Raw genomic sequence first — 72,089 nt, forward strand, 5'->3', positions numbered from 1 at the left:
ATCCTTAACTCAGTCAAAAGTCACAGTTGAAAATTGTCTCTAACTTGATAACTTGTAATGATACATTCACTGTCTAACAAACGTAATAAAGCTAGTATTTCAAAATCACTAATCAAAACTTCATATTTTGTTTCATAAATGGCTTACACTGTATGACGTGACATTGCATCTGGAGTACAATGTAATTTTACATTTTTTTGTAGAGTCTTAAACTGCCACAAAATACTTTTCTACTTTAAATGCAAACGGCAGAGATTTACAATCTCATTAAGTTTGCTGCTTTTAAAAACTTTACTAGTTATTTGTGATCAGTCAAAAGTTATAGCAGTAGACCCACATTCGTACTTTTTAGTTATAAAAACATTTTTTAGAGTTTTTCCTTAAATACACTTATATGAGAAATTGAATAGTCGGAATTTCTGTTGTCTGAAACTAAACTCTATTTTACCATAGCTGCTAGTTTGAAACTTATTGGCAATGAATTTTCAAACAGTAATATATTAGTATTATTTTTCCATATAGTTTGTTTACGAAGTAGCTGTTATATAAATATCTCAATAAACCAAATCACTCTTTATACTTTTTTTTCAAATGATAATTTGATGTTGTAAGAAGGTAGTTATTATGAAACTGACAAAAAATACCTTTTGAATGCTAATATGTTAATTAAAAGCAGATAAATCTTTTGTTTGTTTTATTATGTTATACAAGGACTTAAAATGAAATAAATCAAGTTAAACCAAATTACGGAAAACAATTTGACATAAATATATTTTTTCTCAGCGGGCCACTTTTACCTGCTTGCGGGCCACAAAATTTTCTTTCTCAAGCCGCATTAACTAAAAAAATAAACTTGCTCGCGGCCCGCAGATTTACTCTTCGCGGGTCTCAGTTTGTCGACCCCTGGAATAATCTATTAATGGAATGACATTCAAATAACTTAGCTGTTTAAACAACTTTATATATTAGGAAAATTGATTGAACTTCTTTTTATATTTATAGATTTTTAATTAAATTATATTCTAAATTATGTAAGTTTTTTGTTCAAAAGAAAAGGTAAACTGACTTTTTTCATTGTGAAAATGAACTTTGTGTTTTGAAACCTTAACTTTATTTATAGTTTTAAAAACTTTTTAAAATTAAAATTTTAGTTATATATAGTTTAGTTTTGTCACTGGTTGTACTATTTAAAAGGTAATAAAAATTATAATTTATAGATAAGTTATAATAGATAATAATAGATAAGTTTAGAAGAAGTGTAAAATAGGAAACATTTTTTAAGAGCGTTTTTGCAAATACTGTATAATAATATTTCAAAACTTATATCAAGAATATTATCAAAAATTCAATGAAATGTTTGATACTACTTGTTTAATTAAGCATTAAAAAAGTCTCAATATACTAAATTACCTATTAAAAAAAAAACACAAAGGTCATGTTTTTAACTATGTTTGAGCAAAGTGAATTCATTCATACATTTAGTTAAATAAGATTTTAATTAGCTACTTTAAAGCTTCTTGTGATGTGACGCAGACAAACAGTTGCTTAATCTTAGAAATTATACTGATGTTATTTAATATCTTAATTTTAGTGTCGTTAAACTATGTAGTATTATGCTTTACAACATTAAATATTTAAAAAATATGCTTAACATAACAGCCAACTATTAGCATTTTAACTTAACTTTAAAGCAATTCAATGTGGTTGTTTGAAGTTTTATTTGGCATACTAGTTTATAAATGAAACTTACAGTAAGAATATTATAGTTTTAAGTATCTCAAATCTTCCCTTGGTTGTGTGTTGTTCTTCGTGAATTTTTGGCTTTATTAAAATCGTTTTAAATAAAAAGTCATTTTATTTTACAAAAAAAAATCTACAAAGTTAGAAGTACTCGTTACATTGCCTAAAGTACTTTCAAAAAAATTCGTCTTCAGTAGGTAATTATTTTAGAACTAAATTAATTCAAAATTTTCTTGCATATATAAAGTTTTAAAAAAGTTATTATGACGTAATTATAAATCAATTTTTAAAGTAAACTTTGTATATAAAGGGCTGACTTTGAAAATTTGAAAAGTTTTTCAAATAGTAAACCTTATTAGTACCTCTAGTTTAAACTCGCAAAACATAAATGAAATAAAATCAAATCAAAGACAAAGGACTAAATGAAATTAAACTGTTAAACTTTGATGTGTTTGATTTAATGTGTTATAGTACTTTAAAATGTAAAAAGAAAATAAAAGTACTAATAAAAATAGTAATCGAGATTATTGTTGGTTAAAGTTGAAAATCAAAAACAAACAGAGTAAATAATCATAATAAATAAGTCGATAAAAGTAATAGTGCGTATTACCTTAAGTTGTTAAGATATTTAGAAAATTATAATTAAAATCTTTAAAAACATTTATGGATTTAGATTTATGGAAAAAAAAAGTTTACCAGAAAATTATTTGAATAAACAAAAAATATTTTAGTCGCTGCAGATGTACAAGGCTTATACCCTAACATAAGTCGAGAAATAGTTAAAATTAGTTTGTCAAATGCAATCAAAAAGTGCACAAAATATTCTAAACAAGTAAATAAAACTTTCGTCGATTTTAAAATGTTTTGTTTAGAAAATGTAGTAGTGCAAAACGGAACATCATTCTATTCGCAAGTAAACGGAATTGTTACCGGATATAACAATTATGTTTCAATTGCTAATATTGCGCTACATCATATAATACTACAAGTTAAAACAGCTTTACAAACATAAATACTTTTCAAGCGTTTATATCAATGAAATTATCTTTTTATCCAAACAAGAACAGCCATAGATAATATCAAAGACAAACTTAAATTTGTTTTTCAAAAGTATGATTTGAAACTTATTTTTGGAGAAATTTCTCACCAAAGTAAAAACAAAGAGTTGGACTTTTTAGATGTCAATCACATCATAAATGAAGAAGAAAAAGGAGGGTTTTATGTAAGAAATTACATAAAGCCTACCGCTATCAATAGGGTTTACATCAATGGAAGATCTTAATATCCTCGCTCAATTTACAAATCTATTGTATTTAGCGAATCTATAAGATTAAGAAGGTTGTGTGAACGAGGTTGTGACTATTTGGAAGCTTTGAAACTATTGAAAAATAAGTTCATAAAATTATACTTTTACGAGGGTTTAGTTGTAGAGATGCTGGAAAAAACAGAAAAATGAAAAGATCGGTTCAGACCACTAACAAAAAGAACGAAGGAAAGTAACAAAAACATAAGTATTTGGACGACAATCTTTCCAAACTTGCTTAAATTGACAGAAGGAGAAAAACAATTCAATTAAAACGTGATGATAACATACAAACGACCGCAGACTATTGCAACTTTACTAACTAGCTAAAAGATATTAGCTTATGAAGTTAATAATGAAGAAGTAGTTTCATCCCCTTGTGGTAAATTTTTAATCGGAACGAAACAGTTTTAGTAAATAAGGTAACTACAAACAACATGTTTAAATTATTCTGTTAAACTTATAAATTAAATTAAACTATAATCATTTTTAAGTTAACGCAACAAAGCTTTAATTGAAATTTCTTGATAACTTTTAAAAACTAAAAAACTAAAAGTATAAAAAATATTTTCAATATTACTATTAGTTTTTACAAATAGCTTAGCAATTAAAGGAGTATATCTAAACAATCTAAAGTATCATAATTTTATTTAGCATCTAATTTACACAAATTGGTATTTTTTTATGAACTGCAAACAAGCTTAAACAAGCACAAGTTAGAACAAATTAACATTATATAGAGGTTAAAAACTGACAGCTTATTTTGTGACTAAAATTACTAAACATAGCCTTAATAAACAATTATACTTTATGTCAACATTTATTAGTTATTTAACATATTACATTGTATATTACATTGTATATTATGTTGTGTATTGCATAAAAAAATTTTAATGAAACTTTGGTTTTATAACACATGACTTAAAAGATTATGTAGCTTTTTACGATACGTACCGTAAAAAATTGCTACGAATACCAACAACATTTACTTAATTTTTTTGTTGTAATTATATTACAGTGAAATTTAAAAAAAAAATAGTTGATAACAGTTTAAATACAAATGCTAGATGGCAAGTTAAAAACGTCAGTAGCACTAAAAACCTTTTAAATACAAAATAGTAGGGTTAGCAATTTGTAACTAGCAGTTATGCTAGCATTTTAGTAAAATTATTTAAACTAGTTTGACCAGTTTTGTTTCTAAATCGATGCAAAGAACTAAAGAAATAAAACAAGTTTAAATTTTTTGTAATAGAAACATAGAATGATTAATAACTTGTTTAAATTAGTTTAACAATCATTTAAGTATGTATACATTTCTAATTTGCTTACAGTCTCTCCTAGTCTATTTTAATTACTCTAATACTTATTCTGTTTATTAATTAATACTTAAAACATGCTTATGAAAATATTATTTCTATTAATTATTACAATCTTTAGTTATTTCCATGTTTTATATTGTTTTGTTATTACTTAATAAGAATGAGTAACATTAAATCTGTTCAGTAAAGTTATCGATAGATTTGGTTTTTATTTTCTAAATCAAAAAAAATTAACTAATTATAAATTAAACATTTTAAAGTTTAAAAATATATTTTAAAATATACTTTAGTAAACAGTAAACCATTTATAAAGTAAAAACTAATTTTTATATACAAATTTTAAATTTTGATAGAAACAAATTTTTCTATAAAAGGTTTATGCTTCATTATGTTTAAGTCTAAGGTTATCACGTTGTTATATTAATATTGAAAATATTAATTTCTTCAAAAATTGTTTAAGTTAGAGGGGTTTAGTTTTCAATTTAAAATGTATTATTGCTTGTACTTTTGAGAAATTTTTTGTAACACAGCTAAATTATTCAAATCTTAAAAGTACTTAAAAACAAATACTTTAATACAAAAATATCATAAGCGTAATCTATAAACATAAGTATAGTTAAAAAAAATTATGGAAACATTAAAAAAACATTTGTTTTTGATTTAAACTAAAATAAAGATTTTTTAAGTTGTTTGCTGTGTTAAATATGAAACTGGATATATAACGTTCAAAAATTAACAGTCGACTTGTAAACATACTAAATAGTAAAAAATTTAACATTTCGTTAAAACAAATTATTTGTTTTCCGTCAAGTAGTAATTTTATTTCACTAGTATTTTATTTGGTTTATACATAGAACTTTTTATTTAATTTTAGTAATCCTTTTTAACGTTTTGCTTATGTTATTAAAACTTTTGAGAAAGCTTTTGAGAAAACTTCGCGTTTCGAAAGTAATCGCGGAGAACATTTTTATTCTAAAATTAAAATCAATGTTTTAACAAAATCGAAAACTTCCTTAATAGATTTAGATTTCCTAATACCGTTTAAGTTAATTTACACTTAATCTTATAAAATTTAGCTTATTCTAAATTTGTCACAAAAATTTTATAACTATTGATTATAAACATATTTAACTAATTTAGGATTAATTAACCTTATAACATATATAATATATATAATTAACCTGTTACAACATTTTACTATAAGTTAAAATACAAGTTTTAACTAAATAGAATTTATACAAATACTTACTTTCCGTAGAGCATTAATGATATTATAACAATTAAGTTCACCTATTTGTTACTCTAACATCCTTTACCCCTCATAACCATTATAGACCTTTTAGTTTTAATGACCCTAGGTCAGATTATTATACTACTTGTAAGACGGATGGATATACATTTACAAAACTTTCTTCTGTTTATTAGACATTTTCAATGTAATAAAATAAACGGCTTATTAAAAATATTTGAACGTTGAAAAGTAATGTTAAGTATAAACAAATATTTGCGATTTGTTTTTAAGCGTTTTTGTTAAAAAGAAAGAAGAAATTTTTATTAAACTAAAACTTTATAATCGCCTATAAGAAAAGTTTTAATACAAAAAAAACCTAAAAATATACTTAATTATCAAAAATCATTTTAATTAAACAATTGTCCAATTATTGGATGTTTATTAATAAGATGCTCATTTTTTACACAACATATGATAAATTTATTTGAGGTGAACATTAAAATCTTTTTTTTTTTGAGTAAGAAAATAAGAAACGAAACTTTGAGACTATCTTAGCTAGTATTGCATAAAAGTATTAGTTATCGAAAAATCTTCAAAAAATACGTACTATGCAGCTTAAATAGTTAAGTTTCATAAAACTTACCAAAGTTAGCGGATTGTCAAATTTATTTGGAAATAATAAATATTTATGCAAACTTTTTCTTTTAATATAGAGTAGGTTTTAAATCTCAAAAGAAAAATTACCTTGAAAATTGGTGCGTCTTTTCTTACTCTTCATTTCATATCCAAAGTTTTGTAAAAGTGAAAGTTTTGCACTGAAAATCAAATACTTCTAGGTTGTATTTAATTTAAACTTTGTAAAATTTTGTGCGCCTTAAACTTGTATGTTGCCCATCCCTAGTCTACACACAGAACTTTTTTAAATATTTTTTTTTGTTTAATCCCTTTTACTGCGGTTACTAATTATTGTACTTGTAACAGTATGAAACTGTCAATAAAATTTAATAGTAAATAATGACATTATTTAATAATTTAATTAAGTTTCTTATTTTAAAATATCCAGGTAGATATTGTAAAATAAATATATTTAACAAATTTAAGTACTTTGCGAGTTATTAATAACCATAAATGCAACTTTAAATATAAAATGTTAAAACAATGTCAGTAATATCCATGATTTTGATTGTTTTATAGTAACTTTATACGCCTAATAATTTATTTTTTATATGATTTACTTTTTCTTAACAATAAAATTAAGTATAGTTAATATTCGTTTACAACTAAAGTGATAACTAATTTGAGTAAACAATTAAATAATTTTTGAGAAATAGCATATAATAGCGAGTTACTTTTAAATTTTATCTACAAGCAAAATGAGGTCTATTTAATTTATATTTATTTATAAAAGTCGAAGTATCAAACAAAAATTATTACAAAGCATTTGTTATATTTATAAAATAAATGAGAAAAACTTGAAATCGTAAATTTATTTTCGTTTATAGTTAGCTATAACAAAAAATATCAATATACTAACAAAATAAAGTAAGAAAAAAAAAATAATCAAGTAATATTTAAAAAATAAAAAATAAAATTACGTAAGAAGTGTAGAACCAGCCAGAAAAACTGTCGCATAATTATGCTCCTACTGACGTCATAGTTTTATAAACTGCAAATACAATTTTAACCAGTTTCTATATAAATAAAATCATAACGTAACATATAAGTAAATTGTTCCGCAATTACGTAAGAACTAAAATTTGAAAGTCACAGTAATGTGGCTAAACATAACAAAAAAGTACTTAAACATACATACTTTTTTATACAAAAAAGTCAGCTTGCAAAGCTGTTTTAATTTTGAATTAACAAATTTTTTTATTTATAAACTTTATCATTTTTTCTAATCAAATTCAAGCACTAAATCTTCTTAACATAAAACAATTTATTTAAAGTTTACCATAAATACACTTACTAAGTATATAATATTTAATTTCTGTAAATATAAAATTTAACAAATATCTGAAAAAAAAAATAAAAACATAACGACAACGAAAGTAATCAAAAATTTTAAACGTATTTAAGGCTTTATTTTAAGTTAATAAAACTAAATATAGAGTTGGCATTAAAAAGAATACAGCATCAAGTATATTTTTGAATAAAGTCAAACTAGTGAAAGTTTTTAATTAAACTTTTAAGTTTAGTTATGTTTAGTAGAAAAAAAACACACTTTTGCTTTATAAAAACAATTACATACAAGAAACTTATATTTACATAAGTTAATAGTAAATTTAGAAAACTAAATATCAACAAAATCAATTTAATTTAGTACTACTGAAACTAAACTGTTTATTAGGATTACATTTTACAAAATTAAACATATTTTAGATATTTAATTTAGTTTATATAAGATACAAAATTCCGGTTTAGTAAAAGTTAAACTTTGATTTTAAACGTAAAATAAAACAGTTAAATATTTTGTAAAAACAAAGAGTTTTTTTCCTTAATAAAATGTTTGTTTATTAAATTTGTACTTAGACTATTATATTTAAGTTTAGTATTCTATTTTTTATTGTAAATAAATGTTTTTCTAAACCGAACTTAACATTTTTGTTTTCATACTATTTCGTCTTTTGTTTTTTATTTGAGTTGCTTTCGATTATGCATGATTGAACAACAATTAAAAAACCGCTTTTCATGTTAAAACATGAAGCAACTGTTTGCTGGTATTGATCCGTCATTAGCATTTAATTTACCCTGCAACATTGAATTAATTGTCGACTAGGCATTAAAGACTGATAATAAAACTAGTTATACTATACTAGTTTTATATACTTTTACTAGTTATAGTTTACTAGTTTTAACATAACCCATAAAAAAGCGCTAAACGTTTAATACTTTAAGTTTTAACCAGTTTAGTTAAAATGGTTATTTAAATGTCACTTAATTTATTATTCGATCATTCTAAAATACTAAATAATAACTGGATACTTTAAAAGTGCAATATGTTATGAAATTATAAAATAATGGTGTACAGTTTTTATATGCCTTGTTATTTACAATAATTACTAAATCCAATTTCAAGTATTAAAAATAAACTGAAACTATTTTAAAGTTTTATTTAAAATTTTATTACATATAAGTTATTAAGATTAATGGTAATCATTATAACAAAAAGATAAATACAACTTACAACACTTATATGTGCTTAACTTCGTTAAATCGAAAATAAAATAATGTTTTTTTTTAATTGTGTAAATTGTTAGTATCTTTTTATTTTACTCATGTTTTATTATGTTAAAAAGACACTAAAATTAGTTAATAAATAGAACTGATCGTGAAAGTTTAGGATAATCACTTGTTCTTTTGTGTTCAGCAGTAATTTATTGTTAAACTTTTTGCAAAATCTAAAAATACTACAAATCTATTCAACTATCCTATTTCAAAAAATTGATTAAACTTTTACTTACACGTTAACAAATAAACGAAGTTTTTTATAAGGTCAATTATACACTTAAGTTCACAAAATATTTATAACAGTGTTTACGTCTATCCAATGTGGAAATAGTTTATATTTAATTAGTTTAGTAAGATAAACAAAGCGCAAACAATTATTTGTGTACAATTTTAAGTGTATAGACTAAAAACAATTAATTTCAAAACTTATCATAAAATATTTTTTTTGTATAAATTTGGTTTACAACATTTCTGTGAAAGAAAATGTATTGGTTATATTGTATTACCGCTACAAATAACTTTGCAAAAGATATTTTATAAGTATTTAAATATTCAGCAATTACAAGAATGTGTTAAGGATTTTACTTTTATTTTCTTTACTTTAATGATAATTTGTTTTAATTTAGTTTCTAATATTTTTGAACTTAAATTAATAAATGGGATTTTTTCTTAATTTCTAACAATACTTTTAATAATGTTCATAACTCTAGATCACAATGAAAAAAAAAGATAAAGAATTTACCTTTTACATAGGTGCATAGAAAGAAAACCTTCACAAGTTGTTATTTCAACTTTCAATCGATTGTAGTTTTAAGTAAAAAGTGAAACTATCAGAGCTCTGTGTCATTGTGCATATGAAATTTGTTACCAAGAGTTGCTACTAAATAAAATCAAACAGATTAAGTTTAAAGCTATTTTAATTCAAACAAGTAAAAAAGCTATTAGTTTACCAGAAACTACAAAAATTCATTAATTCATTAATTCACTACACTATGCTTGTATCAGTGTTTTAAAATGAAAGATTCGTCGGCATTAAATTACTTATAATTATAATAGTTGTTAATACAATATGTGAGAAGTTTTTGTGTGTTTGTATAAATTATGTCACCAAACGCATTTAGTCTAAACTAAACCACATAAATTGAATTGCAAAAAAAATCCTAAATTTATTTTTATAAAAAAAAAACAATAGAGTTACATATCAAAATGAGCGTATGTAAAAGATAGTGTGAAAATTTATAACTGCATAACAATAAAGATTAAAGTATTTAGTTCAAATACTAATAATCTGAATGTTTTAAGTGAAACTTTTTTTTTTTTGTATTTATAGAAAAACTAATTACTAGACTATGCCTTTTATAGTTGAATATTTTTTTAGCTTAGTGATGCAAGCTGCATTTAAACAAAGAAGACTTTTTTTTTTTTTTTTAAGCTAAATTTTCTTTCAACTGTATAACCAAAACATTTAATCTAAAAAAATTATTTTACTTTACAAGTTTTACACTTAAAAATATTTAAAGTTAGTCCACGGTTAAACTTTATTATTTTTCAGTACAAGAAATAAGTCTACTACACAACAATAAGTAAGCGAATAGAAAAAGAAAGTTTTAAAAATAAAGTTACACAGAAACAACAATTTCGTTTGGAGAACTTTTAGTATTAGTTGTTTTAAATTTTGTTTTAAGTTTGTTATAAAAATATAAAAAAGTGTTAAAGTTATTTCTATATAATTTATAACAACATATAAAGCCAGATATCGACATCATTTACTAGTAAAACTTTGAAGAAAAGTTTATATTAGCACTAACATGTTGATACAGTATGTTGCAGATATAGACTTATTCAAATATTAATTTTTACTTACTATTTTAAATAAATATTCTGATTCTTATATGTATTTAGATAAGCAATTTTGCAAAATTTACAAAAAATAGAATTTTATGATGTGTTCTTATCTAATCTGTGAAATGTGAACTAAATATTTTTGACAAAAATTCATGTTTTCAGTCGAAGTAATATTAATAGAGACTAAAACATGTTGCATCTAATAATTTGAAATTAAAACTTTAGTCTTATAAAACACTCATTAACGTTCATTTACAGTTAAATCAAAATAAGGTTCGAGAAATTAAAAAAAAGTTGTAATAGTTCAATTTTTTGATAAACTAACAAGATATGCAATCGTTTATATTTAATACTTGTAGTAAACTAATTAACTCTTCAGCAAAGTTACCAGAATTCAGAGTGTTAACACATATACATGTTTGTTAAAAACGCGTAGTTTTTATATAACTAAAATCTACAAACTATGTTACGAGAGTTCTATGTGTTTTAGCAACATAGTGTGCTTTAAATTTTACTCTCTGCATGTATAATTGTAATATATACTATAGTTAATATGTTGCTCAATGCAATTGATTCTTTGATTCTAATTCTCTAATTTGTTTAGTTTTTAAAATGTTTACCTTATATATTTTTACAGCACAAGTAAGGAAATTTCTAAGTAGTATTGCAGAATAAAATAAAATTATTACCGTTTCTTGCATGAACTGCTTCTAATAAATGAATCATTATAAGTGAAACTAATTCCACAAAAGTTTTAAACAAAGTTAAGTTAAAATTATGTTTTTAACACTTAAATATAATTTTTTAATTTTTAGATACTTTTAGTATACATTTGATAGTAATTTAGAAGTTTTGTTTTTTTATATAAAAAATAATTTGAGAAAATAATTATGTAAGTAGTTATTTTCAAAAAAGTCCTTCTAAAGTTTTAAAAATGAAAAAAAAAACTAGGTGATAATACTTTTTAAATTAATTTTTACACTGACTAGTGACAGTGTTTAAAATTGCAGTGTTTGTTGTGGGATAAAATTATTATATTTATTTATTCTAAGACATAATGCAAAACTAAAGTTTGTGACTTCAGAATATGTTTTGTCAAACAGCGCTAACTAATGAAAACTTTAAACTTTTTGAATTTATTTAGAGAATTTTTTTAGGATAATGTAATTACTTTATCGTTTGTTCAAATAAAATTTAAAACTAAAGATATTATACAATTAGTGAAGTTAAAAGTGTTTAGAAAAACATTATCTCAAATTTTGTTTCAACTTTCGAACTTTTGTAGACCTTAGTTATTAAATGGTACAAAAATAAAAAAAAATAAAGTTTTTAAACTAATATTTGTGAGCTCTTTGTTTTTACTGTAATTTACTACCTAAAAATTACTGAAATCAATCTACTATATTGTTTTTGTTAGAAACTTACGAATAAATTATAACTTGACTATGACGAAATAAAAAGAAAAATAAATGCAAACATATTGCTATTGTTTTTTAAGTTTAAAACTGTTGCTTTAGTTGAGAAAAATAGTTTTTAAAGCTTTAAGTAAATTTCTATTCCTAGCAACTTTTAAGTTTACAATACAACTATCGTAAAAGTTGTTTATATTAATAAAATCATACTTATACAGATCATTTTGAAAATGATTTCATACAACATACATTTCAAGACTGTAAAATTTAGTAAAAAAGTTAGTTATTTTGGCTCACTTTTGTAATGTAACGATTATTTAGAAAAACTATACATAAAAAAAAACTAACACATTTATTTTATATTATGTAAATTTTTATTATTAACCTTTTTATTTAAAGCCTAAAAAGTTTATTTAATTTAATTTCAATGCTCGATATGTTAATCATAACAATTGACAGTCGGTTTACTGTTTTAATTTAATGTTTTAAGATTGTCAATAATTTTATAGAAGTTTTGTAGTTATATTAGTTCATAACAATAAAACAACAAACTTCTACGAATTAACTATCGCTTGATTACGTAGTTTAAACACAGCGCAAGTGTTCGTACTCAACCGGCATTGTGTATTTAAAGAATTGTAGTAGTTCAACACTTATTTTTATAAAGAAATGTGAAAATTTTTGTAGAGGATATATTAATGTTTGTTTGTGCAGATCTACAACTATGCTAGATGCAGCTATTTATGCCAAATTTGAGTTGCTTATATTTTACTTGACACTTAAAGTTATCCTATTTAAGATTTGTTCCGGACCACACGTTAAAATTTATCCAAATGATGTCTTATTTGAAAAATAAAAAGATTTTGCGTGCAACAGAACCTAGGACCGAACATTAAAGCATTTTGTTTTTTGTCGATCAATAAACAATGTCCAATTATAAAATAACTTGCTAATATTTACCAGCTGTAAATAAAATAGTTTAAATAAGCTACTTAACTTGCTGTAATTTTCTTTGAGTTTTGAATAGTAATCTCATAACAACGTCCGAAATTTTATACGTTAGGTGAAAGTAGCCAACCAACAATTTGTTTTTAAGATTTCAAGGAATCTTTAAGACAAAAAAAAAAACAAAAGTACAAATAATATTTAGAAATTTTAATACATTTTTTACTTCTAGTTAGAAAAAAAATAAACACTTAAGGCAAAAGAAATATGGGCAAGTTTCAAATTTTTACGAAGATACTTTTGCATAAGACGATTTTTTTATTTTTTATTTTTACTATAAGAAAAAAAAAATCTTAGCTTTTAATCGTATTATATTTTATTTTATTTACTTTTTCTAATTTATTTTTTATAACCCTAACCCTAAGTCAAAAACTTTTAAACTAATATATAATATAATACATTTAAAAAAAAACACACGTTTGTAGATTTAAAACTAGTCCATGTGTATAACTTCATAACACTATTCAAAATTTTACAAACATAATATATACCTTAAAAACTATTAAAAGCGCACATCCTATTTAACACGTATTTTTCGTAGATTACCAACTGAAGATTAATTTTAATAATACGATGATCTGATTTAACATTCTTTTTTTTGTAAATAGGAAAAATAATATAAACTTTAATAACTATTTATTTTTAATTTTAGGGATTAATTTTTAATACCGAAAAGTATTTATATATAATAATATATTTAATTTTTTATATACTTTAAGCTTTAAACTATTAAACAATTTGCTAGTAAACTTCAAATATAAGTTTACTATGTATTTTTATTTAGCCAGAAAATACATCTTATTTAAACAAGTTAAAATGAATAAATATATTTATAATTTTTAATTTTAACCTATCTAACCGTAAACCATAAACTTTTAAAAGACCAAGTTTGTGCGGTATTTTTGTTGATGTAACGGAAATCCCTTAATATTTACTGATTCAGCGTAAACAAATTTTATGTTCAATTAGTTTTTAATATGTTTTGGTAAGGTGGGTTAGGGTTAAGGGTATAAATGAAAAAAGTAAAAAGAATTTGGGCTAGGTGGATTACGTGTAAGGGTTTAAATATAAAAAAAAAAAACAAAAAAATGTTTAATCAATGGTTCAGCAGATATTAGACGAAACACCTTTGCTTAAATATCAGACCTGATGTGAAAAAATTATTAGAAAAAAAACAGCTGTTGGCTATTTCATTGACTAAAAAAAACCTTAAAAGTCACATAAACATGTTAGCATTAAATTTTGATATACATATTTCAGACATTAAAATAGAATAAAGTCATTAAATTTTTGTCTGTATCTTTTGCAAAATGGTTGTTGGAAAAATATAACAACTAAAGTTGCAAGATTTTTTTTTCTTGTACTTTTTGAGAAAACAAATTATTTACTACGTTTTTATTTAAAGAACTAAATAACTTTTGATTCGTATTAAATATTTATATATTTTTAGTATTATTTTTTATTTTATTCAGTTTCTAAAATTCTGGTTTTAGTTTTAAAATTAAAAAGCTCTAAGCTTGAAAAGTGTTGAATGATAAAAAGGTTATTTATCAAAGCTTTTCAATTGCAGATATCTTTATATAAATAAAAGTGATTTTACATAAAATTTTGTGCAAGATATAAAAAATATCATACATATGATACTAGTATAGACTTTCATTTAAAAATTAATTTTATTATTAGTCTTTTATAACAATCTAACATTTTTCAATCTTAAAATAATAAGGTTAAATAAAAACACGTTTATAATATCTTTATCTTGCTTGTATCAAACTACTCGTATGCAGACATTCCTAGTAGTTTTTAATTAAATTAAAATGATTTGATCAAAATTGTAATATGTTTATGATGATTTAGTTAAGCCTTTTAGGCTTATTTTTGTAATACTTAGTAAGCACACTTTTGTCTTAAATGAGACTGATATTTATTATAGTATGGACATTTACTAAACATATTTGATGCAGTGATAAAAGTAGTTCAACAGACCTTCTTTTACTTAACTGACGTACGTTACTTTGTATAAAAAAACTCAAGAAAGTTAGGAAAAAAAAAATTATACAAAAATATTAAAGCTAAAATTGACAAATATTTTTCTGGATCAACATTAACAAATTACTAGCAAGTAGTTTTGAAATATATAAATAAAAAATATCTCTAGAAGTTTAACAGTTTATACTTTTCTTAGATTACAAACATATATAAACCTTACTGCAGTTATAAAATTATTTAAATAGTAAAGTAGACTACAATCTTTATATTTAAAGTTTATTATACGAAAATAAGCTCTCAAAATGTTTTTCCCTAAAACCTGATGCACATAAAACCTTTCCGATATTGAGACATACACCACGGATAGCTTTTATTTTATTGTCCAGAACTTAAATATATATTTTTTATAAAAAAAAACGAAACATTTGTTTGTTAACAAAACTATACTTTAGTTTGATATTGTTTTTTTAACTTTTTAAATGGACGATTCCTTTTCAATTTCTCAATCAAAAGTTTCACCTTTAAACAAATTTAATTTTTTTATAAGTTTTATACTTTAACATACTTGAAGTTAGTTCAATGGAAAACTTGAAAACTTATGTGTGTTGAATTTTTGAAATTAAAACAAATGAAATATTTATTTTTACTTAAAAGTAATATATATTTATAAATCTTATAAATGGCTTCTTTAAAATATGAAATTAGACATACCAAGTTGTAGGCACTATCGAAGTCTTCAGTATGTAAGCACATAAATTTGACATTGTTCAAATCTAAAACCAGAAAAAGTTTATAAGTGTATTTTTATTAGTGGGAACTTGTTTAAATAAACTAACCATTTTCAACTCTCCAGGTTATATGTACACTAAACTGGTAAGACAGTTCATTCAAAATGTAGCTCTCAATGTGATTAATAGGAACAGCGTTTTATGACCATCTAGTTTTTAATTAGTGACCACAAGCGTATTCTTGTTTTGAACACCGGCAACATAAACATCTATTAATTAAATTTGGAATTTTTTCAAAGTCATATAAAATTTGTAATGTACAGGGTTGCTAAATGCTTTTGGAAAATTTTGTCCAGGTTTTCAAAATTTCCTCAAGGTTTTTAAAATTACACATTTTTGGGTCTATATTTAGTTTTAAGCTAAAATTAAGGTAAAAAATGATTTAAATAGTATAAAAACATTAAAAGATAATTTAAAGCTGTTTTAACTTTTTTTTTGTTGACAAAATCTTTTATTTATCTGATAGATTTTATGTGACAAATCGAGCTTTTGCTCCGGAACATGTTAAAATTGCTAAAAATTCCTGTTTTTTCCAGGTTACTTCTTGTTTTCCGGTTTTTTGGCCACCCTGAATGTATCTAATAAGAAAACCTTCATTAGCAGCTCGTCCCTTGAGTTTTACTCTGATATTCTTTTTCAATGAAACAGGCTGCTTGGGAATTTCAGCGTATCTGGTAGTGCTAATCCACAGATCCTACAAAACAATTCTTTTGTAAACAAAAATAATTAAACAGCTTGTTTGGTTTTAAAAATTAATAGTTAACAATAAAAAACTTGGTAATCATTTGAGGCTGTAGTGAATGCTATTCAGATTTCTTCTAGTTTTGCTTAAATATTAAAACCAATTTCTTAATTAGTTACTTTAAGTTTAACAATCTGAGTCCTTTTGTTTCAACAAAATTATGAGTAGATTAATATATGTATGCATACATGGACAAACATATTTATAACATTTTATTACAAACTGGTTACCTTGTATATCATGCTAGATTAAGGTGAAGGACACGCCAACCAAATTGGAAAAGAAGCACGTCTTTCTCACTCTTTCACACCAGAAACCTTTAGCATCTCAAATTGATCTTTAGTTAATAATTTTTGGCTACTTTTAGACAAAATAAGTTTTCCTTTTCTACCATCTGATAAAAACAACAGTTTGTTAAAATTAATACCATGGGTACAAGTATATATTTAAAACTAAACTTACCTTTCTGTTGCAAATCGTTTTGAGCTTCTTTAGCACTTTTACCAAATTTTCTCTCGTGAAGTTGTGTACACTCACTGCACAAAAATATCACTGCCGGATCAAGCAAGACACATGCTTCCTTGAGTTCAAGTGGCTTAAGGCATTCACCACAATATCGGTTACTTTCAACATCCCAAACTTCTTTCATCAAAGAGTTGTTGTTGTAGAGTTGATTGTGAGGTAACATTTTGAGTAATACGAAACTTTGTGCGTAGCAGTCGTTGAAACACTACGTATTTTACAGTTAACAAAAATATTTTTTTTTATTTTGATAAAATGCAACGAAAAATTAATAATTTCAAAACGTAACTCACTAGTGTTTAAACAGAAGTCAACTGATTACTCCTATTAATATCATTATAAAATTTTACATTGCACACTTATTTGGATAGAAAAATAAATAATAGCTTTAGTTTTTTAAAATCTTAATGCTTTATTTCATTGAAGTTAAATATGTTAAATACCAAAACCATTATATTAATTAACTTTATGATAGTTTTTTTTAACTTGATTTATAATTTCAAGTAAATGTATGGATTTTGTTAAAACTTAACTAAACTAAATACTTCAATTCTTGATAAGTTTTATTTGTATATGAATAAAGCAACAAAAATTATTAATTTTAATATTACCAGATCTAAATATAAATTTTAATCACTGATATATTATTAAGATTTTTCGTTTTTTGTACATGCAATGCATATGAAAAAATGCAATATTTCAGATAACTAATATAAATAAATATTTAAGACCATAGGAAGTCTATCTTGTTTTTTACTTATTTATGGCAAGTTTATAAAATAAAGACTCAATTCAAATAAGGAACAACAAAATTGCAGCTTTTTGAAGTAAAAATGCAAACTTGAGTGAAAAAAAGTATCAGAATTAAAACAAACTAGCTCAAGTTGAAAAGGAATTGAAGTAAGAATATAGAAGAAGCTAAAAAGACTGCTACAAATTACTTTTAGCCAGGCTTAAAAATATATAATACTAACACTGAATAACTTTATATCCAATAAAATAACAAAAACAAAATACTTAAAAAATTATAATTTGCATGAGATTTTGAAATGATATAAAAACTAGCCTGAAGATTTCAAAAAAGATTTAAACAAAACCTGAATTTTAATTTAGCCGGAGTTATTATGAGATTGTGGCAACCTTAACAGTCTCAGAATCCCAAGAAAACAACAAACCTGAGTTTTTTTTGCATAAATCATCTCTTGAATCACTACATTTTACTTAGTCTAGTAGAGAGTTCCTCAAACTAAACTAAGTTGGGGGCATTACAGAAATTTAGGGGACCATGAGCAGCAAAGGGGGGTGGCGAAAGACATGGACAGTATATTGGCCATAGGGGTTACATTTATGTACAAATAAAACTTACACTAGATATTCTAGAGTTACTGATGAAAAGCAATAAGATAGATTTTGGGCTTTTATAATGGTAGTTTTAAAATACTAGTTATTATGGAAAATAAAGAAAATGAAAATTAGGAAGCCACAAGCCGTAAAGAGGGACATGAGGCCAACTTCAATGGATTTTTTAAAGTTGATGATGATGAGACAAAGAAAAGGTCTTAAGAAGTTTAAATGGTAGTTTTTGAGGAAAATTGTAAAAGCGGACTATTGTTTTTAATTTCTTTAAAAAATGCCTTGTCAAAAAAAAGTTTGAGAAAACCAGGTTTAGTATTTTGTACATGATTTAATTTTGAGCATAGTTGTTGTTACCAGTGTTGGCATTGTTATTCCTGAGTCATCCTAAAAAGTTCAAGTCCTTTTAATTATTTTTTCAACTTTTCAAAATTTAGTTAATAAATAGATCTAACATTTATTTTACTAAAAATAACATTGGTTCCTATTATAAATATTTAATGCCATTTTTTTAAATTTTGTAACGACAAGAAATATGTAGTTCCTAAAGATTTGATGTTATTATCTCAATAAAAGGTAAGAAAAATCTTAAGTGAAATAGTTTTTTTTAGCCTTTTTATTATGTGCCTCCCAAAAGTACCCTATTGTAGTCTTTGACTGACTCTGTATCTAATTTAAATTTCATTATTTTACATGGGAAAATAGTTAAAAGTTCAAGGCTTTCACAGGTTTACTTTTTTCTAAATTATCAAACTCCAGGTTTCTTTTCCAGGATTTTAGGCTTTTGTTAACCCTATATGAATCAAACTGTACTCTCAGGCTCTAAGCTGCAAAGTCTCAAAAATCTATTGTAATATTGAAAGCTCTAAACAAAATCTTGGAACTAAGTAAAAGCTTTTAAATTGAGTTGTTAAACAGCTGGTTTACTCTTCAGTAATTACAAAGTTGTAATTTATATCTAAACTTTAACTATTCAATATATAAACTTAAGTGTTTGTTAATAAGAGATCCTAGTGAAACAAATTCACTGAAAAATATAATAAAAACAAATCAAACAGTAATCTTCCTTTATTGTACCAATATATGTTTAAGTGTGTTAATCCGTTAACACACTTAAACATATGTTAGTACAATAAAGCAAGATTACTGTATAACTTGTTTTTTTCATCTAAACTTTATCTATATAAGGTTAAAATTACACTTAGATATACAATTAATTACTTAAGCTCTAGTAAATATAAGCATCCACAAAGATGAGCAACATAACTTTTCAAATAAATGCAAAGAAAAAATTGCAGTATCACTAAAAAGTTTCTTTGTCAAAAAATATTGGTATATGAGCTGACATAATCAGTAATTTATTGAAATTTAACACTAACAACAATGTTCAAAAAACTTTAACAAGTAAATTAAAATATCAAGCTAAAATAAGAATCTGTTTTAGTAATACTTGTTTAAAATCGTGTAAAGTAAAAATTGAGGAATTTACTGTCATTGTGTTTATATTTATGTTAATGTTTACCTTATTAGTATTTCATTGAATTTTAATAATTTCTATGTTTTATATAATTTTATCTATTATCAATGTTTTAAGTTAAATACATCTACAACATAAATTTAAGTTTATTCTACAAGAACTAACTATCAATAACAAAAACTTCACAACTTATTACATAAGTAGGCAAGACAAATATGCAAAAAACTTAAATAACTAAATGGGTTTTTGTTATACAAGTTTTTTAAGATTGTTTTTTAATAATTTGCTAGTAATTTTTTTTATTTCTTTAACAAAACTTTGATCAACTAGTTTAATTAAAATTAGTATAAATTAGTAAAACTAGTTTAATTACACGTAGTCGCTTTCAGATGGCTGTGGAGTGTGGACTTTTCACGTTGAGATTCGTCAATTTCACAAACATGCTTCGTTGCCAAATATGCTTTTAAACTTCATGGTTAGCATCTCGTTTACAGAAATACAGCTTCTGTGATCTCGGACAAAAATCTTCTTTGTTTTTAGTGTAGTTGTATTCGGTCATGTAGATCTTTTAGCTGCGTTTTTGGTTGCCATTGTCTTAAATTCAAGTTCTTCTTAAACAAACTCAGACTTTTATTAAAAGTGCAGTTGAATGATCCGATACCATACCTAAACAAAATTTGTGTTGTATATAAAGATATCTGCTTTTTACCTGCCGTATCTGTCCTGGTTTGCATTTTCTTCTTATTCAATCTAGTCGTTATTTGTTGTAACGACAACTTTTTAAGTTTTATTTTATCCTTATTTTGAACTTTTGACATTAATAATTTTAATTGAAATAAGGTTAAGCTAAAATATATTTTTTTTTTAGTTGTGAAAATATTTACAAAATAAGAAGAGGAATTAGTGCATGCAAAAACTACAACACGTGAGTGAAAAGTACGTAAAATAAACTAACAGTTTTCTCGAATTTATACTAACTACCGCCCAACAATTGTAGTGAATTCCGAACTCTTAGTTACTTATGAATAACAACAAATGCTTTAATATCTTGAGTGATTGATTCTCCACGACTTGGACGATAATTCCCACAGTTTATAAAAGTGTTCTGCGACAGATGGTTTTTAGAACTAGCACATTTAAGAAAAAGCGCTGATTTTATACTAATTCAAACGGAGTTTTACTCCTAAAAATGAAAATGTGTTTGTTTTTAATAAAAAACTATTTGTTTTTTTTTAAATACTGGAAAGCACGTTATGAAAACAGTGAAAAACATTTTACAACATTCGTTTTTAAATAAATTTACCGAGTGTTCACCGCGATATGCTTCTGCGAAAGAAGCTATATCGGTCAAACGTCGAGGCATTCCGAAACAAGATAAAACAACATTTACTTGCTTGTGAGTTTAATTTTATTAAAAAAGAAGCTGAAACTAAGACAACGGCAACTAAAAATGCACCTAAAAAATTTTCAGTTGCAGAACATTTAACATTATTATTGTTTATTGAACGACAAAAAAAAAACGCTTAAAATGTTTGGTCTGAGGACCTGGTGTACAAAAAACCTTTTGGTTATCGAGTCGTACATCAGAACAGTTTAACGTCATGCCAAGGATAATAGATAATCAACAATGTGCTAGGAAATATGATATATCTATAAATGAAATAATTCATCATTGAAATAGTGTTTTTGATCTCATAAAGTTAGAGGCTATCTCGATATTTTTAAAGAAACCAGATATGTGTAAATAAAAAAAACTAATTACAAAGTGTCTTTATTTAGTTAAATTATCCATTTTGTTTCTATAATACTGCTTTAGTTTAACTAATGATCACTATACCCTGATTATTTATTAGAGTTAACATTTTTATAGTTCTAGGTAAAAAAACTACTTATAATTTTATTTCCTTTCTACTGAAAGCTTCTAATAAAAAGTAGAGAAATATGCAATAAACTGTAAAGAGTGTTTTATACTTGTTATATACAAAGTTTAAAAGAAAAAAGGTCGTAGTTTTGTTTTCGGTAATTTGAAAATTGTAAAGCTTTACTTAAAATTAGCCGTTTAAGACATAAACTAGTACTTTCTTTTAATATTAATTATATTATTAAAATAAAGTTGAAATAATACTTAAATTGGTTAAGCTTGACATAAAACTTATTTATTTATATAGAATATAAATGGCTTAAAAGAAGTTTAAACTAAGCGGTTGATTCTTTATAAAACATACTGAATTAAGCTAATTAGAAAAATGTTAACTTACAGCTTTAACTTTAAAAAGTAATAAAGACTTTCATAATAATATGAGCTTCAGTAAGCACGAAAATACCTACGATTTGATTTAAGTCATTAAACCTTTAATCTGGTAAGAACTTATTTTTGTAATGCATATAATTTAAATATTAAATGAAATTTTTGATTACATTTAAAAAAATGCTTAAATATGTGATTTGTACACAAAATGAAGATGTCTATTATATTTATACTAGACAATCAACAAAAACATTGGCGAAAGTCTACTAAATCAGACCCTGAACTTTAATATGCCGTGAGACAGGCTCAAGTTTACAAGATTTAATCATATTATTTCGGTTGTGACTGACTGATGAGTCCTAATCAGGACGAAACCGGTTTCAGTTTACAGAAAGCCTAAGGTCTGATGATCGAATTAGTATGATCAAACCTTGTAAACTTATACTAGACAAGTTATAAATTACACAGCCTTTAAAGTTTAAAGGATTTTTTTTTTGTTGTTGAACTATCTATAATTTTGTTCAAGCTTAAATCACTATAATATGATTTAATGTTTATTTTAGTAGCATATTAATATATTTCTAAAAATGAATGAAAATACCTCATTGAAAAAGGAGCCTATAAAAATTACCATAATTAAAGACAAAAACGGAATTTATTCTGTTCTTAATAAGTCAGAAACTGAATGTTCAGTTAACAGTGGTTAGTTTTTGTGATTTATTACTTAAGTAAAATTTGTTCTTAGTTTTTGATTAAAACTTTCATGTTTAAAAAGTTATATTACGCCAATTAAAAACAAACAAAACTTTTACGTAGTAAAAGGCTTTTTTTTTCAATTTTCAGTAGAATAAATTTTATTCTATAACTTTTTAATAAAGGAGTAGTTGTAATTATTTTTATAAATTAAATCATTAGATTAAATAATTTCTAGTGTATACTAAACGATTAGTTACATTATTCGGAGTTAGTAATAAAGAAGCAACACAAAAACTGTAAGCATTTTATCTATAAATGTATTTATAATTTTTGAATTTTTTGTACAAAGTTGTTAGTTTAAATTTTTTTTTTGTTTTAATGTACTTAGATTTTGATAAAGTTAGAAAACAACTTCTCTAGAAATTGTAATGATTCTGTATATGATCATTAATAACGTAATGAAGGATTTATTTGACATCTGAGTAACATTACAAGCAGTTTAATTTATATATCGATTTTTAACAAGTTATAGCTTAAAATAGAAGCATCTCAAAACTTTAAAAATTTAAAAATTTTGGTAATTTTTGGCTAAGTACTGTTTAGAAAGACTATATATTTTTTTTGATTGACTAAAAGATAGTTGAAAGTTGTAAGTTGTTTTAACAACTGTTTATTATATCTGTCAAAATAAATCAATTTTAGTTACTTCCTAACAACATACATAAGTGTCAATATTTTAATAAATACAATTTTTTTTAGGAAACTGCTACAATTACATAAAATTTGAAATTACAATAACTTTATTATGCTTATTGTTTTGACAAGAAATAAACCAGTTAATAACTTTTATCTAGAAACTTCAAGTACAGAACTAGTAAGATGCAAGTTCTTCAAGTTCTGTAAAAAAGAACTTCCAAAAGAATATATGTGCCAGTAAGTTATTTATAAAAAAAGATTAAACAAAACTAAACTTTTTTTATACTATTACTAGTAGTTGTTATATTTAACAATTTTATTATACACTTACGTTTATAACGTATGTTATAGTTCTTAGGAAAGTTTTATTAAATTTAAGTTAGAGAGTAGATTCAAATTAAAAAATAACTAATTTTTCCCTAAATTTAAAATTATACATTTTTTTCAAAGATGTATTACGTAATTAAAATTTATTTAAGCCTGATTTGTTCTTTACAGTAAAATGAAGATAGATTTACCAGTATTTTACTGTAATTATTAAACAACAAAACTTAGAAAAATGTTTGTGAGACGATTTGTTTGTAATTAAATTCTATTTAAAGTTTTTTGATTTTTGCAGTTAAATTAAGATTAAATTATCAGTGTTAACTACAATAATTAACATAAGTAACAATTACAGATTTTCATAATGTAAAGTTTAGCAATGCAAAAGTTATTATTATATTAGTAAATAATTCAAGTGCACATTAAAATTAAGATAGCTTTATAAGTGTAAACTTTACAAATTAAAACTTCTAACAATTTTATTTTTTAATGTTCAGGTGTCCAGATTGCAAAGTTTGGCAGTGCAGAAATCACAAGCATCTCAGAAAATATCCACCAGATGACATTAACAAGTACAAATGTCATGAGTGTGCTATAAAATAACAATTATTATTAGATTGAATTTACTTAATGGTAGCAATATATTTCTTATTTAATAAAGGAAGTTAAAACACAAATCAGTGTGTTAATATACTCAGAGTTAAGAATCATTAGCAATAGTTTATACGAAACTAATTCATATGTATTATCAAACATATATTTTTAGTTTATGTTTTTATTTGCAGTAGTCTATTTTTAAAGTCACCATACTAGTTACTTAAAGTTTATGGTACAAAAACTAATAGAGATATTTAGAATTCTTTTTTTTTTTGCATCAATATTTACTACTTAGAAAAACTAAAACTTCAAAAGACTGACATACTAAAACAATGCTTTTCACTGTTTGTAGTTTTTAAAATGATGTACTTATATTTTTAGTAATTGGGTTAATGTGTTTCATTATTTCTAATAAATTTTAATAAATTACAAAAGCTAAGAACACACGTATTAAACATCTTAAGTAAAGTTAAAATAACAAATTCAAAGTATTTATAACCAAAGTATTTATAACTCATTTTTTAGTGGAAATAAGCTAATTTTGTTTACTTATGTAATTTGTCTAACTTAGGTTTTTTAAGCTTTATGAAATGTTACTAGTTTTGAAAAACTACTAAATGTTTGAACAATTTATTTTTTTACTGTAGGTAGTTACTTAAAAGCCATAACAATTGATTTCTCTTTCATTGTCGAAATATCGCAAGACTATTTCATAATAATGAAAGTAAATCATACTTAGTGTGTATCTAAGTGTGTAATGAGTAAAACTTTAAGAATTATCTTGGTTTGTCGAACAGATTAATTTAACTTTATTAAAGTAGAATAGTACAACTTATAAAATATATAAATTAATACAAATTTGGTTATGGACACCAATTTGCCGACGCGCTTGTTTACTTGTTACAAAAAGTTAATTTATTTCAGCGGCTTTAGGAGTTCAGTATTATCAGGGTTCGTGCGCGAAATTCCTTTTCATTTAGCCTGACAAAGACCTATTTAGCCTGACATTTTTTCAAAGTAGAAAAAATCACCTTCAGAAGGCATTTTAAGTATCGGGGGGTCTTAATTAGCAAATTAACGCAATAAAAGTATTCACATAACTACTTTTAAAGAAAATAAAAATATAAATGAAATATTTTTCAACATCTATGAATCCCTTACCCAGCAACTTGAATATTTTTAACTGGTCATTATAATTTCTGCTTCAATGAATTCATACCTTTATTAAATTTTGGGGCTTAGTTACATCCACCACTTATCACCCATATACAAGGTTCGTGTCAATTAGTACTTTAATTCGTCAATTATAAGTTACATGACTGGACCAGAAGATTTTATTAAAACAGAAATGTGAATAAGTCTGTAAAAGAAAAACAAAATGTAATTAAACACATCTCTCAAAAACTTTATGTTATCATTAAAGCTTCTTAATTTTTAAAATAACTAATTAAAATAACCATGATATTACATAAGTAATTTTTTAGTCTTGTGAATATCTCTAATAACTTTGAATAAACAGAAAATAAAATATATGAACAAACTGCTAAGAGTATTAATATATAAAGTATTTGGTATAAAGCCTTTATATTAGAAATTAAAACAGTTTAACCAACTAAGCTCTGAAAAACAAAGCTCATGTAAACAAATTCAAACAAACAGTCAAGTTGTTGAACTAAACTGTAATGTTTAAACTGTACTTTTTTATGAATTTTTATAATTATGACGTATATAATCTACTAAAAACAAAATAATGAAGATTCTTAAAATTATTTTAGAGATTCAACAAAAGGTTTTAAGCACTTATTTTTACAAATACTGACTGATTTTGTCTTTAATAACTAAATATTTATTTAGAAATAAATTCACATCTCAATTTGATCTTAATTTAAAAATTTCATACATTTGAACTGACAAAAACTGAGATTCTCAAATTTTTAAACACAAAAACTGATTTAGCCTGACGTTTTTCAACTTTTTTCAAAAAAACTGATTTAGCCTGATTTAGCCTGACTTAGCCTGACGCGCACGAACCCTGATTATGTTAATTTTATGATTTTTCAATAACTTCAACCAAAAACCTTTTCCTTATATTTGATAAACCTATAAATTATAAAAGTATGTATTTTCATTCTAGTAGAATTAGAAAAAAAAAATTGTTTCTCTTTATAGTCATTTAAATATTTAAGGCACGATTTCATGATGTTTGAAGTGATAAAAGTGATTGTATTAAGACCGATATCTAAACGGCAATAAAAAAGTTAAAATACGGATAAAAAAAAGGTTCTTTTAAGCATTTAAAAACAAAATGAGGAGTTAGATAGAAAATAAACAAGTTGTGTTGCTTCCAATAGCAATTAAATACTGTTGGCCCCTGTATAGTGACTAATATTATTATGTGTTTCACTTTATTTCAAAAGGAGTGGTTGTGTCAAGGTTTATATATAAAACGCAGAAATTATTTGAAATGACGTCACTAAGTTCTTCAGAATGTAAATATTTTTTGAATGATTTGTCAAATTGATAATTTTTTGTGTGATTTTGTAAATTGATAATTTTCTGTACGATTTTGTAAATTAATAATTTTAAACAACTTTACTCATTAACTATTGTTACTGATCTACAGACATTTAAGTGAAACTAGATTTGAAAGTTAGAATCATTTACTAAGCTTCTTTTGTTATATTTTTATACGCCATGTTAATTATTACTAAACCTTTAACACTTTGTGATAATAATATTGAGAAAAATATAGTTTATAAATAAACGCATAATATAAAATATTAATCAAGTTTTATTTTTCTGTTGCTCGCATTTTTTATTTACTACGACACAAAAAAAAATCACAAAAACAACACATATTAAAAACTTCAATATGCTTCTGCAAAAAATTTTAAAATTTAATGTACACATTCCAATGTAATAAATAAAGTTTATGTACTTACAACCACATACAATAAAACTATTAGAAGACAAAAATGTATTAACTCAAATTTAAAAAAACTTAAATAAAAGCAGTATTTGAAGATAGGAATTTCAAAGTTGTATGGTAATTGAAAAAATATGAAACACAATTTTAATTCGTTTTTGTAAATTGCACAAAAATATCTGAATGGCTTGAAAAACTATTTCATAGTTAATTAGTTTTTAGGTAATGATAACTAACTGACAGTATAGTTCAGACTTACCTTCTTTAAGCTGAACTTATTAAATAGAACTTTATTGCAGTTTAGTTTAAAACAAATAATAAACATAAGCTTCATAAATAGAATATAAGACTTGTGGACTAAAAAATACTTGTCTTCGAAACTTAGTTACAACAGAAAATTTAAGTATCCGATTAAAGAGCAAATAATTAAAGTTCACATACTTAAAAAAGGGGTTTCTAAATTTAAAAAATAAACAAGTAAAAAAAAAATGAAAAAAATGTAAAAATTAAAACGAACCAATCAATATTTTACTGTGGAATAGGTCAATTAAAATGCTGGTTTCAAATTGCTTCATTAGAATTATCGAATGCTGAGTTTAATAAAATAGTTATGAATCATGCCAAAAATATAAGTAAAAGTAATATAGAACAGCGGAATTAAATAATCTTATAGGGTCAATAGAAATATTTAGAAAAAAGTTAAAAACTTAAATCTTACAAACACAGCATACTCAACTTAAAAGCACTAAAAACTTACTAAAAATCGAAAAGCACTTGTTTTGGGAAGAAATAGCAAAAAAAAACAAGATCTAAGACATTTTTCGCTGGAAAATATTTTATGCTTTTAAAAGATAGTTGTCCAACAAAATCAACTATTAGTAGTTTGTAGAAAAAAATAAAAAACCAACGATAAAAAGTTTTCATTTTTGAAAAAGGAAAAAAAATCTTCAAAAAAGAAACAAAGCAGACTTAAACATAAACAAATCAAAAACTAAATGTTTAGTCAGACAAATTCAATTTTTTGTTTTTATAAACAGACATCAAAGTCTAACTCGGGTTTTTAGTTTTTTACATTACTTCAAAGAGCAAAAACATTCTAGTAAGAAACATATAAATTTAGAACCATCAAAATCATTTGTAAAAGTTTTAATAAAGCTGCAAAACCATACTACAGAAAAAATGGATCAAAATGTCCCTCACTTAACAAAGTTTCAATTCGGGTTCTTCCCCTTTTTCCTTGCTTTTGTTCAAGGCGTGGTGAATACCCCAAATTGAGAGCGGTCTCATGTAAGCCAGCGATCTGTTATAATTAAATATTTAAAATAAATTGTAATTTAATACAAAATACATCAAATTTAGATTTCTAAAGTTTAAGATATTATTTTAGTTATTATTTCAACTAGATTTTAAATATATATGAAAAAATTTAAACTTAGTGAAACTCTGTTTTTTATATAATAACAACATCTTTAAGAAATGTGTCTAGTGTTTTTAGATACTAAGGTATAAAAATCATAAGTTTTAAACAAAACTTTTTACGAAGACTTCATGCGGTATAAACAAAAATTGTAGCTAAAATCAACTATTACTGTTTAAATTACTTATAACAATTATTAATAAAAATATAAACCTATAATGTTTTGTGTTTTTGAAAGCTTCTGGTGTCTGATACGACATTCCGTATTTTAACCAGGCAGATTTGTAAATTCCACTCGCAGTCTGTAGACCTTGTTGGAGTTTGTTCTGTTAAATATTAAACTACTATTTATCTATTTTTTTAATTCCACTTGTAGTTTGTGGTAATTCTTTTAACTTGTTGTATATTAACTATGTTCATAACACCATCATTATAGAAAGAATTACCCAGAAATAAATTTGAAAACAGTCGAGTGAAAGCCTTCATGTCATTTCCACAATAGGAACACAATATTTCTATTTAATTGGTATCTACTTAAAATAATCTTCATCAAACCAGTCTAAAAATTTTGTTAGCGAAAACTTAGATTCATAACATTGACCATTGATAACGTAACTGTGGTTTTGAACACTTAACACTTATTAATGCCCTAATATCTCACCTAACACACAAGTCATAATACATACGTCACACAAGTCCAACCTTAGTCAGAATAAACATAATAAACTTAAATACATTTACTTAAAGCATTTAATTTCTTTTTACTTGTTAACAGATATTAAATTATATATATTATTGTATACCTGATAAACCAACGTAGCAGCTGTAGCATTGGTAATTATTCAGTCAAAACATAAAAAGTATAAAAGTGCGAACTAACCGAGCATCACTACAGAAAAAAATAAAATTTCTGAGCCTATATCTTTCCTTTAAGGTTTAAAAGACCACTTGCTTTTTAGGAAAACACAAAAAAAAACATTACTAAAATTAGTAAAACGTAGAGTAAAATTTAAAAATATTCCCAACCTGATAAACAAGAGTTGCAGCAAGTGCATACGTCACACCAGTCCAAACTTCGTCACTTTGCACCGACGACTTGTCAACCTGACCCGATGACGTCATACCGTTAACTGCTCCATGGCAACCGTTCGAGTATGACATCACGTTGTTGCCGTATATGACGTCACAAGCAGAATCTACGTTGGATTGAGGGAGGACCTGAAACAAATAAAAATAACTATAAATAAGTGGTTTATTTTAGATCTTTTTGATCAATATATTTAAAATGCAAATAAAAAAATGGTTAGAACCATCAAAAAGAGTATAGAATAAAATCAAAGAGGCAGACTACCTTCATTCCAACATTTAATTACTAGACTTAAAATGTTAAACTTTATTTTAGACCTTTAACGTAAATTGAACTTTTATGACGTAATTTTACGTATTATTGACGTCACTAAAGTAAGAATATCAACAGAAGCTTTGGTGGCAAAAGAATAGACCAAGGAGAATGTCTAACTTTCATTTTTTTAATTAAATGCTATTAATTTTCCCAGAAGTATACAATAATTTGAAATAAACTGTGTAATGTGAAAAATATACATAAAGCACTTATAAAAGCTGAATTACGGTACTAAACTCCAGCTAAACGATCTGCTATTGTACTTGTTTTATACAAAATAAATAAAATAAACAAACATCATTAATGTTAGCTGAATTTAGATACCAAACTCCGGCTAACTGATCGGCCATAATACTCGTTTTATGAGCTTCGTTTTTACTTGAATCATAGTTCCAATACTTTCCTGTTATATTTAATATGCTAGTTAGTATACTTATTTGTAAAAAATATGTAAATTAGCGTACTAAGGATTAAAGAAAGTTCGTTTTCGCTGCTAAATAGTGTTTGTAAGTTTTTTTTTTATTAAATATGACAAATGGATTTTTTAGACATTCAAATTGTTTTTACAGATAGATAAATAATTTGACTAGGTTAATTTTCATCTATAGAGTTAACTTCTTAAAGCAACTAATAAATGCTTAACCATTGTGAAGAAATCACCATTTTTAAATTATATAAAAAACTTGATAATATTTCTTAATTTTTAAACTGACCATTCCAAAGATGTTTCTGGTAAGCAACAACAGCTCTATCAAGAATTTTTTTCCAATATTGACTATCTTCTTCATAATTTAACACCTTAGAAGCTTCAACCATACATCTTAGTGCAGCAATCCATAAACCGCCGCAGTATGCGCTGTAAAATGATTGATAAGTGATTTGAGTTTTTAAATCACTAGTTTTGACCAATATCAAGTATTATATTTTAACATTTGTAAATTTTAATTTTACTTAGCTTAATTATTATAAAGTAAATACATCTCAGTGCAGCAATCAATAACCCACCACAGTATGCACTGTTGAATTTAAAAAAAATATAATCTTAAGCTTAATAATAAATTATCAAAATACACTAAAGCAAATGACTATGTATTTTCAAGCTAATTAATCAAAATAAAACATGTGTTGTAACCAATGTAAATGTCAAGTAATTTACGAGATTAATGCTGTACACCACACAACATGTTGGTAGTGATTTTGTAGTAAACAGATCAAAATGATTGATAGTTGCTACATTAACATATACCATAAAAATTGTACAAATATACAACACATTAGCCAAACCACATTTCACTAAATAAAATTCTGACCTTTTGTCTCATTAGTATTAATTAAGTAACTCCTACATAACATAAGTATAAGTACAAAAATAACACAAGCATATTATCTCAGCATTACTTAAATTTTCAAACACATTACCTTCAAACCACTTACTTTAAGAACTTCATGTCAACCCATGTGCTTTTATAATGTATAAACAGAGCATCTTTAAATATTAATTTGTATAAACATATACACGAAATATATATACATGTGCACATTAATGTATACATTTATACTATGTTGGTCCATTTACCTACTAACCATCAAAAGTCTGATCATGGTTATAAACTGAACAAAACACAAATACTTTTACACATTTATTACACTGAATATACTCACCTTGGCCCATTTACGTACCAACCATCAAATGTCTGGTCTGCACTTCCATCGTTTTCAATCAACCCATCACCGTCCTTATCGTGCTTCAAACTTCTCTCCATTACTATCTGTATTTAAAAACAATACAAGTCAAAAATTTTATGAAAAATTAAAAATATACATAATACAGAGCAACTTTACACACATCTGGCAACTTTACATGATATAAAAAAAAACATTAGAAATTCTTTATCACTACCTGTACAAAATAGTAACTTGCTAGCTGTACAGTAACTTTATTATATCATATATTAGGGGTGGGCAACGTAAAGAATTGACGGGTCGGATCCAAAAAAGTTAGTCCTCAGCGGGCCGGAGCATTTTGAGTAAGTGATCTACCGGATTCAGCTGGATCCTTTTTTAGATCCGGATCCTTATTTAAAAATATTATCTGGATCCGGCTAAATATTAATTATTGCGTTGCCCACCCCTATCATATATTATAAGTAAAACATTAGATTATATTTTAAACTTGTTTGTTACTTCCAGCACTTAGCAATACTGTTTTTATCGTGCTTAAACTACGCCACATTATTGTATAGTTCTATTTTCAGCTTATGTCTATATTAAAACATAATAACAAACTTTAAAAAATGTTTTGTAATGTTGTAATATGTGTGTCCTTGACCTTATAGCCTACAGTTTGAAAACATTTTTATATCAATTTTAGTAAGAATATTATAGTTTTAAATATCTCAAACCTTCCCTTGTTTGTGTGTTGTTCTTCGTGATTTTTTTTTGTCTTTATCAAAATCGTTTTAAATAAAAAAATATTTTTTATTTTACAAAAAAATCTACAAATTTATCAGTACTTGTTATATTGCATAAAGTACTTTAAATTTTCACCTTCAGTAGGCAATAAAAACTGAACTAATTCAAAATTTTCATTGGTGATATATCAATTTGAGAAAACGGATAAGCCCTTAAACACAGAATAATGACGACTTTTATGAGAAAAAAATAAAGATAATTTTTTGTTCGTGACTACGCTATCAATGATAAAAAAATACATTTTTTTTGTAATGAAAATGTATAATTTAGTTCAATTATTTACCTTGCAAACAGGGTACACAGCTGTAAGGAAACCATTATTTTTAGTGAGGTGGAAATCCCTGTATATTTGAAGAACGAATTTCGGATTTAGGTCTTTCCATTCAGCGGTATCGTGAACGAAGTACGAATTTATTTTCAACCATGGTTCGTCATCTGTATAAATAATATTAGATTATTTTTGAGTATTCGTTTTCACTTTATTTATACAACTATTGTTATTATTTTAGCTTTTGAGGAAAATATTAGTTTATTTCCAGCCATAGCTTGTCATTTGTATACTTTCCGTATAATATTTAAATAAACTATTTACAATTTATATCTAATACTTTGCAACAATGAAAAAAGATAATTAAAAAAATAATATTTTTCTATTTTGGTTATCTAATCAAAAAACAGAGGACATTCCATTTGAGTATAAGTACAGCATAATAAGAAAAGTCAAAATATAAACTTAAGTTGATTGATATTCATTTAACGCTTCGTTAAATTAAAAAGAAAACTAAATAAACAGTTTTCAAGATACGATAGTTTATTAAAACTGGTTATTACAAACAAACATACTTAATTTATTAAATTAAGTTATAATAAAAATACTAAGTTTTAACGTAAGTTAAATAAATTTGTTATATTAGTTTAATCTCATAAGTTTTTAAAAGGTGTTCAAAATATCTAATTTATTAATAATTACACTAATTTTAAACTTATACATACAAACTTTTGTGGGTATTGTAGTTACATTTGGTTTTTAAAACATTAAAATCAGTTTACTTTACATACAATTATTCTAGACATTGTAATTAAAAACACACGATTCACTTAAATATACACTTAATCAGATCATATTATGTATTAGAAGTATGCTTTTAGTTAACCATAACTAAATTAAGTAAGACATTTATAAAATAAACTAGTATAACAGAATTTGAGAAATTCTGAAAAAAATAGCTAATTCTAAACCGGTCGTTTGAAAATTTTGTTAATTAGAACTATTTTTTAAAATATACTGTCAAAATAAACTATTTTACTAACCAAGGGAACCTAGATCAACTAGTTAATTTTTTAGGGCATTTTAACAGTTAAAATAATAAACAATAATAAATCTATAAAACGTTATTATGAAAATACTTACCACGACAAGTACAGTATTAATTTATTTTTAAAGCGTAATATTACTATCGAAAAAGTATTTAAAAAATTATTAATTAATCAATAAAACACTAACCAGGACACCCTAGGTCGTGTGGTACGCAATTTATTGATTTTTGAGGGGCGTTATTTCCATCGAATAAATAGAAAAAATTGTTGGTGTCTTGCTGAAGAATGGCGATTGCTGTAAAGTATTACTGTTTAAAATTTAAATTTAGTAAACAGTTATGGCAATGCATACAGCGAAAAGTAGACCTTTTATAAGTTTTATAGATTAAAATTAAAACTGTTCAAGAATTAAAACATTTAAAAACTAATTATCTGTATTAAACCTTATTTAGTATGTTGTCAAGTTTTAAAATTTTTAGTTAAACAATTCACAATAAAATAATTCATAATAAACTTAACTTACCGAAATCAGACTGTAAAGAAAGCTCAATTTTCGGAAATAATGAAGCCAAAGCAATCGAAGCGTAAAAATGTACATCGTATGTATTATACATTCTGTAAAATAAAAATAAACAAATATATTTTATTTCTATACTATGTAGTTAAACACTTGAATTAATTAAAATGTACATAGTATATATAGTACATTAAAGTAGTGATATAACTGATTATTTTTTAAATAATCTTAAACCAAGTCCAACATCAAATAGCTTATTTGTAAAAGATAGTTTATTTAATTAACAAAACTAGTTGTTTAACAATTTGTTCAAAACCTAAAAACATTTTAATTGTTAAACAAATTATTTATTTGTTGGAAAGTAAAACTAATTAACTAAATTTAATATAAAAACACCAAAAATTAAGTTTATTACATACAATTTCACAGTAGAAAACATACTAAGAACTACAACAAATTATAAACATCATAAACTACAAACTTATATTCATGTCCTTCCAAATAAGCGAACTTTCCATAATCTTCATTGAGGTTCAATTTCAGTATTTTGTCTGCACTGTTAAATATTAAAAAAAACTAGAACTTGTTTTCATTATTAGTTAAAAATAATATTTTTTTAAGAAAATAAAACACCTATCTCAAAAAAACTTATAATGTTAGCATATATGTAAAGCTAAAAAACTTTTTGAATATAGTTTGGATTATTCTTTTTATTTTTAGAAGTTGTTTGAAAACCAAAAAGGTTAAGTCAAAACAAACAAATTAAAAAACCCATAATAACTAACACTTTTAAATTAACCTTAGGCATACTAGCATACATATTTATTAACATAATCTTTTATCTATATTTAAACTATAAGTGTTAACAAAACTTAAATTTCTTTTTTTATATCAGGCATGTGCGCATAAATTAGAATCATTATTTATATCATTACTTAAACCAAACAAAACTAACATATCTTTATTTACTTCAGGCATGTGGGCATACTTATTAGCATCATTATTTATTTCATTATTATTTAAAAATTAAACAAACTAACACTTCTTTATTTACTTCAGGCATGTGTGCATACTTATTAGGATCATTATTTATTTCATCATTAGGTTGAACCCATATACTTCCTCCATCACTGATGTAGTACAACTCGTTGAAAATTGCTGACTTGTACCAAGTTGGTAATGTTCTGTTTAAAATATTTGTTGATATAATTTACTTAAAAATTTTTATGAAGTAGTTATTTCTCATCTATATCAGGCTGGTAATGTTCTGTAATCAAATAGATACTTATTTGAAAAACTAAAAAACTCATTTTTCATATCAATAATTGAATAGAGTTTTAAAGATATTATCCAATAATATTATTAAAGAAACGTTTAGTAATACTAAGCGTATCGTTTTGTATCGCTTTATTGTAATAGATTATTATTAAAAATGTAACAATTATTTTCGAGCTATAATCTAAAGCTAATTACTACTTTGGCAATACTTATTGTTGTTTATGCTTTTAATTATTAATTTATAGCGTAAATTTAAAATCAACTTATTTTATAGATATATTTTAGTTGTAAGAGTATTGTATTTAAAACTACATCAAAATATCAACTTTAAATAAGAATTACTTTACTTGTTGCAAATGTACAAAAAAATAATAATAAAAAAAGGGTTAATTTCTACTAAAAAGTAAATATAATTTTGTTTGTGTAGAAAACTTCAATTGTATTATAAACATTTATAAAAAATGATTAGTTTAAATTATACAGAAAGCAAAAATTAACATATTATTTCTTAAAACCATATTTTGAAAATAATCTGAAATAATTACTAATTAATGAGAAAAGATCTTCTACAAAATAAAAAAGACATTAGCAATCTAAAGGAGAAAATTAATACGTAATAACAGTAGGGATTATTATAAGTATGATAAGTATAAAAATGTCTAGCATTTAGAGACAAGTGAATGTCTGAATTTTATAGTGTGATTAAGTTACTTAATAGCGTTTTGTTATTAAAAAGTATAGTTAAATATTAAAATGTTAACTTGATCTTAACAAATAAACAACGCAACCATACATAACAAAACATTTTTATAACCATTAACTTGACCATATCAATGATTATTTATAAGTTTTCTAAATGAATATAGCTAAAGACGTTACGTTTTTTTTGTCCAACAAAGTTTCAACAAAAAATTAAAGTTATTGTGTTAACAAGACATTAACTTAGTATACAAGAAAAAACTTACTTTTTTTTTAGAAACTTACGAATATGACTTTGATAAATAATTCATGTACAAAAAAATAACTTTAATACTTAAACCATGACTCTTGCAAATAAACTTTGAATGGTATATTTTTGTTTTATGAACAAAAATAAACTTATTGTAATTGAATACAAAGTTTAACACAAATAAGCAGTGATAAGCTGAATATTTAATGTTTATTTAAGCTGTTTATAAATTTAGTGTCTTTAATATTTAAAAAACAAGCATAGTCCATATTTAGCATAAGCTTAAAAATAAAGAAAGTATTTTTGGTAACATGATTTATTTAAATTAATGTTGAAATAATGTAATAATTGGTTAAACGTGATACATTTTGACACACCGACTACAAAATACTAATGTAAAAATAAAGACTTAATGTTTATTAATGTTTTGAAAACATCAGGAATTTATTGGGAAACTTAAAACTAGTAACGCAAATAAATTACGATGTTTCAAATTGACATAAAAATTTTTATACTTGATTTTGTTGTCAAACATTTTTTTCGAAATTATCTTTTGGAAATGTGTTAAAATTTATTGTTCGTTAATTAGTTTTTTCTTGTTTAAAATTGATACTCGAAACTACTTTGTGAAATTTTTCTGATGACAAATCTATTTCAAATTTATCATTAGAAACTTGTATTCAAATATAATTTGATTTTCTAAAACGCAGTAATATTTATGTAAGTAATTAATAAAACGAGAAATCATAATATCAAATCAGAAAAACTATTTTAATTCAAAAGTTACTGAGACTTCAAGTGAAATAACATGGTTAAGTGATATATACAATGAAAAACAAACTTTAAAATTGCTCTATTACTAAAACTAATAATCAACTAATTATATGGCTTTACTGATTTTAATAAAAACTAGAATATCGCTTAAAAAAATTTAATATAAGTTTTTTTTCTTGTCTTTAACTTTAAAATTTTTTAAAGGTATACATGGTCTAATAAAAACAGCAATAAAACTAGAAATTGTTTATTTACAACATTTTTATTAAAGGATTTGGTTAAACACATGGAGTTTTATTATTTGATAATGTTTGCGACATGCAAACTAATTTGATAAAGAAAAACATACTTTTGAACTGTTCTAATAAAACTTGAACTTGGTTAAACTTTTTACTATTCTTAGTTTATGATTTTCTGGTAAAAATATAACAATACAATTTATTATAAATATTTCAAACAATGTGGTTAAACACATGGTGTTTTGTTATTTGCGAATTGTAAATTAATTAATTATGGAAAACAGAATTGTTGTAATAAAACTTGAACTTGACTAAACTATCTATATGTTAAATTTTTTTTTAATAAAAACTAACCCTTAAAATATAATTGGTTAAAGGTTATAATTATAACAATATAAGTACTAGACAACTATTTTTTGTATAGTATGAGTATATCTAATACTTAATATTGAATATATATAACACCTACAGTCAATATTAAGTACATGCAAAAATAAAGAGAAAGTATATTTTTGGTTACATGACCATTGAAAAATTAATGTTAAAATAATGTGATAATTGGTTGAACGTGATACATTTTCACACACTAACTACAAAATATTAATGTTTTGAAAACATCAGGAATTTATTGGGAAACTTTAACTGGTAACGCAAGTAAATTCCAATGTTTTGAATTGACAAAAAAAAATTTATACTTGATTTTGTTGTCAAATATTTATGAAAAATTAGAAGTTTAAAGTTTATTATAAGTAAAGTAATTTTTTCTTATTTTAAATTGATGCTTGAAACCACTTAGTGAAGTTTTTATGATAATAAATCTATTTCAGATTTATCATTAAAAACTTGTATTCAAATATAATTTGATTTTCTAAAGCGCAGTAACATTTATGTAAGTAGTTAATAAAACGAAATATCATAAAATCACATCATAAAAATTAAAATACTTCAAAAGTCACTGAGATTTCAAATAAAATAACATGGCAAGTGATATATACCATGTTGAAAATGTAACTTTAAAATTTCTCTACTACTAAAACAAACAACCAACTAAATACAAAGCTTTATTAATTTTAATAAAAAATAAAGTACAGGTTAAAACAATTTTATTAAGCTGTTAAATTTTCTTGTCTTTGACTTTAAAAGTTTTAAAAAATTAAAATGGTCAAATAAAAGCAGCAATAAAACTTGTAGCTGTTTATTTACAACACTTTTATTAAAGGATGTGGTCAAACACACTGTGTTTTATTATTTGATAATATTTGCGACATGTGAATTTATTTATTAAGGTAAAAATATAAAATTGTTGTGATAAAACTTGAACTTGGTTGAACTATTTATTATGTTTAACTTTTAATTTTCTGATAAAAATATAACAATAGTATTTTTTATAAACATTATAAACAATGTGGTTAAACAAATGGTGTTTTATTATTTGCGACATTTAAGCTAATCTTTAATGGAAAACATATTTGTTGTAATAAAACTGGAACTTTATTAAACTGTTCAATATGTTTAATTTTTTTTTTCTAATAAAACCCAATACTAAAACAAAATTAAACGTTAATTTTATGATAAAAGTACTAAACAACTATTTTTGCATAGTTCATACACAATTGTTCACTAGATAAGAAGTTTATGACACACTTAATTTTAAGATTTTGTCATTGGGAAAGTATTCTATATTTGGCTCAACAAAACTAAAAAAAAATATTGTTTTGATATTGTTTGAACTTGAGTGAAATTATAATAAAACAATTTCTTTATGAGATAACAACACGTCTGATTTATGATTATTTTTTACATAATCTAAATTAAATTGTAATTTAATACGTCATAATTAGTTCTTTAAAACATGTGATAATAACATCTCTATTTACAAATTTGTTGACGATTGTTGTTGAAACAACTACTTTAGATAACCTAAACGAGAATGTAAATCATAAAATAGATAACCTTTAATTAAGTTCAAATGTTTTTCAAGGCTAAAAAAATAAAAATATTTCTTTGCATTTCGTTTATGGCAGAACTGATACTTGATTTTAAATAGTTTTTATCACTGAAAAATATTAAATAAATAACTTTGTAAACTGGTATTTGTAAAATGTTAGATTGTAGTTAGTTAAATAAATTAAGATAAATGTTGGATTATACTTTATGTGATAACTTTTTCTTTGTAAAATTACTAAATGCAGAAGTAGCTCATTAAATTGTAAATTTTAAGAAATATTACTGTTTATAGTTATAATACGAAGTGATTTAATTCAAAGCTTTCTTAAAAACTTTTATAAAAGCATTTTAAATCTATAAAAATAAGCATTAGATCATTTTACGCACTTAGTTTAAATTATTTATACTTTCTAGACATAAACTTAAAAAGAATACATAAATTAGGAAAAAACTATAAACAAGATGTGTTTTAAATCATGTGATAATCAATAAAGGCAATATTAAAAGCCCAATATTTAGCCTTTTTTTAATTGAAACTTAATTTTAAATATAAGCTCATTATGATATCATAAAGTTTAAAACAAATATATTACAAATACTTTTATGTTTAGAATGTTCATTTTTGGTACTCTTTTGCTTGATTCAAACAAAACTTAAACTAAAAATAACATTAATCAACATATGAACATTGTTTTTTCAACAAACACTTTATTCTAAATATTTAAAAAGTAACTTGAATTTTATTTAAGAATTTAATAAATTTGTATTAAAATTTTCAAAAATGACTTTTTACTAAATAAAGTACGCGACATTGAGTAAAAAAATTATTAAAACTTTGTAGAAAATTATACAAAACAAGTTTGCTTTATATCTACTTTAACACCTTGTAAACTTTGTAAAATATTAATTTAAAATTTTACCAAAAAGTTTTAAAACCCTGCAGTTGAAAAACATTAATAATATATTTGTTTACATCAGGTTTTCCAAAATTCATTTTGCTCCCTTGGCAAAAAAATTAAAATAATGGCTCCATTTATTAGATATCGGCCCTTTTTTAGTTTAGTTCCCATTTTCTTCTCCCCTGCCTAAAAATTTACGCCCCTTTGATAGCCGAGATCTTCCCTATTTAAGAATGATTTTGCCCATTTTGTTTAATATTTGAATAACTTCTTATAAATAATATGAATTCAAAACAACAATTGGACCACAGGTTGCTTCCAATATAAGACTTCAATAAATAATCAAAAAAACGAAATAAATAATAAATATTCAAATTTAATTATTTGGAACATTTTAATAGTTTTCTGTTTTTTTCTACACTTTTTTTACAATATTTTTCTATATTTTGATAGTTCAAATCAACTAACGGATCATCAAGCACGGGTTGCTGCCACTTCACAATTTCTTCCTCCCACTTTCTGTAGTTATCTAACGCGTATGACGTCATAACAGAGCTTCTGTTGACGTCATCGGTGAAAAATTTCGTGTATCTTCGTTTGTATGTTGCACCCTTGTCACCGAATTGCACCTGAAATTTAAAATATTATTTGAATGTATTAAATTTTTTTAATTAACAATAAGTTTTATTTAATGGTTACCTAGTTTTTTCTTACTACTTTAACACTTGTTTCTACAAAAAATCTTTGTTACGTAAAAAAAGTTATATGTTTATGTATATATATACTATACGTATTTTGAAAATATTTGTATACAATTGCGATTTATTTTGTTGTTTCTCTAAATTAAGTTAATTTATTAATGGAGTGAAAATATTTATATAAAAGTAAGGTTTTATTAAATATTATTTCTAATAGTCAGCTAACAAACGTTTTTAGTCAAAATAATTACAAACTGTATGTATATTTAAAGTTGCATTTAAAAGTATATTTTAAAACTTATTTATAATATTTGACATTTTGGATCAAAAATAAAAATAAAACTTTTCATTATTAAAAAGCTAAAAACAAATAAAACAAAGGTAAAGTTGGACTACAAACACAAAAAAAACTAAAAAATATTTTACTTCAAACTTTCTATCAAGTTCAAAAGTTAGATTTTGACAACTGAACTATATATAGTTTTATTCATATATTTTTTTATTTATATTTGTGATAAAATGTATAAGTATGAGTATTAAAATGCGTAAAAGCAATAATATAGTTAAATACAGTTAAGTTAATTTTATTCAACCAAATAAATTTACATGTACAGTAGGATAAAACTTACTAATTTAGTTCTAACACAAAACAAGCCTGTAAAAACATTCAAGTAAAAAATACAATAATATATATATACATTTACATAAATTCGTAAAGGATAAAGATATACGTTTTAATTAAATAATAAAGCTTAGACGGCTTATATACTGTATATTTTTTAATATTTATGAAGATGAAGAATTTTAATTTGATTTATGGTCAAACAGTAAAATTAATTTATCACCTAGCATTAAGGTATTTTTTGAAGTTATTGTTTTTAAAACAAGTAAACTTCATTTAATCATAACTAAATAATAATATAATATGCATTGACTTTAAAGGCATTTTTTAGATATAAAAAGTAAAATTCATATTTAAAACTTTTAATTTTGCTAATTTGAAACGTTTATTAACTATCTTTATAAGGTTTATTTTAAACATTACTATTAGACAGCTGTTCAACAGTAAATATAAAATAGCGCAAAAATATATTAGTTAGATTATAACGTTTAAACAACCATTTAATCAAAAAGTAGTATAGAGTTATATACTAAAATAAATAAATAAGTTATATTGTTAAAACAATACAGAACTCAAATAAATTTTAAAGGTTTGTAATATTTTGAGTGTAAATATATCGAAATGAAATACTGACAACAACAAACAAACAGTAAATGTAGTTCAAAAACAAAATGTTTTAAACATTAAGATATTAAAAAGATATTTGAGACAGTTGACCTATATATTTGATATTTTTAAAGTCATTTGTAATAAAAAACAGTACAAATATATACTTTAAATGGCTTCAAGTGTGTACAATAAATGCTTAGATTTGAATTTAAAATATTTTGTGTTAAATTGAATTCATTGTTTATTTTTTGTAAATATGTAATAGGTTATCATCTTAAATAAAAAAAAATCTTATAAAGTTTGCCTAAAAACAGATTATTTTTATTCTATGCTAGTTAATATTCGACTTTTAAAATGAATTTACAATCAAGAGAATATCATTAGAATTATTTTCAAAATACTAATAGATATCAAGCTACCATAATAAACTTAAAAAGCTACTCAAACTTGCGGATATCAATCAATTATACTTTTTGACGTTGTCTCTTTTGTAAATAATTTATAGAAAAGGGTCTTAAACAGTTTCTAAAAAAACTTAATTCAACTTATGCAAAATTTACAAAACTTCTAATATATAAAGTTTAAAATGTAGTAAAAATTAAAAGAGATTTTTATAAGTCATTGTCAGCTCACCAAGGTTATATTCGTTCTGTTAAAATTTTAAACTGAAAATTTACAAAAAAAATGCACTAAACTTTCCGTGTTAAAAAAGCGGTTAAATTATTGACAAGCATCAGTAGAAGAAAAATTTGAAATTTTCTATTTTTAAATAAAATAACAAGTGTAAAATAATGAATAATTTACAAGATAAGGTGACAGAACGAATTTAAACCGAGACATGAATAATTTTGTTGCAAAAAATTTAAACAGTTTCAATACTAGATCTAACATTACTTGCAGTTAAATTTAGAAAATTTCATAAAAAAGTATTTCTTTTTGCAATACAACTAAACTGTTTTTTTAACTAGAGTTAAAACTTACTTGTAATATATTGTAGCATAAGTAAAATAAAATAAAAACATTATTTGAACATATATTCTATTCTGAATAAATTGTGAATAAAAGCAACAACTATCAAAAATATAATTTTAAATTTGATTTTCAGAGTGCTAAATTGTTTATTTAAATTGTTCTCTACAACTTAAAAAACTTTAAATAATAAATGCTTAATGAAATAACACTGAAATAACTTTTAGCAGAACCATGGTCTAGTTCTATTTTTTTTATTGAAAATTTGCTACTCATGACAAACTAGAGATTCTCATTGCAGTACTTGTAAATGACTAGATTTTTTTTTCAAAATTGTATTATATGTAGCAATAATCTTTAAGAAACTCATCTTTTTATCTCGTTGTGTTAAAATGAAAATAAAAAGTCTTAAAGAAAACTTGATTTTTGCTATTTTTTCAGCAATGCATATTAGATTAAACTTTTGGTGAAAATTTAAAACTCTTATTTCATAAACATAAAGTATGTTACATTAAACAATAATGTTTTGTTTAATTAGTAAACTAACTGAAATACTCAAACAAATTTAAGCTTACCGTTAATAAAATACACATGTTAATGAATCAACTTGACAAACTTACATAATTTTTAAAAAGTGTCATTTTTAATAGTTTAAATATATAATATAGATTTAATAGTTTTTACTCAAAAGATTAACGTGTAAAAAATTTTCAAACTTTAACCAGTCAATTTATTATAAATAACTGTTTTTAAAATTCTAAAAATATTAATTTAAAATTTATAGTTGCTTTTAGTCTGTAATAATGTTGAAAAATATGTCTTTAAAACTGCAACTAACTAAGCTTAAACAAAAATTAATAAAGTATGCAAATTTGTTAAAAAACTTCCTTTGCAATTTTTTTGCTTGTATAAATTTACAAAACAAACAAATTTTTATACAAATATTTATTTACAACATTGTACAACCCGTTAAAGTTATCTGTGTAAAGTAAATAAGTTTACATTTTTGATTAATATAGGATACAAGTTACTTTTTTAATTAATATCTTTCTTTTTTTTTTGACAACTAAGGTTTATATCCAAAACTTTTTTTTTCTTTTTTTTAAACAGATAAGTTGAAACAATGAGACTAAAATAAAACAATAAAGTTAGAAGAAAATAAAGAAATTTGATAAACTTTTATTTTAATTATAGAACTTTCACTCGCATAATTTACAGAGCTTTAATACTGAGTCTAAATTATTTTTAGTGTAATTTTACATCCTATAAAGTGTCTAATTATAAATAAAAAACATGGCTTGTAATTAATATCTAAGTTTAAAATTAGAACAGATAAAAAATATGTATCAACTCAAAGCACTATTAAGTATCACGACTATCACTATAAAACTAAAAATAAAACTATTTTTAAAGAACTTTAAGTTTTTAATCAAACAAGATAATTCTTAAAAATCTAAGTTTTATATCAGTCTAAACTTTTTAATAACAAATACAAAACGCTTGAAGTTACATTTATATACTTTCCTTTTTTGTTCAAATCCTAATGCGTGTTATTTCATTTTTTAAAGTACCAAACAATTTTTTACTTTTTTTCTAAATATTAAGAACTTTAATTTCTATAAATAAACACTTTTATTTTATTTTTATAATATAATAAATACAAACCGATGGCATGTCCCAGGATAGAGCGAAATCCATGGATTCATCATTTTTGCTATTTGGTAATATCTTGCACTTGCATGCAATTGCACAAGCTACTTTCTCATTATTAGCTGTTGTTTCTGTAAATAACATGATGTAACTTTCACGTATATGTCTTTTCCAAATAGAATATAATGCATTTTATAACGTATGAAATTTGCAAGCTACATAGGTAGCTTATTGCTTCTGTGAGGTTAATGATTTATAAAATTTGATTATGCAGTTTCTTTTTTTTTGTTGCAGTAGAAGAAAATTGTGTTAAAAAAAATTAAATTAAAAAACTGTCTTCCACAATTTTTTATAAAATCTAATGTTTTTTTATTGCAATCAACAAAATCGGCGAAAGTCTGCAGAACAAGTCCGGACTTTCGTTTGCCGTGAGACAAGCTCAAATTTAACAAAAGGGTTGATCATGCCAATTCGATCATCAGACCACAAGTTTCGGTAGACTGAGACCGGTTTCGTCCTTATTAGGACTCATCAGTCAGTCACAACCGAAAAACTTGTAGTCGTCAATCTACAAACGGTTTATCATGCTTACGCATGAAGCAACCATTTGCTGGCAATGATTAGTGACGTCAGCATTGTCTTTGCCGTGCAACGTTTAAAACATTGTCCACTAGGCAAGACATCTGGTACGCTCGTTTTAGTACAATCAACAAAATCGGCGAAAGTCTGCAGAACAAGTCCGGACTTTCGTTTGCCGTGAGACAAGCTCAAATTTAACAAAAGGGTTGATCATGCCAATTCGATCATCAGACCACAAGTTTCGGTAGACTGAGACCGGTTTCGTCCTTATTAGGACTCAGTCTACCGAAACTTGTGGTCTGATGATCGAATTGGCATGATCAACCCTTTTGTTAAATTTGAGCTTGTCTCACGGCAAACGAAAGTCCGGACTTGTTCTGCAGACTTTCGCCGATTTTGTTGATTGTACTAAAACGAGCGTACCAGATGTCTTGCCTAGTGGACAATGTTTTAAACGTTGCACGGCAAAGACAATGCTGACGTCACTAATCATTGCCAGCAAATGGTTGCTTCATGCGTAAGCATGATAAACCGTTTGTAGATTGACGACTACAAGTTTTTCGGTTGTGACTGACTGATGAGTCCTAATAAGGACGAAACCGGTCTCAGTCTACCGAAACTTGTGGTCTGATGATCGAATTGGCATGATCAACCCTTTTGTTTTTTTATTGCTGTTAGGTTGTTTATAAATAAATTCGAGGTTTTAAAACTTGAATTAGTTAAATATAATACTTAATAAAAAGATATTAAAACTGAGCATTGAAAAAAATATTTAAAACTATAAAATATAAATTCGAATATGTTTTAGACGTTTTTCCCAGATGTTAATATTAACTTTAAAATACTACCTAACTAAAAAATTTATTGTAACTAGAAATCAGTTTTTTTATTTCAAACAATAATCTTCAACTTTAAAACTCATTCATAAAAGGATTTATTTTACGTAAAAACTATATTATTGATCTAAATTTAAATACATTTAAGAAATTTTACTGATTACAACAGCGTTTTTAAGACATAGTATGGGAGTTTGTTTAATTTGTGCGAAACAAAAATAGTATATTTATAAACAAATCACTAAACCACAAAATGTTTAATGTGATGACTCAATTACCGGCCAAATTAAAACTAGTTAAATAATTTGTTGAAATCTTAAACAAACTCTTATGTTTTATATAACTGTTGTATGAACAACTGTTTTGTTAGTTTTATAACCAGTTGTTTTTTAACATAGTGCTTTTGCAATATGTTTTTAACTGAATATCAAAACTTAATCTTTTATTTAATTGTACAAATCTTATTGTAGTAACTAAATTTTTATGTTATAATAATATTATAAAACAGAAAGTAAATTGAATATAGTTGTTTACTTAAGTAAAATTTAAAAACTAGTAAACCGTTTTTGAAATTCCTATATAGTTAGTTAAAATTACACTTTTTGGATATAATAGAATAAGGTTATGTGAAGTACAACATCATTAAAAAAATATTTAAAGTGTATTTTTCAGACTACTTGAAATTTTAAGTGTTTCAATTGCCAAGGGGGTAGTTTTGTTTAAAATAAGCATAAGATGTATCAATTAATAACAACAACTTCTATTTATACGAAAACTGTTTCATGCTTTATAGCATGGTGATCAACTTATTTTATATGATTAAATGTGTATGAAATAAAAATTTACATAAATATTATAATTACAAATAGTTGGCTGATCAAGTATATTATAAACTTTCTATTTATCTAAGCTGAATGGTAAAACTAATGTGTATTCAATTTTTTACAATATATCTTAATTTTAAACCTAGCCATCTACAAAGTCATAAATTTCAAATAAGTTTCAGACTAATCTGATTCTTTTTTTATTGTTTAACAAATTTACTGATATTACAAACTTATGTAGAACTCTAAATTAAATATTTAGTATACATAAACACTTATATTAAAAACAACAATTCTAGGTTTAATTGCTCCTTTAGTATTTTTTCTGAAGTTTGTTTCTAATATAAGAAAGTTTTCAAATTATATAGCTGATATTACCTAATCTTCTCTCAACAAGCTATAAACAAAAATTATTATTGAGTTTAAAACAAATAAGACACAGTAATCTATCCACAGGGGGAGATTGAAAATTAACAATTTAATACATTTTTGTTGTAAACATTTCTAATAAAAGTTATTTTTAATATAAGAATTGTCTGCAAAAAAACTAGTTATTGCACAATTTTACAAACTGCTTGTACTGTGTACAATTTAATTATTTAATAAACACCTTACTTGTAAAGTTAAAAAACATATAACGACTTCAATTAAATACTTTATTAATTTTATTAATTATTTTGAAAATCAGTTAGTTTCGCAAAAAAAAAATAAATACCTTCGTGTTCCTTTAAAAGTCTTTCGAGTTCACCGCTTTGCGGCGAAACACTGTAATATTATTATTTTATCATAATAACATTTAATAATATTTCATGGTAATCAAAGAACAAACCATAAAAATAATGTTTCAGTTTAGATAAGTTAAAAAACAATAGTATTATATTTTTATTAAATTCACATAACAAACCATAAGAATCATGTTCCATTTCAGGTAAATTCCCGGTATCGAGAAGGTGTTTCCACATGTTAGCAGAGGAGTCTTTTATTTGGGGGTTATTAGAACACGGGTTCATGTGGTACATAGAACTACATTCTTGATTTTCCTAATATAATAAAAATTAAGTGGTTTAATTCAATACAAAAAATACACTATAACTTGAAGTATAAAAAAAAATCAAAATAATCTTTGTAATTAAATATATATAAATAATTTTAAGTGTTCCTAATTATAAAGATATTTTGTAAAAAGAAAAATTTAAAGTTGTGCAATACTAGTTTTTATGCTGACAATTCTTTTGCTTAAAATATTATTTAGTAAAAAAAACTTTTAAACGACAAAAACACTGCTGGTTAAGCTTTAAAACAAAAAGTCAAGTTTAAGCTTATTAATTAAACAAAACACACATTAAGTAGCTAATGGATTTATTGCAATAGATAAGGTTTTAGTAACTACTCCTACACATGTTAGGCTTGAAACTATTAATAGACATGATTATATTCAAATTAAAATGTACATATTTTTTGATTTTATTCTCACAGTAATTACTGGATAAGATTTAATCATAAATAGCGTAATATTTAATAAACCTTTGAGTTATTAACACCAATACACATAGTGAACGGCATGTTTGGATACTCGATGTTATTCATCATTTCCACTCCTACAATATTACCAATATTTGCATCCGTTTTCTTGTTTATAAGTCCACTTGGTTGCTTTGATTTGAAACCTAGAAAAACTTCAAAGCATTTATGTGCATGTATTTTAAAACATTTAAAAGGATTTAGTTGTTTAAAATAATATTTTTACCGTGAGTAATACTACATTTTTCCTTATTATTTCTCAAGTTATGCTTATATTAAAATATTAAATATAAACACAATAAAAAGTTATCAAATATCTCTGTTTAGTTTACTTTTATGTAAAGGTAAGTATGTAGTTCACTAAGTTTAGACTCAAGTATACTTAACAAGCCTAGGAGTACTTGAGTAACGCTTTAAAGAGGTTTAAATTACTTTTGTTTCTTTTGTTAGAATAAACGAATTCCTGAAGATAGAACTGAACCAAGTATGATAAGGCAATCCATAACTTTATATTAGTATCGATTTTTTTAATACTAAATACATAATAATAAAAAACTTTTGAAGAAAATTCATACGTATGTTTTGTTTGTATTTTTGAAATTGTTCGAAAAACATACAAATAGATTAATTGGTTGAACATTTTTCTCGTGTGTATTTAAAAGTTCAAAATTTTAATCATTGATTCACCAGACAGTCATATTTTCATGTTTCCTAATTAGTTATACAAATCGCTAAATTGGTTACATTATTTTTCACGTCAATTTTCCATACACATGAAAATTTTAACTTAATTTTTAAATAGTATAACTAAATTTTTATTTCATTTAAGTCTAGACTGAAGTACACTTAAGTAAGCGAAATTGGTAAAGTTCCCCTTGAGAAAGTTAGGAGTTTAGTTTTGTTTCTTTTGCTAAAATACACAAAAGTCAGAAGACGGAATTGAAATATTTTAAGTATGATAAGGAAATTTATACTCTATTTTTTGTATAAATTTCCTAGATATTTAAAGCATATTTGTGAATTACTTTACATTATTCAGTTAAAATGTTTATTACATAAAAATTTTATTTTAAAACCTCCGTTTTCCATGCACATGCATATAGTAACTTCAATTTCTTCGTTCGAATTATTTTCGACATCCCAAGCAAAAACTGCTACTGGTAAACTTGTATCCTGTATCAATAAATTAATAATAATTAAAACTGGTAACGGTAAGCTTGTGTCCAAAGTAAAAAAAAATAGAGTATTTTATGAAAAATTTAAAAATGATTTTTTCTTGTTAAAAAGTAATAAAAAACTTAGTATTAATTGACAGGAAACACAGGTGATAAAATGAAACAGTATTTGTTGCAAAAAGTATGAAGGAATATTATATGTATTAACCTTTTAATTATAGGAAATACTATTTATTGTAAAAAGCATATACAATACAAAATATATACAAAGTTATACCTTGTAATTATCAGGATATACCATTTATTGTAAACATATACTAAATATATACAAAACACTTTTGCTTACCTTGTAATTATCAGGAAAAACTGGTGAAATCTGTCTCATTGTCAACACTACATCCAACTGAAAAATATATACAAGTTTTAATTTGCTGATATAAATAATAATTTATATAATGAATATAACGCTTAAATCAGTTCAGGATAAGGTCAACTTTTTGTTCGTGATTTTTCTACAGCATTGAAAATTTTTTAAAATCAAATAATTGTTTAGAAATATCTACAATTTTTTATTGCATGACATATAAGTTTAAAACGCTTTCAGGTTCAAAACTCTTTTTCAACAAACCAATAGAACCAAAACCTAAACAATCATTCGATTTTTTTCAACTAATATTAAGTAGAAAAATTTTTTCACAAACTTTAACTTTCATAAAACATCAGTATTATAACAGACTTCACACTTTAAAATATGAAGTAAACATACATGAAAATAATATAAACAGATTTTTTTTCAAACGTTTGATACAGATGACAAAATTATTAACTTTTGTAAAACGTTACTCATCAGACAAACAGCAAGAATTTTTATAAAAATTGGAAAACTACCAAATTTTAATTTATTTAAACACAAACAAACTTTAGTTCAAAAGTTTACCTGCGTGCATAACATTAAATAACGATTTCAAAATTAGTTGACTAGTATTAAAGTTAAACTAAAATTAGTTCACCAGTAATAGATGTTAATAAGGGAAAAGGTGTAAGAACTAAGTAGTTCAAACGGTTTCAACCAATCTGTCCAAAGTTTTAATCAGTCTTAAAAAAAAGAACATAGCAACCTTATAAATAAAAGTATTAAAAAACAATTAGAGCCAACATATTTATATTGAATTATTGCAGGTGATTATGATAAACTATGTTGTTCATAACAGAAATAATTTCTTACTTGCGGAATATTGTAGACGCTCCACGCCCTGGGGTACAAACCAGTGTAGTAAGCTTGGTTTGGGGAAAACCCCCACTTCCACGTGGTATGCTGGTTTCTTTCTTGGGAATTACCCGGATTCAATACTTGCTGCCAGGCCACTTCGCCTCTGATGCGGATTGACACTATGAACTGTTGGAATAATTATTAATGATTTTTTTTATATATTTAAGGGAGTAATTTAATTTAAACTATTAGAAGCTGTTTACTATTACCAAAAAATAAACAATGCTTAATTTTCAAAAGTATAGGTTTAATTTAAACGTATTTATAAAATTTATTTTTAATTTACAACTCACATTGTTACTAATTGTTATAGTTTTTTTATACTAACCATATTCACTACAGTTTGTGATATTTTTATAACCTCCTGGTTTTAAAAGTCATTTGTTCATATTATTTGAAAATTGTTTATAACTTCGTACTAAAATTTAATACATACATTCTTAGTTGAGTAAGTATAATTTCCATAAGTTTTAAATATCATTTACTCATTTTGTTTGTAAAAGTTGTTTATCATTTTTTGAACCATTATTGTATATTTACATGATTACTTAGTTGAGTATAAATTTTGTGTATTCCAGGATTTAAATCCAATTTGTTCATAATATTCATAATATGTTGTTTTTAAATTTATTTGTTTACCATTTTATACTTACATTATTACTAGGGTGAGTATGATTTTCATATATTCTAGGTTTTAAATGTCACATTATATTTGTAATATACTGTTTATGAATTTAGTATTTTTAGTTTCAACTTACAGTTACACTTTTGCTAAGATGAGTGGGATTTTCATATATTTATATTTTTTACTACCTTTGGCTAATACTATTTACAATAAGTTTTTGAAATGTTTACAACATCATTTTATACTGACGTTATTACTAGGATGGGTATGATTTTCGTATATTCCAGGTTTGAAATGCCACTTGCTCATATTTCCTTTCCACCCTCTGTTTATTGAACCACAACCAATACCACCAAGTGGTACTCCTGTAAAAAGTTACAAGTTAAATATTGATAAAAATATAAGAAATTTTAAAATGTGTACATGCACTCAAATTATAAGTTAAGGCCATTAGAAGGGTCACCATACTTTTTTACCAAAATTGACATTAGCACTTGTATTAATACTATACTTATATGCTTTAAGATAATTTTCATACAAAAAAAAAATTAAGATATAGTCAGATGTGTAAAATTTTTCAATTCAACAATATGAAAAAACTTTCATGCTCTATCTCTTGGAATATATATAAAAATATACCTTTTGGTTATTTAAGGCCATAGGGGGGTCCAACACTTTTTTTTACAAAAATAAACTTTGGCTTTTATATAAGAGCTTTAAATAGAAACTACAAAACAATTTTTATAGAATTGAAAAATATTGTTTAACTTTTGAGATATTTTATTTTTTGTAAAAAGTTTCCAATACAAACGTATGGACCACAAATTTTGTCAAGGGCAATTTTATTTGAAACTTTAAAATTTACTAAAAATCTATCTCCTCCTTCATTTGTCAAGCAATCTTCTTCAAATTTTCAGGAAATGCTCCTTATATTAAAAGAAAAACGTTACTTATGAATTTAATGATTTTAAAAATAAAAATTTTATGTAACAAATTAAAAAAAAAAGTGTTTTTGATTCAAAAAAGAATATTTTTACAATTTTTTTAATTCCAAAGTAAACTTTTTTGTTGTTGTATAAAGACTAGACTGTGAAAGTTTGAAAAAGATTTTTTGAAAAATGTAGGAGGAAATAGATTTTAAATAAAATAGTCTTTTTTGCTGTTTTAGTTTTCCCTTCCTGTAGGGAACCTACTATGCGGCCCGACTTTGACTGGTCATATCTCAAAAAATAATTTGAATTTCTTTTAACGATAAAAAGCATCTTCAAGCTTAAAAAAATTCTATAAAATAAGATCAACTTGTAAAATACATGGCTTAGATTTTTAAGAAAATAGTCTTTTATTGTCTTCTTACTGATCCTTCAACAGTAAAGAAGGCAAGAAAAGACTTATTGGGACATATTGGGCTATGTGACTTTGTGTCCTCATATCTCAAAAGTTAGATGAACTTTACAAAAACAAAAAAAAAAGAAACTACTAGCTAACTTAAAGATCTTTAACAAAAGTACATTAAGTAAAAAGGAGCCTTTCTGCACTATGACCTTGATAACAATGTTTGAAAATAACACATACAAGAAAAAGATAATTCGAACCAAAAAGGTATTTTTTAATATAATTATTAAAAAATTCTATTTTTATATTGGAAATCATGATTAACATAATATTATTCAACTCAGTCTGATGTATTATATTCAAACTGATGAGTCTGTGTATCAACTTATTTCCATGCTGTTTGGATTTTCAAAACAATAGAAACATTGTGTTGCTATTTACAAAGTAATTTTAAAAAGATAACTGCTTAACCACAAGGGTTAAAAAACGATTTTCATGTAATAAAAAAAAACTTATTTTTGTTTACTTTGAAATTTGAATGATAAAAAATTAAAAATAACCAAGCGCAAATTGCAAGAAAGGTCATATTAAACAAGTAATAAACAAATAAACTAAAACAATAACAATATTTGTATCTGTAGCTGTCTTTGTTAAAAAAAATATACTAAAATTTATAACCAGCTAATGAGATTAAAAATAAAAAAACCTTTTCTATACTTTTTAATTTTATCAAAGTTTACGGTGTAGAAAGTAAGGGAAAAACTGATACACAAACAGAAATAAATTATGTAAAATAACCTACCGTATACTGGTTGAAAAGGTTTTTCAGAAAACACATCCATACAAGGCCGTTTGTTTCTTTTTTTCAACTTGGAGTAGTATCTTAAATACCTGATAGTAATAAAAAACTGGTTATACTCACTGTTTTATAATAATATTTTAGCATTCAAAAACAACACATTTACATGAAATAATTACAGAAAATTGGGTAAATGTTACCAAAGATAAGTTCAAGCTACATCAAAGTAGAAAAATGAGTGCAAATTTATGATTTTATTGCTATAGCAGTTAATTAACTGTTGAAAATTGTCAATAAACAATTCAGATTAAAACATGACAAAATTTGAAAATACATTAAAATTATGAATTAATCAGTAACCTGACACTGTATGGTATGACTGATGCAAGTTGTGATAAGGGTGGAAAGAAAAAGTTTGACATTTTACACTTGAACTTGTGGGCAAGAGAAATTTTCCACCCATGCTCTGGCACATTCAACCCTTTACTTTTACCTGTGAATGAATTATAGTTTTATTATGTACTACATAAAAAAAACGTGTTGTAGTTTAATTAATACTTATTAAATTTCAATTTCAATTTTAAAACAGTTTAGTTTGTTAATGTTATCTAGCTTAACTTAGCCTGTAAAAAAGGCAACATTTACTTACACGTGGCAACCTAATCTTGTAATTAAGTAAAACAACTTTAATGTAAAACTAACAATTTATGGGGAACTTAAAACAGATTTGAGTTATATGAAATAATTTATTTTTCTTTTACAAACCAAAATTGTAAAAACTACTCAAACTTTTTAAAAAATTAACTTGAAAATTCAGAAAAAAAAATAAAAGGTTGTTTATCAATTTGTATTGAAGCAAAATATTAAATTTTGCTGATTAAATATAAGTTTATGCCTAAATTAAGCTTGAAATAAATTAATTTTGTCCACCAACCAGTATATGTGCTCATCAGTTCATCTTCTTCTTTAGATCTGGTCAGGACAATTGCATTTTCAGCCATCTTATCTGGCTTTACAGTGGTGTATATTCAGTAAACAAAACAAAATTACATATAAATACTTAACTCGACAAAAATGCTGTTTTATCTGAAACAGGTTATATTTTACTTATATATTTCTGAAAAAACATACTTCACTAAAAAAATTAGATATTAAGATTATTCCTGTAACATGCATTTTATTCAGTTCAAAATAATCTTTTCAAAATATATCAAAAACATCAATTAAACTGCTTCCATAAATAGTACTATTATTTTTTAAGGCTACAGTTGAATTTATGGTGTTTAAGGCCATAGGGGGGTAGAAGCCATTTTTTGACCAAAAATAACATATAGACTTAGATTATAGTAAATTTCATAATCTTTCAGATGCTTTTTTTAGATTTTAAAAATTTTTTTATGACCGGTTATATAAAGGGTTGTCTTTACAAAGGGTATATAAAGGGTAACTTTAAAGCCGTTTTTCTCGAGTTTTTAAAAACGGGCTTTAAAATCTATCTTCTCCTTCATTTTTCAAGCAATCTTCTTCAAATTTTCAGGAAATTTTCAGTTTTTTTATCTTTTATTAGTACAAAACTAACCTCAATAGTTAAAAATGTGTTTTATAGTACTCAACTTCTGATATGATACTTTATAAAATCTCTTATAAAATTTACCTTTTACTAAGATTTTAAAAAGCAAGTTCACACTTTTTTCAAATGCAGTCTTAAACTAAAACCAATAAAATTAACAGGGCTTAACTACTGGTGTTTTTACAAAGTGGCTTATTTAATAGGTTTTTTCAATTGTATTGTGTATTTTTGCAAGTCAAAATATGATAACTTTTTTAACATAAAAGGTCAATGATAAAAGTTTTAATAAATTTCATATAAATAAAAAGCACTTCATCCAATTTTAAGATATTCTGATAAAATAAAATCTAAATTTATACTATTTTAAAGATCTTAAACAAAATTTTATACTTTTGTAGGGTTTTAGTGTGGTGTACAACTATAGTTAAATTTAAACTAACTTATACTAAAAGCTAATTTTCAATAATACTTTGGGCTACTCTATATAAACTAGGCATGAGATGAATAAAAAATTGTTTAAAAGTACAAATTTAAACACTAACAAATATAAAAAGAACAACAAACACAGAAAATAATTAAATGTGGTAAAAACTTTTACACAAGAATTAAATCTAACAGTAATTATAATTTGAGAATGCTAAAATTAAAATGAGAGTTAACTGCTTGAAACTACAATTACAAATATATTTATAAGAAAAAAACTTTATTAATTATAGGGGTAGGGAGTACTTGGGTGATGTTTGCTGGACTTATGAGTCCATATGATTTGGATGTGTTTTTGCTTCATTTAAAAAGAATCTGAAAAAAAAAATTCAAAGGAAAAAGTATGTTTGCAGCCCAAAAAACTAATTTAAACCCCAAATATCACATACTTTCTGATTTTTTGACTTCAACAGTAATAAAAACACATATACATGCATGTCGTAGACTTATAATTAATGTCTTAAATGAAAGCTTATATTGTTGACATATATCTAAAGAGAACTGCTTTTGATGTATTATGACATCATAATCACCCTAAATGTGCAAAATTTCTGTAAAATGTAGAGGTAGGGAGTACAGCACATGTTTTTGGTAATATTGTAATATTCAAATAAGTAAATATGATTCGGATGTGTTTGAATACGGACTTAAATGAATTTTACAATATGACCAAAAAAATGTGCTGTACTCCCTACCCCTATAAATTAAAAATTTTACACAAAACAATTTATCAATATAAGTGTCTATTTTTGAGTAACATGTTTACTGCAGCAGGCTCTGGCTAGAACGGCCCCCACCTATCTCTGTGGTTGGTTTATATAGCAATGTACTTAACTTTATTCAACATGAAACTAAGAGTTTCTTATATACTCTTTATTTTCTCCTTATCTTATCTTGCATTAGTATAACAATTGACCTTGCAAGCTTTATGTTAAACGCTTAGATGGACAAGGATTTTAGCTCAAAACTTTCCATAAAATTTAAATAGTTATCAAGTGAAATTTTATTTCATACTATACTTTTCTAAAACATTCTAAAAATAGTTTGAATTTAAGAATAATATTTTAGAACAATTTTTTTAGCCATAAACACAATTTCAAATTATATTCATACATGCAGTCTTTTAAATTGTTTACAATGTTTATCAATAATATGTAAGGTCTGATGGGTTAGGGTCTTAATAACTGCTTTGAAAACTTTGTTGAGTTCGCCTCGAAGTTGAGCATTGCAAGATCAAAACCAATGGCCAACACAAACACAAAAATCCTAAAGAATTGAAATTTCCAAGTAAAAACGCTGAAAGAAGACAAATTTTACAACACTTGACAATTGTTTGTATTTAAAAGTTTATAAAAAACTTAAATAAACAAACATTTTTCTGAAATAGATGATTATTACCAACACTTTAAGTTTGCAAAATAATTTCAATGTTACTGCTCTAAAAGTATAAAAGCAAAAGTAAGACAGTTATAAAACAATATTACCTTGATGAATTACACTGATTTATTATACATAAAACAAAATACTTTGTTTCTAAATCCAATAAGCATTATAAAGTAGTTGTTTTCAAAACCTTATTTTTTTGTTTTTTAATAAAATAGTGTATTTGACTTTTAACACAGTCACCCAGCTATATAAACTATATTTAAACTACTGAGAATAACTTCGCAGAGCTATTTGGTGTATGGAATGTTTTATATAACTTTTAATTGTATGTCTATTAAGCCATGGGTTATTGAAGGTTATAAAATTAATACTACACATAAAAATATCAAGTAATTGTTTATGAGTCATAGAAAACAAAACTAGCTTGTCTATAAAATGGTACTTCACCTAACAAAGAACAAATTTTAAAATAGTACAGACTTTTTTGATACTTTAGCTAACATTATCCTACTTATTTTTTTTAAATAATTTTTTAATTATTTTCTGTTGAAAACAATCAAAAATCGGTAGGCATCTGGTTTAGAAGCCAAACTCCAATACAGTGATAATTTTTCAATAGGAATACTTGCAGGCCACAGTGATAGTTTTTTTATTTACTTATGGTTAAAGCTACATTTGTAATAAAAGTTTCAAACTCCTCGGTAACTTTTATACCTAAGATTTTTTTTTAATCTTCAGTCTTAGTCTTTGATCTTCATTCTCGTCTTATTTTTTATTTTCTTTGTTGTGAATTTGGTTAAGAAGCAAAAAACAACAAGTAATTTTTTTCTTTACCAAGGTTAGACTTTTTATACTGTAAATAAAAACTCAAGACAAATTTTACAAATTAGAAGCAATAAATTCAAACTATTAATATTAAGTACTCTTTAAGATTAAAATGATAATTCAAACCTTAAAAAGTCATTTTAATCAAAATTTTATAAAAAAATACTAATTTAATGTAATTAGAAGTATAACTGCAAGTATTTGATAAAAAAATGCGTTTTAAGAGTTTATTTGTTTTAAACTAATACAATACATGTGTGATTGTTAAGTCAATGTCTGGTAGAAAGTCCGCAACTGAGTTTAGGTTAAAAAGTATTGATAGGTTAATAACGTACCTACATTAAAACATTAAAGTTTAGTTGATTCAAAAATTTGAAATCAATATATATATATAATAATAAACAGTAGTTTATGTCTTATATTTAACTTTTTGTTTATGTAGACAATAAAAATATTTACAAGACGTTTTTTGTTAGACGTTAATTAATCTAATTTCAGCTTGAATTTTTTATTATGTTCGACTAAACCAATATTTAAATAAAATACAAATAATAAAACTTTTATTTTTGAGCTATTTCTTTTTTTAAGAGATGTTTAAGCAGTATATGTTATAATTTAAACATTATTATTAATAAAGAGACTGAAAATCTTAAACTTTCTTTACACAAACAAACCTATACTTAAAAAAAACCTTTGAGGAAGAAACCAGTGAAAAATAATTGATAAGTTTATAAATAAATAAAATTGTTCTAGTTAATTATTCTATTTAAATAATGTTTTAAACAACTGAAGATCTCGTTTTTTTTTTAACAAGTGAAACATTGTATTGTAATAAAAAAATTTTAAAAATTCATCATTGAATCATTATCCTTTTTTATTCGAGAACTTTGATTGCAACCTTTAAAGCAAAAAGTACGCAATGATATACTTTTTACAATTAAAATTTCATAATTATAGACTAAAAACTATTTGCTAATGGATATTTAATTTTTTAAAACAGTTGAACTAAGTTGTACATTCGTAAACTGTCCTGGACAAGACATTAAACTGTTTTGGTGTATGATTCGATAACTAAAAGGTTTTTTTGTACGCCAGGTCCTTCGACCAAACTTTTTGATCGTATTTTCTGTCGTTCAATAAACAATACTAATTTGAATTTTAGCGAACATTGTTGTAATATTATTGTACACGATAAAAAATATCGACCCTGTAAAGTTTTGGTTAAAGGACTTGGTTTATAGAAATATCATCTTTTGGTCAAAACTAATACTGCTTTTTAACTTAGTAATTATACTAACTTTATTCCGTTTTTGCTTTAAATTAATTTTGTTCTTAAAACACGCAGTCTAAAACGACCGTTTCTAAATTTGATCTTCTGACTTACAAAGTTACCCTAGAATAGTTTTAAATCTTGTAAAAGTAACTTAAAACACTAAAAATCAAGACTGCATTGTGTTCTTATTTGCCAATTATACCAAGGTTTCCTAAACTTTATATCATAGGGTCCATTTTAAAAACAGTATAAAAATAATTGCGCCCTCCGACACCATTTCTCAAAAAACTTCCTTTAAATGCTTCTAAAAATTTTATGTTATTAATTTTTTACTGTTCACCATTAACTCCAAAATAGTGAGTGTAAGTTTCAGACTATCGCCTCATAGCTCCAACATGGCCCTTTTGCTGCTTGTGGCCCCTAAACTTCTGTGATGGCTCACTTGGGAAAAATTAAATTCAAAAATAATTGAAATTAGCTTTAAAATTTCTACACTTACTTATTAGATAAAATACATTAGGGACAATATACCTATTGAACTTAAATGTATTCAATTACTTTGGTATAACTTAGTTTTTTTTGTAGTATTTATTATTATTGTAAGTTTATTGTCATACGAAGGACCCAGGCATCAAAACCTAGGCCACTTATACAGAAAGACAATTTGCTTTATTGTTACCGACATACGTTTCAATAAAGCAAACCTTCGTAAATTGTTTCTATTGTTGTATTTCAAAGAATGTATTTCTTTATTTTTTTCAGTAAATATATCAGCAGTCAAATTTTATTTTTGTAAAAAAATTATATCAAGCGATAGATTTAAGTTTTGCATAAAGAAAAAGTTGAATTAAAAAAATCATACAAGTTTAAACGTTTTTCAAGTTATAAATAAGAAGTAGTTACGTTTAAAAGCTTAACAATTTATTTCAGATTAATTAGTAACTGTTTTAGTACTTATGTTTTACACAAAATAATTTACATAAGTTGTTAAACAAAGAAAACATTTTTTGAACTTTGAGCTGCAATTATTGTTTTTGAAGTAGTAATAGCTTTAGTTAATATAAATTTATTGTTTGCTAATGAGTAGAGTAATTTGTGTTGAACTCTAATTAAATTTTAATCATAAAAATAGTTTATTAACCGTTTACACAAACAAGCTTTATCTGTTTTTTATCCAAGTAGTAACAATATCATTGTACTTAAAAGTTTAGTATTTTGTTAGTTTTTTTTATGTAATATTTTTGTTCTTTTTTTATTTTTAGAAAAAATATTAATAAATAAGAAAACAGGAAGTCATAGAATGGTTAATTTGATACTAAAATATTATTAAAGATTCGAAAAATAATACCAAATACAGTATTTCGTAATAATTAAAAAAATCTAAAATTAATAACAAAGGTTTTTAAGCTAAAAGTCATATTATAACAACATATTTATACATTACTTTTAAGAATAAACAATGAAAAATTGAATTTTTTGAATTGAGATTAAACTAGAATTTGTATCTTTACTTCATGCAAAATTATTGTTTGTTAACTATTTTAGTAATCTGTACTATAGATTTTTTATTTTCAGAATAAAATATGTTGTTTAAACTTAATACGCTTACAGTATAACTATCAACTGTCCAGCATGATTAACTCGTTTTCATTTTGTCAGCATTAAGTTAATTATTAAATACATAGTATATTATTAGTTTTAAGTTTGTTTTATCTTATTTTTTCCAGTTATCAGCACAAATATATTTCAAAAAAATATTTGTAACAAAAACTTAAACAAAAACTAGAAAAAACTATAACAAATTGTTTCAAAAACGTTTATGAGATTAACAAAACTTCAACTTAATTAAAGCAACAAATTAAAAAGTTAATTTATTTATCAATTTTTATTTTGTAAAATCCTGTAAATTAAGTTTTTTATTATCGAAAAGATTAAAATCAGTAAAAGTGTTTTTCTAATCTAGGTAGAAATAACAGTTTTTAACCACGAAGTGATTTATATTGATTAAATTACTTAAGTAAAAAGAAGATGTTTAAAACTTTGCTTTAACATTTACTTAATGGACAATGTTTTAGTTTATTATTGTATATGATTTATTAATAAAATATACTTTTAAGGCCAATATCTAATTTACTAACAAAATTTAAATACTAATATCTTTCATAACGTTTTTGGTGAAGTTCATTGTTTGTACTTAATTTATTATAGCGATTTGGTAGAAAATTTAGTTTTTAAAACTTTAATAGATGAGATTAAACTAGCGTTTGGAATTTTTAAACAATATTAATAGTTTAGTTTTTGCTTATTTTTTATTAGCTTTGATTAAACTTAGTAGAAGTAGATAGTTTGTATGTAATAAAATAACAAGTTTTGTTAAGTGGATTTTTATCTCTTATTATTTGTATGTTAACTAAAAATGTATAAATAGTGATGTCGAAAATCACTTGATAAGTTATTTACTTTTGAGAGTAGAAAACTTTGCAATTAAACACACTGAAAAAAGTTTTTAAACCTTTATGAGAAGTTTGAAATTTAATTCGTTGTCATTTTGTTTTGAGAAAATCAAAACTCTCTACTGTCAATACATTTGTAAAACTCTCTATAATAAATAATAGATATTATATGATGAAGACAATATGTTTAATATTTCATGCTTCTGTTTATTGTGTAATAACAGTTTTAATCTTCATTTAGGATTATTCAACCAACAAGCTATTTAAAAAAAATTCTTCATTTTTGTTTGAAACTACTATACTATAATCCCTTAGAAACGAGTACAATAAACAAGAGTTAGCTGATTTTTATGAGAACGGGTCAGAATTGCACGAGACAAAACTACACGGACTTACGTAACTGCACGAAGATACTTTTGCACCAGGGCAGAAAAATGCACGAGGGAACAAAACTGCACGAACACAATTTTGCACCAACGGTTAAAATTGCACAAGTTACAATTTTGCACGAGAGTAAAAAATAGAAAAAAGACTAAAACATAAAAAAATATACTGACCGAGGGTAAGGGTTAGAGATAACAAAGATAGTAAAAAAAATAATTAAAATCAAATTTAAATTAATATAAAGAAAAAAAGCAACCCGTGCAAAAATGTCTCCGTGAAAAATTGTCTGCTCGTGCAAAATTGTCTTCGTGCAATTTGTCCTCTCGTGCAATTTTGTACGGTCGTGCAAAAATTTTATAATTTAAAAATTTCGAAAAACTAGTTTAGTTGTTTTAGCTTGTTTAGTTAAACACATTGTCTTAGATAAACTGTTATCTATAGACTTTTTTTTACATACATATTTTAGCTAATTTTTGCTAGTTATTGTTTCGAAAAAATTATTCTATTTCAATTTTGAATTTTTATCACAGATTACATAAACTTTCACAAATATGGGAAACTTATTACGAAAAATCAGGTCATGTCACAAGTATTCACCAGTCGAAGCAGTTATAGAAAAAACTGAGGAATGCAAAAATCCACATAGAGTAGGTAAAAGTAGAGAAAGACCGAATTCTGTGTGTTTAAAATCGGTGGAACACTTGAAAACTCTGAAGAGAAAACCGGCTTGGAAGAGACGCAAAGATTGGGAAGACGTGAGATCTCTGTCGTTCAGAGATGATGATGATAAGTTTGAGAACAAGGAGTAAATCAAATAATGTGTATTAACTAAACTTTATTACGTCATAGTACGTAGATTTAGCATTATATATTATTTTGAATATATTTTATATGTTTCATTTTAACTTCTTTTATATTTTTATAATACTAAAACATATGTACTTGATTTTGAAATAAATTTAAACACTTACCAAAAGTTAACAAGTAAGTAAACTTTGTTTGTCTGAAACTTTTGTAAACCTTTAATTTTTAACTATTTTCTTTCGTTATAATCTGTTTAGTTTGACGATTGACGAAATTAAAATACTTAATTTAAGTACTAATAAATTTTTTATAAACCAACTTTTTAAAATTATTTTATTTTAAAGTAATGAAGTTATAGCAAATTTCGTATCTAGTACAAAATAGTTAATAATTTTTTTTTTCAAATCAGTAAACAGTTACTAGTTGAACACTGTTTTTCATTTGTAATTATTGAAATTAAAACTAACAAAAATAAGTTACCACTTTAAGTTTTTATTTGTTTTTTATCACCAGTTACACATAGAGTTTTAAAAGCTTACAAACATCAAAATAAGTGTTAAAAGCAACTTATAAGTTAGTATTTTTTCGTTGCTATGTGTATGAAGTGAAGCTTCAAATAAACAGTTTAGCATCATTTGTTGCATAATAGTTTTTTTGTTATTTTTTAAATACTTACTTTCATAGGACTTACTATTAACTTAATCAAGAAAGATGGTGAAATTATATGGATTTTTAACTTTTCTCGAACCTAATTCGTTATGTCATATTGTAAACTTTGCTTCTATAGATCGTTTGTAAATAATTTAAAGTGCAAGAAGTAATTGAAATAAATTAAAAGTATTAATATTTAATAGAATAAAGTAAAATGTCCTAAGAAAAATATTATAACAACTACATTATTTGATAGTTTTTTATTTTAAAGATTTAGCTTATGAAACAATAAACATACTACATTTATTTCAGAGCAGAAGTTAATATAAATAGGTGATTGTATAATTTTTAGGTTAAAAAGAGGTTAAAATACTGACATTTTTCATTTTGTATTGTTATGCTCTCAACATTGTATGGTAATATTTTTTATAGAAATGTAGAAATTATGCTGTCTGGCAGATTTGCCAGAATGCTTATGTTGCTATGCCAAACTTTTATTTTTTTTTAGCTTATTTTGGAATGTTTGATTCTAGTTTGACGTTAAAGTTAAAAAAAGCACTGACGTGGCCCAAAACTTGAAATTTCGATTTTTAGTGATCTTTAAAAATTTGATGAAAAAGAGTTAAAAGACTTGTATAAATAGCTATATGTTTTGTTAAAAATCGTTTAGGATCGTACTTTTATTCTAAGAAATTTTAGAAATCTGAACGAGATAAAAATTAAAGTTCTGAAAGGTAACAACAAAAAGTAAAAAATAAATTTTTCTAAAAAATGCTTTACTATTTATAAATTTGTTACGTATTAGGTGAATTCCCAATTTAATAACAAACTATTTATTTTCTTCATTATTCACAAACAGCTACTGTTGTTTAAATATGCTTAACTTTAAAGTTAAAATTATGTTTTGAAACTTTTACAACTTCCAATATTTCAATTTGAACTATATAGTTTTATTGTGATGATATAAAAAGATAAGGTTATGGTTAACTTTAGGTGAGCACCAATATCAAGCTGAAATAAAAATACATTTGATGTATTATTTGATCATTATTTCAGGCTAAAAATTATCTTTTTTAAATACATAAATAAAATTAAACTTATAAATCATAAACTAATAAACTTTAGTAGTTAATTGCTTTTATTTTACAATATAAAATACCTATATAAATAAAATAATTAATGTTTGTTATAATACTGTAAAATAAAGTTAATAAGATGTTTTAGTTTATAATATATTAATTTAGTTCTTTCTTTGTATTTATACAGCTTGTTTAAAACAAAGTATCTTTTTTTTAGCCCAAAGTTATTGTTAAATAAGACATTGAATGTATTATATTTTCAGTTTGATATTGGTGCTCACCTAAAGTTAACCATAACCAAAGATAATTTTTAAATGTGATTTTAATATAAGTATGTATAGCATTTCATAAATAATATACCTTAGCAAAGTTAAATCTTTATAGCTTATAAATGATTTAAATAGCTATATGACTGAGTTATTTATACAGTATTTCTAGTGTAGGTGTAAAACAATTTGTTAACTCTCCAACAAGGTATTCTGCTGATTTTTCTTCTTATTCATTAATTGACCATGTGTACTTTAACTTTGATTGTAAAATTTTAAATCTTAGTGTGGTGAACTATAATGTCTCCGATCATATGCCAGTTGTGTGTGAAATTGTTTGTGAGAAGCCTAAAAATGTAACTTTTAACCAGAAATATGTTCAAGGTTTTAGTTCATTTGATGTTTGGGTGTACTTAAATAGCCTTAGAATGAAATTTCAAAATATGAGGTTGTATGCAGAATGTTGTGAAGGTGTGAATAAATGTTGGGATGAGTTTGAAGCTATTTTTAGTGGAACAGTTTATCATCATGCTCCAATTAAAGTATTAAATAAAAAAGAACAAAAATTAAAAGCCAAACCATGGTTAACAAAGGGTATAATTAATTCAATTAATAATAAAAACTTAATGTTTAAATTTGCAATAAAAGACAAACAAAAAAAAATTCTGTTTCATTTAAAAAATATAGAAATTTACTTAATAGAGTTATAGAATTAGCCAAAAGACTTTACTTTAAACAAATAGTTAAGTATAATAAAGTAAAAAGTTATGGAAAATTGTAAATAGTATTGTCTCCACTAAATCTACATCGAGCTGTAAAATAAATAGTGTACTTGACGAGAGTGGTAAGATTGTGAGTGACCTGAAAAGAGTAACTGATTTAACGAATAAAAGTTTTGTTAATATAGCTGACAAGTTGTTAAATGAGAGAAAGAATGACTTTCATAATAATCTTGAGTTTTGTACTAGTTCAGTATGTAATGATTTTGTATTAAAAGAATTTACTAATAGTGAAATTGAGATGTACATTAGAAATATGAGACCAAATAAAAGCGTGCGATCCGATGTGCCAAGTATACGATTTGTAAAACTAAGTGCAAAAGTTATTGCTCCTTATTTATGTAAACTGTTTAACAAATGTGTAGAGTATGGTGTGTTTCCTGAGTCACTTAAATATGCTGAAGTGGTACCAATTTACAAGTCTGGTAAAAAAAGTGATGTTAATAACTATAGACCTATTTCTCTTTTGTCTCCTTTTTCAAAAACTTTTGAGTCCTTAGTGTGTGAGAGGTTGAATAATTTTTTTTTGTCTAATGATGTTTTGCATAAAAATCAGTATGGTTTTAGGAAAAATAGTACAACTGAGCTTGCTGTGAATCAGACTGTTTATGAGTTGATTGAGGCTGGTGAGAAAAAGTTAGTTAATTGTTCTGTTTTTTTTAGATTTAGCAAAAGCATTCAATACGGTAAATCATGAAATACTCTTGTCAAAATTAAAAGGTTATAAAGTTAAAGGATCTATGTTAAATTTACTACAAAGCTACTTATATAATAGAAGCCAATCGACTGTTATCAATAATGTTCTGTCTGAGCGTGAAATTGTGAATGTTGGTATACCTCAAAGTTCTTGTTTGGGTCCTTTGTTGTTTCTTGTGTATATAAATGATATTTTTTCTTCTACTGAGATTAATATGAGATTGTTCGCTGATGATGCCTGCTTAAGCTACCAACATAGTGAGCCTGCTTGTGTGAACAGTGTTATTTATGAAGAACTGAGAAAAGTTGATGTATGGTTGCGTGATAATAAACTTTTTATTAACTATTCAAAAACTAAATTCTTGCTTTTTAACAATACTTCTAGAAAATGTGATTTTATAATAAATGTAAATGGATTTGCTCTTGAACAGACTGAAAGTATAAAATGTGTAGTTTTAGATGAAAAACTGAATTGGAGAGCTCACTTAAGATCTCTCAAATCAAAGCTGTCTAAAAGTTGTTTTGTGTTGTCAAAATTGAGGTACTATTTGGATGTGAGTACACTTAAAATGGTGTATTATAGTTTGTTTTATCCGCATATTCAATATTGTATATATGCTTGGGGTGGTGCTGCTGAATGTTATTTGAAACAAATTGTTACTATGCAAAAAAGGATAGTGAGGTATGTTTGCCGTGTGCCTGCTTTGACTCCAACAAACCCACTGTTTGTGAAAACTGGTCTGCTGAAATTGAATGATGTGTTTAAATTGCAAGTTTGTAAATTGATGCAGAATAGTATGACTGGATTAGATGCTGAGCATAAAAGTTTTACTCTTGTTAGTTCTCTTCACTCACATAATACAAGATTTTCAAAAAAATTAAATTTTATAACTGAAAGACCTAGAACAAGACTTGGCCTAAACTCCATTAGGTATTTGGGTCCAAGGTTTTGGTCTAGTGTCCCAGAAAATTTAAAAAAATTAAAAAAAGATAAGTTTAAATGCAATAAAAATTTTCTATTAACTTGCTACAAGAAGTAAAACTTGAGTGCTTATAATCACATGCCTGAGTATATTGTTTTATTGTCTTATTTTTTTTTGTGCATTTGTGTATAAACTAGATTAGTTATATATTTTGTTTTTCTCGTTGATTTCTGTATAAATTTAAGTTAGATATTTTATTTTATTTAACTTACTTTGAAATATATGAAGGAACATTTCTGTTAAGGTTTTTTACTTTTTCTAATACAAGTTTGTTAAGAGAGAAACTATTTGTCAAGTTTTTAAATATTGATCAAGATTTGTGTTAACTTAATGCTAGCAATAAATTACATAAGATTTTCTTTTAGAGTTTGTAGTTTAGTAGCTATTGTTTTTAAATTACACTGCTTAATGGTATATTGCTGCTTAAATTTTCAACAGCTAATTGTGGAATCACTTGGTGGCAGTGACATCATAATTGGATTGTTTCTATTGTTGTTTTGTACAGAACGTCGGCAGCACTTGCTTGGGGATTTGAGCTTCAGGATTTTCCCACACTTTGTGGTTTTTAGTGTTGAGATTTTAACCTTGTGAGTGTTTGCCAAATGACGTGTCACCAGGGTTTTTTTTTCAATAAAGGGTTAGGATTAGTTTTTTTAATTTTATTTTGGTTAGTTAAAAGTTCTACATTTTTTGTTTATAGAAATAGTTTTATTTTTTAATTAAATGGTCAAATTTTTCTTAGTAAATTTAAAGATAGGGCAGGTGGAATAACACGTGATGAGCTCAAACTCACTTGCATGACCTTCAGAAAACGTTTATCATTGTAGAGGGGAGAGTGAGTTAATTCTGATGTTTTTCTACCTTATAAAAAAAAATTTAAAACTTAGGTACAACCTTTATATCAAAAACAAATAGAGTTTAAAAACTGCTATTTCATAATTTATTAGAAACATTATTTATTTATATGTACAACACTAATTAATCAAAATTTTATTTCTAAAACTCAGTTTCACTCTTTAAAAGATCTTCAGTTACAATTTAAATCTTGTTCAAGTTGAATGTGCAAGATATCAGTTTAAATTAACATTTTTTAAACTACAACATTGAAACTTGTTTGAAAGCATACACTTTTGATAGTAAGTGTCTTAAAAGATTGTGCAATTTTATTGAAGTCCTTTTTTTTAACTGTTTTTAAAAGTGTCTTATACAAACAGTTTTCATTATTAGAAAAGTTTAAATATCAAAGGTCTTTGAAATAAAAAATTTCAATTTTTTAGGAGTTGTTTTAGCAACTGTAAAAATGCAGGATTGCCATACACTCATAAAAACTTATGATATTTTAAAATTTTATAAAATCTCAGGATGATTTAGTATAACTCAGGGAAACTCAGGTTATTTTAAATTTGTTATTAAACTTAAGCTGACACAGAATAGTTTCTTTTATTTAAACTCAAGACAGTTTTAAGATTTCTGAAAATATCAGGATAGTTTTTTTCTAGATTTTAAATGAAATTAAGTTTCATTGTTTTGTTATTTTACAACCAGTTTTGCTTAAAAACTTGATTATTATTGATTTAAAAATTTTATATTTACTTATGGAATTGAAAAAACTCAGGGTGATTCAGGACAGTTTTCGTCACTCTTTAACACATTTTTAACTCTAAGAAAGGCAATCCTGAAAATGTTAGTATGCCTAATTAGTACATCAGAGTGCAAATTTTATCTGGAAATGCCTTGAATTTTAACTGAAAAATATCAAAAAACATGGAATTTTGAACAACTTTTATAAATAGATTTGTTAATTTAAAGTTAATAAGAACTTAAGGACAAGAATTTGAACTTTTGTCATTATAAATCACATTTCAAATAGTACAACAGTACATTTTCAATAACTTTATAATTAATATTTGATTTAATTTGATGCTAAAAATTGACTAAAAAAACTTGTACTTAAAAAAATAATTTCTTACAAAGTAGATTGTGTAACATCAGATTTTCTAATGTTGGTCCTCTACTTGTTACTAAAGGAAATGCTTTTTATTTGTATTTAACTTTTTTAGCTGTTCATTTTTGACCCTTTGTATCTCAAAAGTTTTATGACATGTAAAAATATAAAACCTTTTAAGTAAGTTATTAATTTTGAATTGGTTTTTTCTTAAGACTCCACTTCAAAATAGCTGTGAACTTGCAGTAAATCCTAAAATATTTTATTTATAAAATACAATTTGCCCACCCTGTTAGCTTTTATAGGATGGTCATTTAACATGATATCTTTAAATTTTCACCAAAAACTGCATGGGATTCAAGAAAATAAATAAAAAAGGTTAAAAACAGATAGTTAAGCAACCTGGAGGTTAACCAATTTTTTGCATGTAAAAACAAAGTTAGGTAAGAAAAACTAGTATACAACAAAATTGTTTGAAGTTATATTTATTACTAAATATATTCAAATTATTTTTACACTTATTTGTTCAGCAATTTAATACTATTAATAGAATTTTTAAACACCAAGTTTAGTTTGGTACTAAAAATAGACAGATAGTTTGTAGTTTCAAAATTATATAACAAAATCAGAAAATGTGTAAGAAAATTTCAATAAACCAGTGGCCAACTTGTTATTAAGTATAGTTATGTAAAACACAATGAAAGATAAAGTAAACTTCAACATATAAATGGTAATCTTTAAACTTTTACTATAATGTATGCCAAATTAATTTTGTTGTTAAAATCATAATATATCATATAAATTTCTAGAGTGTTTTTACTCAGAAATAAAAGAAACACTGCGTCAAAAACAAACCTATCCAAAATATTTGTAAACATATTTTAAACTTTTTTTTTTATTTCATTCTAGGTTTTAACTTCATACATTTTTTTTTAAAAACTAAGCAAAGGATAGAATTTAGTTTTTTTAAAATAAAATGTTCAACTAGTTTTTATTCATAGGTTATTAAGTATATGGCATACTATATACTTTAGATTTAACTGAGGCTTAAGCAAATTATAGTATTAATTATTATAATAGTTTATTAGAATGTAGTTTTAGATAAGCTTATAGTAAACTAGCTAAATTACATGTCTTATTAAAAACCTTGAAACTTTACATTTTATTAAACTAACAAAACTGACACTACTTAAAAAATTATTATAAAACTGAAAAAATATATATATAGATATTTAAAAACCTAGTTATTATAAACGAAAGCTTTTTTTTTAGTTTAGAAAACATCTAATTTTATTTTTCAAGTGAATGAACTTCACTATAAAACCTTACCAGGTTAAGTAATGTTCTTTTATTTGAGTTGTGGCTCTCTCTTTGATGAAAAACCGGACAATGATAAATTTTAAACACCTTGGTAAAAGGATTTTCATTTATGCTTGAATAATTCTTTTAAATGCAAAAGTCTCCATATCCGGTGTCATTTCGGTATCTCCTGAAAAAATAATCTCATAAGCTTTGCTGTTTCCCTGAGCCACTTTTCATTACTTAGAATGAGATTGTGATGCATTAGAGTTGAAATATCAACTACATGCACCGAATTTGTGTTCAGAGAGGTCTCACAAATGTTGTAAATTTTCCTTAAGACACTGAACACGACAGTTACTGAAAAGAATGGAGTCGTATTTATGTTGATACCTTTGCACCCCTGCCTTAAGTTAAGCTTAGCAATCCACAGCTATATTGTCAATATTTTTTAAACATATTTGCATAGGTTTTATCTGTAAAACAGCAGGAATTTCGTATTAGTTCAAAAAAAATTATAAAAAATTATAAAACTAAAAAATTAGTAAATTTAATTTTTTTTTGATTTATGTTTCCGATCAGATTTTAATTCTTAAGTAAACAATATTACTTAAATTTTAAGTTGTCTATACTTTAAGTATTTATTTCAAACCTTTATTGTTTTATAAAACATAGTCAATTGTTTTTCTTTTAGATTTGACTAAAACTAACAAATGTCGTCTAACTTGAAAAGAGTAAAATCAACATCCAAGTCAAACAACAACTGCAGTAAAAAAGAAGTGAAATTCGGGTACGTGGAAACTAAGTACTACCAAAGATATTGTGGGTCAACAACTGACAAGCCTGGAATCAAGCTAGGAGCTGAGTATGAGCCTTTTGAAACAGTCAGGATTTATTTCGATAAACACGACCCATACACTTGTATTGACTGCGTCATGAAAAAAATTGAAAATGACAGTGAAATATCAGTTGTTAAAAAGTTTTGGAATATAGTTTTCGAAAACATATTTTGGAGCAAAGGTGAAATTCCAAATGAATTTTACAACATT

At 24.6% G+C, this 72,089-nt stretch overlaps 1 protein-coding gene across 1 annotated transcript; it reads right to left on the reverse strand.

Annotated features, from left to right (window-relative positions):
• Positions 1 to 27,985: 27,985 nt before the first annotated feature.
• On the reverse strand, positions 27,986 to 55,221 carry LOC145848964 (non-lysosomal glucosylceramidase-like). Its single transcript, XM_082954114.1, has 22 exons — positions 55,099 to 55,221; positions 54,525 to 54,657; positions 54,168 to 54,256; positions 52,283 to 52,398; positions 51,364 to 51,534; positions 50,485 to 50,541; positions 50,040 to 50,136; positions 48,967 to 49,109; positions 48,347 to 48,482; positions 45,219 to 45,334; positions 41,124 to 41,284; positions 35,610 to 35,753; positions 35,051 to 35,125; positions 34,576 to 34,667; positions 34,240 to 34,347; positions 33,019 to 33,170; positions 31,926 to 32,032; positions 30,977 to 31,119; positions 30,560 to 30,666; positions 29,888 to 30,079; positions 29,075 to 29,187; positions 27,986 to 28,744 (listed from the first exon to the last, which is right to left on the reverse strand). Exons 1-22 carry the CDS (start codon positions 55,163 to 55,165, stop codon positions 28,645 to 28,647), a joined length of 2,619 nt encoding a protein of 872 aa, XP_082810240.1. The 5' UTR covers positions 55,166 to 55,221; the 3' UTR covers positions 27,986 to 28,644.
• Between the last annotated feature and the right edge of the window lie 16,868 nt (positions 55,222 to 72,089).

The sequence above is a fragment of the Thalia democratica genome, chromosome 1 (genome assembly GCF_965202585.1).
Source record: "Thalia democratica chromosome 1, ktThaDemo2.hap1.1, whole genome shotgun sequence".
Lineage (NCBI taxonomy): Eukaryota > Metazoa > Chordata > Thaliacea > Salpida > Salpidae > Thalia > Thalia democratica.

Coding starts and splice junctions, on each gene's coding strand:
- LOC145848964 (XM_082954114.1), bottom strand. CDS start 55,165: ATGGCTGAAAATGCAATTGTCCTGACCAGATCTAAAGAAGAAGATGAA. Junction 54,257..54,524: donor GTCATACCATACAGTGTCAG/GTTACTGATTAA, acceptor TATTACTATCAG/GTATTTAAGATACTACTCCA. Junction 30,667..30,976: donor CCAGAAACATCTTTGGAATG/GTCAGTTTAAAA, acceptor TAAATATAACAG/GAAAGTATTGGAACTATGAT.